Consider the following 72,089-nt stretch of genomic DNA (forward strand, 5'->3'; position numbering starts at 1 on the left):
GCGTGGAACACTGGAAAAGTATAACACGGGTTCTAAGGTACTTAAGAAACACAAGAGACTATGGACTCCATTATAATCGAGATCCAGCTGTGATCGAAGGATACAGTGATGCAAATTGGATTTTGGATATAAAAGATTCTAAATCAACAAGTGGATATGTATTCACACTTGGTGGTGCAGCTATTGATTGGAAGTCTTCTAAGAAAACGGTTATAGCTAGATCCACGATGGAATCGGAGTTTATCGCTTTGGATAAATGTGGTGAAGAGGCGGAATGGCTACGTCAATTTATGGAAGATATTCCAATATGGCCAAAGCCTTTGTCGGCTATTTTCATACATTGTGTCACTGAGGGAAACTTAACCTAGTTGACTGGAGATCCCAAGATCTAGGTTCAATAGGACAACTTAATCATGAAACCAAGGGTGGTCACTGTGGGGGAGTACCCTAAACCAAAATAAAGGGCGTTGCGTGCGCGCGCATCCTAGTCCATTCCAATCAGTGACACATGTTCTAAGGATAAGCATAATAAAGGTTAATGATTTGTAGAAATCAACAAACCTAGAATCACCTATGTGAGAGAGAACTAGGGTCGGTTTGAATGGATTTTGGGGCAAAAATCCTAGAGCTCTCGCAGAACCAGGCTAGTGATCCAGGACCATAATAGGACACGATAGTGAGGGGTTGGCCAGACTAGGGAGAGTGTTGTGTGAAGTGTATTGTCGTCTACATAAATGGGGGTATGGGCAAAGACATCGTGTCTACACACCGCTAGGAGACTATGTATGCTTCACAAAGGAAGGTTCAAAGGGTAACACCTACCTATCCTGCAATGCTCAACCGTTGAATTGAATATAAGAAACTTGCATGTATGGATTGATCTCAATGTGAAAATGAATGAGTTTTGTTTTCACATGTGGGGGATGTTGGAAAATATGTGGAAATGAATAGGTTTTGTTTTCACATGTGGGGGATTGTTGGAAAATTTTTGTGAAAAATATATATATATATATATATATATATATATATGTGTGTGTGTGTGTGTGTGTGTGTGTGTGTTTAAACTTTGAATTATTTTATTCAATGTTGTTAGTCAATTAGTCAAAGCCATTAAAATGTCCTTTAATTTGTTCAAAAAAATTAAAGTTTTGGTTAATGGTTCCTTTAATTTGGTCAAAAAATTAAAGTTTTGGTTAATGATGGTTGAATGGTTTCAACTTTCTACTAGTATAAATACCAAGGGAGCTCCTTGGTTGTAGACACACAAAAAACACAAAATTAACACATTCTCTCTTGTTTTTTCTCCAACTTCTCCTTAAAAAATTCCAACATTCTTGATCATCTTCATCATTTTTTTAAGGTACTATTCGGGTGCTAGAGCCCTCCGCGGCAACACATATTTCTTAGGCCGTTCTACCCTGGGAAACAAAATGGGGAAAGACCCGGAATTTGTTTTTAAGGGCCCCGTGTAAAACACAATCCTTGGCCACAAAGACTACGACACCATTCTTCTTCTACACCTTTCTTGCATTATTTTATTTCAATTGTATTGTAATTTTGATTTTTCCAGTGTAATTCGTATTGTAATTTACTTGCTTTCCTGGATAGGTTTTATTCCTTGTATTGTAATCATTTTATTAAAAGTGTTTTATTTTTATACGCGAACGGTTTCCTATAGTTATTGACATCTGCTATAGTGAGGATAGTTCTATCCATAGTAGGTATGATTATTTTACTTTCAAGGTTCCGGTACTGTAGTGAGGGTTTTTGTTAACTAGATTTAAATCTTTTCAAGCTTTCGAAAAAATCAATTGTTGCTTTATGTATTTTTTTTTGTTTTCAGCAACGTTTGTTTAGTGTTTGTTATATGTGTTTTGTTGACCAAATTTCGTCTCCCTGGTTAAGCGGGCATGCTTTGTTAATGCATTTTTTATTGGCTGCTCGGCAGGTGTTCGATGAAATGCTAGTGGCTGTTGGTTGAGATTCTCAATTATAATAAAAGATTAAGGTTTGCTATTTTTTCTGTGTATCTTTATGAAATTGAAGTATACTGATTGCAGGGTTTATATACACATATAGAAACATATATGTAAAGTAATGTGGATGAATTTATTTGAGTCGGAATTTTTATTTGCTGTTGCTTTTGTTTTCATTAATCTTTTGAATGATGGCGGGACATTACAGGAGCTAATGATTTCGATTCACCTTTTAAGAGGTTATTTCCGTTGCTTCAGAGGCTGTGATGATTGATACGAAGAATCGCATCTTAACGGGGCATAATCAAGAAAATTGCAAAAAACATTAATAAAGTTGGCTACAAATTGATCCACATGTAAGTGTTTTACCTTTATGATATGAACCCTTAACTACTCATGACCTATCTCATACAAACAGTGTAAGTTTAAAACCATAATATATATCATGTAATTTGGTGGTAAATGTTATGTTCTCAATAAAATGAGATTTTTAATGTTTCATTTTATCTGGTAAATGTTCTGTTCAATAAAATCAGTTCTCTATTTATCGTAATTTAAGTTTTTGTATGTGATTCAGATTAACCGGATGGATTCTCAAAGAGAAAGGCCCCGGTTGATTACTGGGTTTCTTTGTAGCTTTCAGTGCTCATTTGATTCTAGTTGATGAGTTTTATACAAACCTTGATATTTTGCATCTTTGTTGCTGTATCACGAGATTGGCTTATGTTATGATGAGGTTGTGATTGATGATACACTTCGTTGTGGCAGCTTAGGTTGCTGCCGTTGTGCGGACCTGAGCATCGGGTTGCGAATTTAGTATTTTTTTTTAATATCTAACTACGCGATGATTGCACCAAAGACCTGGCACAGATAGATGAAATTTTGTAAGCCATCGAACAGGCCAAAGCATCCAACTTTTGTGAATTGAAGACATTATATCTGCTACTTATATTACGACTTATAATGCATTTCTCATATGGCACTATAATATCGTTTTCAAAACCAACGCGCGGGTATTGAAAACTAGTTTGTTATTAAAACCAAACTTAAAGTCCATTGTATAATATGTAATTATGCAAAATTTGGATTAGACTGACCGTCTAACAGATGAGACGGTCTGTATTAAAGATGACCTGAATATTATGTTTTCTCATGAGACGAACTGTCTCATACGCTTGTAATTTTGATACGGTTCGTATAAAGTCAATCTTAACCATCAAGTTAACATTGAGATGGATTGTCTCAACTTTAGACAGTCGTCTAACACTCTGTGTCAGCAAGACGTGTCAATCCACGAGTGTAACGTGTCAAACTCCTATGATGACTCATCTTGTGAATGATGGGCTATAAAAAGGATCTTTAGCACGCCCATTAACATCCTACAATATCATATTACCATTAAACACACCAAAATAAAGTTAGAGTAGTGTTCTTGAAGTTTTAAGCAAGTTCAAGTCAAGCAATAAAGTTCTGGCCATCTAGGGATATTGATCAAGCATTCCGGTAGCATTAGAAGTCATTCTGAATCATTCCTAGGTCGTGTGTAAGCTTGGAAGTAAGGTATAGTATTCCTAGCACTCGTTTAAGATCGTTTCATTCGTTTAAGCGAGTGTCCAACCTAAGATTGATCAAACTTCAGTCAAAATGATTTTAGGAAGTCATACTAAGTGTTTCAAACATGTATGAGGTCTTAGAACACTTAAACAAGTATCAGAAAGATGTCAAAATGAATTTTAACCTTAATGGGCCAAAATGAAAAAGTTAGACGGATCGTCTGACCAATGATATACGGACCGTCACAGGCATATACGGACCGTCTCATAATGATATGATCCGTCTCATTTAAACGGATCGTCTAATCCTTTTGACACCCTGTGGCATTAAAAATTCAGTCAAAGGGGTCAAAGACCAGTTTATACAGTTCGTCTCAATATAAATTTTAATATTTTCTTTAAAATTAAGTTTCAAACCTACAAACCAAACCAGTCTTTATAAACGTGGTTTGATACAATAAACAAGGTCAGTATGGTCTATAGCTTGATCAAAAGATGATCCAGGTTTTTATTTAAACCTATTATTATAGGTTAAGCGTCAAATAACAGAAGCTTTTCAAACGAGCCACCACAATAGAACAGAACATGTGAATACATTAAATCTTTACAAACAGTCAAACAAATTTTACTCTGTAAGATAAACGAGTTGTTTGCCTTAAAGAGTCATTCAAACGTTTACTTAAGATTATGTGATCTCTAAAACGTTATATTACAAAATAGAATATAAAAGCAACTCAGACTAATTACATATGTGTCTGGATCGAAACATAATAGACTAGCATGCATGCTATATATCAGCCTCAACCAGTTCTTCAATGGGCACAGCTCCGAGAGAACACTTGAATTGTGTGTGTAGGGCAGTCGCATAATCCCTGAAGAAACAGATCAGATATCCCAGCTGAGCTGTATAAAAAACTATATTTGTATTTTAACGAAATTTAAGATCTTTTAGAGTCGTTTCACCAGCATATCACTAACATATGTTCAAACATTTCAGATAACTAAGATTAAGCAGCATGCATGACGGTCGGGTGTAAATATTATATATTATTGTATTATTTGTATGGGTTTATTGTACTTACAGTGGTACTTCATATGTTCTTATTGTATTAATATACATTGGACGTTAAAGGGGTTTATTTTGGACTTATACGAGCATGAGTTGGGGTCTCAGGATAATTGGCACACAAAATGGAGCAGGAGAGCAAAATAAAATATTATTTGTAGCTGCTGAAGCCTGCCGTGCTATGCAACGGGGGTGAAGAAAGGTTGTCGCGATACGCGACGGACAAAGATTTTTAAATTGTGTATTTTGGTCTATCGGACTATGCGATGGACGTGGACATGAGGGCGCCACAATACCCAACGAACTTAAAAGTCATGAAAAAACAGGTTTTGACCCATATCTTCTATTTTACAAACCCTAAACCATGATCACGTATTCACAGCAGTTTCGCGATGTTTTTGGACGAACTTGAAGCCTCCTAATAATATTTCTATCAATCTTCATGTCCTTCCATCCAAGAATCGTAGATTAGATGATTACTATGTGCGTCTAATGCCTTTAAGTCATATCCGGGTGTAAGATTATCTAATCCAGGGTTTATTGTTTTACACTTTGATTTGATTTGAACCGTTGTAATTGGCTGAACAATGTGGATTAAGTTGTTAGTATTGTCTTGGATTCATATATATTAAGATTTTCTTGCATCAATAACATTGTGAAATGAGGATTGCTATTAAGATTGATTTATGCTAGAATTGTTAACTGTTTCGGGTGTATGAGTGTACAATTATCCTTGATTTATGTTGTAAAGGTTTTCTTTCATTAGTTACAGGCGATAGATGATTGTTGACAACTATGATTAGGAATATATGTTGATGAATCTGAATAGTGATCAGGATGTCGTGGTCTAATAAAAAATAAGAATAAACCAGTATCCTATTCACCTTAAACTAGTTAGGGTAAGCAGGGTGTCGAACCACGGAAAGTAAGTGGTCAGTACGTTGTTTAACTGATCCTTAAAATTATTAAGTAGCAGTTTGGAGTCCTAATCACACTAGGGTTCAAGCATGCAACTAAACAACAATCTCATGCCACTAATAAAATTAGTTATCGATAAACAAATCTGGTTAACTGAATAATCTGATCTTAGGCATCAACAAATGCAAACACACAACACTGATAACCAAAGGTTCCTTGCCAGTGTGACTCAATCATGGACAAATGTATGCTTCATAGCTTAAACTAAAAGGCAAACCCTATGAAACACGTATCACAACAATTGGCAGACTAATCGTTATAATTGAAATAAACCAAAATCAACTAAATGCTCAACAATACCAAACATCAATGCTCATAGATTCTCAATCAATAACTACAATAGTTCAGTTCTAATACATGAGAAAACACTGAAAAGTTACAACACTCTACACCCCGGGAATGATGAGAAAAGTAGGAATGATGCCTTGATGATTGGAAGCTCTGGAATTCGTCAATCTGTTCGTGGAAATGGCTGGAAGATGTGGTAACTGTTTAGGGTTCGTGAAATAAGAGTAATAGGAAACCCCGTTTTTTCCTAATTTTTAGCTTTAACACATATCGCGACGCGTACGTAACCAATCCATCACGTAGCGCGATGGATATAATAACCAAAATATTTTGGGTCCATCGCATATTGCGATGTACCATCTTAATTACCGTCGCATAGTGTGACTGCTCTAGGGACAACAAACATAATTTTATTCAGCAATTGTAACATCCCGAAAAATCCCATATTAATTTTGGGCTAAATATGTCAACTTTGAAAGTTGATGGACCAAAAATGTTTTCAAGCTATATCGAAGAAGTTAAGCAATGAGAAAAATAGGTTCATCCCACATTGGAAGAAGAAAGAAAGTGAAGTCATTCCACATAGGTATAAATAGGAAAGAGAAATCCCCCCCCCCCCTTTGATAAATTACAAAACTTGTGAGCTCCTAATAAGGAGACGGGTTCATATGATAATATTATTATGTGGCAAGACATACTCAGTGCTCTTAGCAAGGATATAAAGCACCCGATGCGCACGTGTACGGGCTCGAGCATAGGCACAGGCTCGAGCAACGGCGCAATGTGGCGCTTTGATGGCGCGCTTTGCACTTCGCATGCTCGCATCACCGAGAACCGCCTTAGTATTTTTAGTAAAAATAGAAAGATTAAAATGAAATTTTAAGTTTTGAAACCCATCACGCTAGTCCATCGCGATGCGCGATGGAGCCTCACGGAGTATGAGAAACTAGGCGGTGTCGCGTTACGCGACGAACCAACCCAGAAGTTCGACACGATACGCGCTGTAACCTCTACGGCGATGAGATACGTGTCCAACCACGTGTCAACACATGGCATGCGTGGCAAGCCACTGTTAACACGTGGCATCATCTGAGCATGCTGAGTCATCACGCTACACGATGGCCATCTTAAAGGGCCATCGCAATACGCGATGAGCTGATAAATAAGCCTATAAAAGGTGGTGATTGACATAACCCTCTCATAATCCCAAAGACACTTTCTGACACACACACAAACTTGTTTTACGTGCCAAATCTCGTAGTGCGCATAAAGCCCTGAGGTTTTGACAGTTTAAGCCCAGTACACGATATAGAGTGGAAGTGTCGCTTATACAAGCTTAGGCATTTAACTCTGAATACCAGTGTAAAGTAGGGGTTCCACTTAAGTTATTATTATTTTATTATTATTATTATTATTATTATTATTATTATTATTATTATTATTATTATTATCATTATATTAAATGGCTTAGACCCTAGTTAGGGGTATAGCCCAAACCTTGATCAAATTTATGTTACATAAGCTTTGTATATGCAAAGGTTATAGTTAAAATAATGTTTCTTTACAATTAATAAACATAGAAATTTCTATACAATAGGATATAATCCAAATATAGTTTCTTCACGGTTACGAAACATAAAGTTTTATATGCAAGGGTATAGTCAAAATATAGTTTGTGCATAATGAAGAAACATAAGATATCATATACAAAGCTTATAGTCAATTGACGTTTCTTTTTGAAGAAGAAACCTATCATAGATGTTTCTTCATAAAGAAAAAACTTAGTACATGATTGGTAAATAAATGAAAAGACTACATGTCTAAATACTTTATTCAAACAAATTATCTTTAAAGCTATCAAAACTAGATTAAAGTTCTTAGCCGAATCAAGACATGATCCGCGTATTTATGTAAACCAATTTTATTATAAGTTAAACATAATTCATTCACAAAAGTTTTCAAACGAGATCACCAGATCATTGAGAACAGGCAGTCGCAGGTAAATACATTAAACCTTTTATAATCAATCATTAAGATAAACGGGTTTTTTAGCTCAACATGTCGGTCAAATGTTTACAAGATATTGCAAGAGACATTTAAAATCTGAAAATATTTCAGAATACAAGAGACTACATGTTTATTATAGTCCATCATCTACAAAAGATGAATATAAAGAAAAGGATTAATTAGACTAGACATAAAAGCATGAGTTCTTCAAAGAAAATCAGTTATATGAACTTTGAATATTCAAAGGAATAATCAATGGACATAAATAGAATGAGTCTGCTAAGACCATGAGTAAAGGATAACATGACTCAAGTATGAGCATCTTGAAAGTTATCAGGATGAATAAATTAAAAAGATTCGATAGATTGAATTCAAGATGCATCCGAGTTAACATCAGTAAATGTTTAGAATACAAAAAGTAAGGTAAACAGTTAAACACAACTGGCCACCATGCTTAGCAATTTATAATTACTTATGATGTTCTGAACTATTAACTAAGTACATCATTTAAAGATGTAAGTTAACAACGATTTAGAAGTTTCAACCATTTCAACATTCAGAGTTAAGCTCAAGAACCTGATTAAATAGAATCTAATCATAAATTAGAAAGTAAGTAACACCCGTAACTAAGATAAAGAATCTCGAGACGAGATTCATTCCAAGGTGGGAGGATGTAACATCCCAGAAAATCCCATATTAATTTTGGGTTAAAGATGTCAACTTTGAAACTTGAAGGACCAAAACTATTTTCAAGATATAGTGGAGAAGTTAAATAATTAGAAAAATAGGTTCATCCCACATTGGAAGAAGAAAGAAATTGAAGTCATTCCATATGGATATAAATAGGAAAGAGAAATCCCCCCACACTGACAAACCACAAAACTTATGAGCTCCTTATAAGTAGATGAGTTCATATGATAATATTCTTATGTGGCAAGACACACTTTGTGGTCTTAGAGAGGGTGCAAAGCACTCAACGCATACGAGCTCGGGTGATGGGTGCAATGTGAAGTTTTGATAGCGCACTTCGCATGCTCGCATCGTTGCGAGCCGCTTGAAAGCCGCCTTAGTATTTTTGGTGAAAGTACAAGGACTAAAATGAAAATTTAAGTTTTGAAACCCATCGCGCTACGAGACAGACAAGAGACAAGTCCATCGCGATACGCTATGGAGCCTCACAGAGTATGAGAAATTGGGTAGTGTCGCGTTACGCAACGAACCAACCTAGAAGTTCGACACGATACGCAATGTAACATCTACGGCCAGGTGATATGTGTCCAACCACGTATCAACATGTGTCAAGCGTGGAAGGTCACGTGGCATCATCTGAGTATGCTAATTCATCGCGCTACGCGATGGCCATCATAAAGGGCCTTCACGATACGCGATGAGCTGAGAAATCAGCCAATAAAAGGGGGTGATCGGCATAACCCTCTCACAATCCCAAACACACGTTCTCACACTCACACAACCTCATTTTGCGGGCCAAATCCTATAGTACGTGCTAAGCCCCAAGGTTCTAATGGTCTAAGCCTCAATACACGTTGTAGAGTGGAAATGTTTCTCGTACAAGCATAGGTATTTAACTCTGAATACCCGTGTGTGGTAGGGGTTTCGCTTAAGTTGTTATTTTATTATTATTATTATTATATTAAATGCCTTAGACTCGAGTCAGGGCTATAGTCCAAACCATGATCAAATTTATGTTACATAAGCTTTGTATATACAAAGGTTTTAGCTAAAATAATGTTTCTATAGAATTAAGAAACATCTAAATTTATATACAAGAGAATATAATCAAAATATAGTTTATTCACGATTAAGAAACATAAAGTTTTATATGCAAGAGGTATAGTCAAAATGTTGTTTCTTCATAATTAAGAAACGTAAGAAATTATATAGAAAGGTTATAGTCAATTGACGTTTCTTCTTGAAGAAGAAACCTATCATAGATGTTTCTTCAAGAAGAAAAAACTTAGCACACGATTTGTAAATAAACGGAAAGAATACAAGTCTAAGTATTTTATTCTAACAAATTATCTATCTAGGTTTAAATCTATCAAAACCAGACTAAAGGTCTATTTTCGGATCAAGAGATGATTCAGGTAGTTATGTAAACCTATTTTATTATAGGTTAAACATCATTCATTCACAAAGGTTTTCAAACGAGATCACCACATCATTAAGAATAGACAGTCGCAGGTGAATACGTTAAACCTTTTTACAATCAGTCACTAAGATAAACAAAGCATGCCAATCAAATGTTTACAAGAGATTTCGCAATCCCACACATACAAGATAGAAAATAAAAGCAACTCATATTGGTACACGTGTGTCTGGATCCAAAAATAACTAAACATGCAGTCATAACCAGTTCTCCACTGGGCATCAGTTCCCGGAGAATCTTTGAATTGTGTGTGTATGGTATTGATACAAATCCCGGAAATAAAAGCAGTTTCCGCAAAGCTTGTGCATAAAACTATCTTGTCAAATATAGATTTGTTAAATGATTTTAGAGTCAACGATTCACCAGCATATCGCTGACGTATTTTTCCCACACATTTCAAGGATTCAAGTTTAGAACAAATAGCAAGCAATTAGAATCATTCATGGAGATAGATGCTCGTTATATGGAGATGGCTCGGTTTTTAATTATAAAATATTGTAATCACATTAAACAAGATTTATAAATTAAACATTTGAACATGAAATTTCAAAATTAATAAAATATTTTATTATAAACAAAGTCTTCTGCTAAAACAACCCGCAACTCTGATGTATTTACGAAACAGATACCAACTATTGGTCATACTTCTAGGCCCTAAGTCGGGGTGTGACAGCAATCTTCTCTGTTTAGCGTGCCAATCATCCTGGGACTTCATCCTGTGCTGGTACAAACACAAATGAAACATCATTAGCATCCCATGACCTGTACACAATAAACACATATGAATTACCATAGTTCGTACAATAAACCAAATAAAAGCTTTACAATTAACGTAATAATGTACAAACTTTATACCCGACCATCAAATAGTCATTTGTGCTTAATTGAAATCAAATCAGTAGTATAGGCTAATGTTATGTTGCATAAATATGAACCTAGGTGTGATTTTTTTCTCATTAATTGTTTACAACTTGCTTAAGGGATCGTATTGATTTAATCTCTCATTATTGCTAGTTTAATTAGCATTCTTAAACTACACCTTCATAAATTAATAAGCTTCATAATGTTTAAAATTTGCTACATTGCACACTAACCACTTACTCCTCTTGGTTCGACACCTTATTTATACTTGTATAGGCATTTAAGATCCTTAATTACTCTATTTTTTATTAGACTATTTCATCAAGATCAAAATAGAGTCGTTGTCAGGGAGTTCATGCGCCTAGTGTTTTTAGTAATTTGATTTTTATTTTATTTTTCCCGTTTACCCAAGGTGTGTTGATTATGAAGGTGACAAGTGCATGCACACCCATTTCTTAGGAAGACATTCACCACTTGTGTTTGAGCCAGAAATTTAAAGGTTAGTAAGACATAAAGAGCGCAACAGAGGCAATCAGGTTTACTCCCAGAAATGGAAGATCATAACCAAAACCTATAACCTGAAGCTTTTCAGTTTAAACCCCAATAACAGCTTTCGAAACCAACATAACCAACCTGAAATAACCCAAGCGTTCACCAAGCCCACAATGAAAACTCTATACCACCAACTCCACCTGACCCACACACATCAATCAGCACCCAAACCAATCAGTTAATCAGTCCATAAATAGAAACTGTTGGTGCATGATGTCAGTAGTTCAGTGTCGAGTGTCTGTAATCGTGTTAGTTATATTTGAGTTTTGTATGTAAGCGAAGTTGCTAACAAGTTCACTGATATAGGCGAACTTGTTAGACAAGCGAAGTTAGTGACAACTTCGCCTGAACATTCCAGGCGAAGTTGTCGTGTCTATATAAGCTGATTGTTACGGCTTAGGTTATACAATAATCAAGAGTTAGAGAGTTTATTCGGGTATTCGAGTCAGAAAGTTTTGTATTCAGTGGTCATTGTATCACGTGTTTAAGGTTGGAATACAACGTGTGTTTGGTTATCGTATCGTGTGTTAGCTCGTATTGTTTTCTATACTCGTAACGTCTTACGTAGGGATTCCGCACCTACGTAGAACGTGATATCTCGTGTAGATCCGGCTGGGAACCAACAATTGGTATCAGAGCTTTTGCTCGATTGTGTGGTTCGGGATTATCACGCGGGTGTAGAAATCGTTCCGTTCGACTATTCGCGGGACGAGTTTTCTGAGTTTTTGTGCTATACTCTCCTCCTACAATCTTAAACAACCCATAACACCTTCACAAACCTCGAAAAACCCAGAAATCTAATCTGCAGAAAGTTCATGTTCATCAGGCGAAGTTGCCGTCACTGTTAGTAGGGTTTCGGCGAAGATATAAGGTTAAGCGAAGTTATCCACAACTTCGCCTACCTCTGCAAGTTCGCTTACCTCAAGCGAAGTTACCCACAACTTCGCCTACCTCCCAAGTTCGCTCAACTTAAGCGAAGTTATTCTCAAGTTCGCCAATCCGGCGAATTTAAGAAAGTGAGCGAAGTTACAAATTCACGTGAAGTTAAGTTTTAAGCGAAGTTATCCACAACTTCGCCTACAGTGCTGTTTGAAAATAAATTTTTTTTATTTTCGGATTTCTTTGAGTTTAGAAAAAGATGTCTTCGATAAACATTACCGAACTAGTAAAGATGGAAGTAGAAGCAGGTTCGGCTACAAAGGCACCTAAGATGCTTAAGAAAACTGATTATGTAGCGTGGAAAGATCGTTTTGAACAATATGTCAAGTATCAAGATGCAAAGATGTGGGTGTGCATACAAGATGGTTACATTCCACCTACTGCTGAGTATGAAGGTCGTGATCAGATCAAGAAATACAAAGAGATGGAAGAAGAGGAGAACAAAATGTATGAGGAAGAAAGCAAAGCTCATGCAGCAATTACAATGGCTCTTCTACAAGAGATACTTCACACCTTCCGAAAGTATAAAACTGCTAGAGAGCTTTGGGAAGCACTTGAGAACCGGTTTGAGGGCAATGTGGGAATTCGTGCCTCGAAAATTAAACTTCTAAAAACCCAATTCTCGGTCTTCAAGTATCTGAAGAATGAATCACTTGATGATATCATCACTAGATATTATCATCTGATGACTGAACTCAGCAACTATTCAATTGCTTACAAAGAAGATGAGATTGTTGAAAAGCTTCTTGATGCTCTCCCGCCGAAATGGGAGATGTATACTGTGTTGATGAGAGAAGACAAAGACTTTGCTGACTATGACCTGGAGACAGCAGTTAACAAGCTAAGAACGTTTGAACTGAACATGGTACGAAAGGAGACACATACCGATCAGGTTCAACATCCGGGTATGTATGGGGCAAAGGTTAACTCAGGATCAAGTTCTAAAACTGAATCATCTGCTTATTACTCTAAGGGAGAGTCAGGCGCTAACTCAACACACGAAGGGCATGTATCTCTCAACATGAACGGTGATGTGTGCTTTGTAGCAGGAGGATCAAATGCTTCTCAACCTCAAGCGACCAAGAGTAGTTTTTCCCCAAGTGTGTCAAACAACAACTACTCCAAGATGCCCATGAGTGTTAAATCTGCTGAACAGCAGTTTGCTCTCTATGCATCTTTTATTGCTTCGTATGAGAATTACATTCAGGGTAAGATTGTTGATCCTGCAATTTTGGATGAAGACTATGATCAGATCGATGCTGATGATCTGGAGGAGATGGATCTGCAGTGGCAGATGGCTATGATTGTAAGAAGGGTTAAGAGGTTCATGAAGAAGACTGGCAGGAAGTTTGTCGATGAGAGGCCAGGGTTTGATAAGTCGAAGGTTCGCTGTTACAACTGTCAGCAAAATGGCCACTTTGCAAAAGAGTGCAAAAATGAACGTGTAGAACGCAGTCAAAACAGATCTACACAGCAGAGTGGTAGTGGTAATGACTATAGAGCCATGATTTCCAGACAGAACGAGGAGTACAACTGGAATCTGCATGTTGAAGAAGTATTTGAACAGGCCAACTTGGCAAACATCCAAACTGCAGATAGTGAGAAGGGAACTGGCGAAAATGAAGCTTACATGGCAGATGTGGCAGACCAGCTCTCCGAGGTAAGTACCGAACTCCCTTGTACTAAGTGTGAACATCTGTCTGAACAACTGACAACTTTAACTGATCAGTTCGTTAGTTTGGATGCGCAATTTAAAACTTTAAAAGAAGATCATCATTTCACTAAAGCGAGAGAAAATAGTTACAAAGTAAAAATTAAAGCTAGTGAAAAAGATATTAAAAGTCTTAAAGCAAAGCTTGCTGAAAAAATTCAAATGATTGATCTTAGCTATGAAGTACTAGAAAAGAAAACCAAACTAATAGCTGAAAGGGATAAGCAGATAGCTGATCACCAGGTAAAAGTGGTGGAACTTAACAGGAAACTTGAGAAATTCAGAAATTCCACTGCTATACTTGATCACCTCGTTAGTGATCAAGGTTCCCCAGTTAAAAGGGGAGGAATTGGTTATCATGAAGTTCCACCACCTTTCAATCATAATTACACTTATGACCCTAGTAATCAGAAATCTGACAATATTGACTATGGTCAGACAGTTCCGGTTAAAGTAACGATTAAAGAACCAGAGTTTAGTAAAAGTGAAACAAGTAAGCCTGTTACTAGTGTTAAAATTTCTGTGCCTAGTCCGGTCTCATCTAACTCGGACAAGTCTTCCGAGTCGAGTGAGACCAAACAAGAGAAAGTGTTACCAAAAAGTGGAGAGAAAAATAAAACACCTGAAAAGAAGTCTCCACTAAACCCGTATGTTCCACCTTATGTGAGACAAATGGGCAGTAATACAGCCTCAACATCTAAGACAACTTTTGATAATAAAGTTGAACACAGGAGTTGTTTTAGATGTAATCAATTAGGACACCTAGTTGCTGAATGCCCTCTGAAGCAGAGATTCAGAGGTGTGAGGCCTTCGAGAACTGAGAATAGAACTTACGAAAATGTTAAAACTGAAAACCCATCAAAACTAAGAAATTGGTCTAATTCAGGTTTTCAAAGAAAAAGATCTCAGTTTTTCACTGCTAACAACCAAACCATAAGTAATAATTCTTTTAACTCACGAAGGTTTGGATGGCCTCATAGTCAATCCACAACAAGGTATCCTGTTAGGACTCACAGAAATTATAATGATACTAACTTTGGACAGCCAAGGTACGGAATGTATCGACCCAAGACCAATCGGTCTTGGGTCCCCAGATTTTAATCATCTGCTTTAATCGTGCAGGAACAGTTGAACAGGGCTGCCAACAATCAATGGGTTGTGGATAGCGGCTGTTCCCGGCACATGACGGGTAACAAGAATTTGTTACACGACTTGAAACCTGTTCAAGGAGGAAGAGTGAGTTTCGCAGGAGAGAGCGGTGGAAGAATTACAGGAATAGGGACGGTGTCAAATGGAAAGATGACTTTGAAAAAAGTAAATTTTGTTGAAGAACTGAAGCACAATCTGCTGAGTGTTTCGCAGATCTGTGACAAAGAATACACCGTACATTTTACAAAGAATGAAGCGATTGTGTTGTATCCTGGTTTTAAGATACCAGAGGATTGGATTGTTATGAAGGCTCCAAGAGTGAAGAATACGTATATCATGGATATGAGATCGACTGAGATGGCCACAGAAGAATCGTGTCTTCTGTCAAAAGCAACTGAATCGGAGTCTGAGTTGTGGCATAGGAGAATGGGGCATATTCATCTTCGGAAAATGAACTACCTTGTCAAAAATGGGCTTGTGCTGGGTGTTCCCTTGAAGAATTTCAACTTTGAAGACAAATGCTTATCATGCAAAAAGGGAAAGCAACACAAGAAATCCCATCTCACCAAGAAGGTCAATTCAATTGTCAGTACCCTAGAATTACTTCACATGGATCTCTTCGGTCCCGTGAATGTAAGAAGTCTAGGAGGAACATCGTATTGCTTGGTGATCACTGATGATTTCTCTCGATATTCCTGGGTATATTTCCTGAAGTCAAAGGATGAAACAGTGCAGATGGTAAAGAATTTGATTACCAAGGTTGAGAATATCATGGGGAAACGGGTTAAATTCATCAGGAGTGACAATGGAACTGAGTTCAAGAACTATGAGATGGAGATCTTCTGCTTACAGAAGGGGATAGAACACCAATACAGCGCACCGTATACACCGCAACAAAATGGAGTGGCTGAGAGGAAGAACAGAACCTTAATTGAAGGAGCCAGAACCATGCTGGCTGATTCGAAACTTCCCGTGGTGTTCTGGGCTGAAGCTGTTGCTACAGCCTGTTATATCCTTAATAGAGTGTTAACTGTTAAAAGATTAAATAAAACCTGTTACGAACTTATGCATGGGAGAAAGCCCAACTTGAGTGGTCTTGAACCATTCGGGTCCCCATGTTCGATATTAAAGACCAATTCTAAATTTGGTGAAGTAGCTGACGAAGGAATCTTAGTCGGATACGTTGTTGGGACTCCCAACAGACGGGTCTTTAATACATCGACCAGCAAGGTTGAGGTGGTGTGTAACACTGATATCACAAGTTACAAATCACCAAAACCAAGCACGGGACCCCCTGGGGTTTTCGACTATGATAGACTTTTTAAATCCTTTAACATGCCTTATTTGGATTTTGCAGAAGTTGAGGAAAGAATTGCTACGAAGATGATATGTGATGAGGAAGACACTTTGGTGCAACGACCACAGTTTGATGAATGTCAGCCTTCCTCGTCAAATGCTGTCAATACCCCTGCTGCCTCTACTGAAGAAGAATTCATCAATCCGTTTCACTCTCAACATCAATCACCCATTGATGAGCTATCTTCGAACTTGGAAGATAATCTGAATGTCAGTTCGGTTCCGACTACGAGAATTCATAAAGATCATCCTTTGGAAAATGTGATAGGTGATCTGTCCGCCGGTGTACAAACAAGACAAAGCTTGAATGAGCACACCTGTGTTTACACAAGCATTAAAGAATCAGGCATAATCAACGAGTGCTTGTACACCTGCTTTATCAGCCAGATTGAACCAAAGAACTATCAAATGGCTCTTAAGGACAGCTCGTGGGTCGAAGCCATGCAAGAAGAGTTAGTCAGTTTAAGAAAATGGAAGTATGGAACTTGGTTGCAAAACCACGGAACGTGCATGCGATAGGCACGAAATGGGTCTTCAAATGTAAGAGAGATGAGAAAGGGATTGTTATCAGGAACAAGGCGAGGCTGGTTGTAAAAGGTTTTAATCAGCAAGAGGGGATTGATTACAATGAGGTGTTTGCTCCTGTGGCAAGATTGGAAGCTATTCGGCTGTTTTTGGCATTTGCTGCTCATAAGGAGATGAAGGTCTTTCAGTTGGATGTGAAGTGTGCGTTCCTAAATGGTAAAGTCGATGAGGTTGTGTACGTTGAGCAACCTCCGGGTTTTCCTGACCCTGACTTTCCCGATCACGTGTTCAAGCTAAGTAAAGCGCTATATGAACTACATCAGGCACCTCGTGCCTGGTACTCGACCTTATCAGATTACTTGCTTGAGAATGAGTTTGAGAGAGGTAAAATTGATAGCACATTGTTCTTCAAGAGAAAGGGTAGCAACTTTCTACTGGTGCAAGTCTACGTGGACGACATTATCTTTGCTGCATCAAAGGTCGCCATGTGCCAGGAGTTTGAAGCCGTCATGAAGAAGAGATTTGAAATGAGTGCTATGGGTGAACTAACTTTCTTTTTAGGATTGCAGGTTGATCTGAAGAAAGACGGGATGTTCATTCATCAGACGAATATGTCCATGATGTTCTCAAACGCTTCAAGATGGAGGACAGCACTCCATATGATACTCCAGTCTGCGTCAATCACAAATTGGGTGCTGATTCAGACAACGATGCAGACGTGGACCCAACCCAATATCGGGCTATTATAGGTTCTTTAATGTACTTAACTGCTTCTAGGCCTGATATAATGTTTGATGTTTGTCTTTGTGCACGCTTTCAGGCAAACCCAAAAGAATCTCATTTGAAGGGTGCAAAGAGGATACTACGGTATCTCAAAGGCAAGCCGAAGCTGGGGTTGTGGTACTCGACAAGAGGAGACTTGGAGCTAGTCGCTTACACAGATTCTGATTATGGAGGGTGCAATCAGAGTCGGAAGTCTACAACTGGTGGATGTCAGTTTCTTGGTGGCAGACTGGTGTCGTGGCAATGCAAGAAGTAAACCTCAGTCGCAATTTCAACCTGTGAAGCAGAATACATGGCAGCATCCAACTGCTGCTCCCAGGTTCTTTGGATTCAACAACAGTTGCGCGATTATGGTCTGAATTTTACTCTTACTCCTATTTGCATTGATAACACTGCTGCTATCTCAGTAACTAACAATCCCGTTAAGCACAGTAAAACTAAACACATTGACATACGTCATCATTTTATACGGGATTGTGCTGAGAAGAAACTGATTGAGCTCGAAAAGGTTGATACGCTAGATAATTTCGCTGACTTGTTTACGAAAGCGTTTGACAAAACTAGATTTCAAAACCTTGTTGAGCTGAATTGGATGATCAATCCCGAGTAACCATGCTTTATGTTTTTGTTTTTCGAAAAAAAAAAAAAAAAAAAAAAACGTCACTATCACTTAGAAGTATGTCGGTTGCCTCAGTTTGAAGGACATGTCTTCAGGATATGTTTGGTCCTCATTTCTACTTGTAGAATATGAGGATAGCCATTAACCAGATGACTGAAAGTGACCGGGGCGGTTTATGATGAGTTTTCATTCTTTCGCTGAAAATTAGTCGATCATACTTAGTTAGAAGGACACATACTAGTATGTGGTCGGTCCAGCTGATCCATTGGATCTTCGGGATAGCCGTTCACCTGAAGACTTTGATTTGGTCGGGGCGATTGATGTTAAAATTTTTTCTTTACGGGAGATGAAATTATTTTTCAAGTCTACTACTTCGTAAGAAGTACCTTTACTATGTTTAACAGAAAATTGATCTAACCTTGGAAAGTGATAGATATACTGATTCTGTGTGCTTAACTAGTGAAGTTACTATGCTTAAAAGACTTTAGAACATTCAGTGTATGTCATGGTAGCTTTTTATGGTGCGTAAAAGTAGAAGTGATACTAACTAAATCTACTCGATTTTATGTGGAAACTCCTTAAGAGTTGTGCATGTCTTCATACATATCTTTCCGTATGATAGGCAGAAAAGCGATTACCAAGTCATACACGAGCCCGTGAGTGTTCTGATTCCCGTAAAGATAGCGTGTCAAGACGCTGCAGTGATCCAGATTCGGGACTTGCAGTTATTTTCTACTTGAAGTTGTGAATATACATGTTAAATAAAAAAAAAATTAGATTTCATAATGTTAATGATTATCAATCAAGACGCAAGAAGGTGAACGGGAAGATGAGTCTGAAAATCGAAGAGTAATTTCTATTTAATCAGACACTACGGGTCGAGGTCAATTCGGGGTGACTTGGGGAAAGCCAAATACGCCTTGAGAATAGATAGGAGGCATCATAATCTCTGAGTTGTTGCCCACTTAAGTTTTGAGCTTAATTGAACCTAACTCGTATCACAGAAACGATGAAAACCATTTTAAGTAGATTACCTGCTTACAACCTGTTTCTTTATGTCATAATACAGCTGAACACGGATCTGTGTGACAGTCACGAAATTAGTATGATTCCTGTTCGGATCTTTTCTAAAACATGGTAGTCCCTGTCGAGACTGAAATTTGATCCCGTGTACTTTAGTTTTTCAAATTTTTGTTACTTTTGTAATTGTTTGATTTTATACCTGGTTACTTGGTCTTGATCGTATCATTTAACGCTTTAAAGGATGTTTGTAAAACTTTATTGAAAATTGTTAAAAGTATAGGGGTTTGTTTTGTAAATACAGGCGAACTTGTTCATAACTTCGCCTGGAATAGGCGAAGTTATCGATAACTTCGCCTGTACTAACGTTGACCCTATATAAAGAAGTTTTAAGGTCAAACGATTCCTCTGTCAACCTAAGCGAACTTATCGATCAGTTATTCTCGATCTTCTGTGTTTAACCTTACTTTGATTCAAATCAAATTAAAGGTGTGTAGGGTTCGATTATCATATTATCAATGTCTTTTGAGGTTAATCATCGGTCGTTTCGACTAGATTCTCGACCTCGTCTTTCGAAACCTTAAACACCCGATTTCAAACTTGTTTTACGTGATAGTAAACTACTTGAACGTCTAAAACTTCATAAATTCATGTATTTCGGAGTCCTCGATCTCCGAAATCATCATCTACACGTCGTTCAAAATCCCTAACTGTTGCCGATTCAAATTCAGCGAAGTTACAGTTTAGGCGAAGTTATCCGTAACTTCGCCTGAGGTTTAACTTCGCCTGATTATTGATTTTGAAACAGTTAATGAGGCGATGTTGTGATTAGGCGAAGTTATCTGTAACTTCGCCTGGACCATTTTACTTAACTATTATCAGACGAAGTTCAAGTTGAAGCGAAGTTGTTTCCCAACTTCGCCCCACCTTTAACTTCGCCTATACAGAATTGATCACAACTTCGCTCATGGTAACAGGCGAACTTGTGATTCGCTTTGACGTTTATCTAACTTAACCTGTTTGTTGCAGATATGGCTGCTATTGCTGGAGCAGGTGGTGCAGGCGGTGATGACGGAGGTGATCACCAGAGACAGTTCTTCCAGGGTCACAACATGTACATAACATTAGACCCGGAGGCGAGCGGAGTTGATGATTTCCGCGAAATCATCACATTTCTTTTACACTCGAGGATATTCCACGCGATTACAACAACTCTGCCAATATCCTTGCCCAATATTGAGGATTTCTGGCAGACAGTGGAATACGACTGTAGAGTCGAGCCCCACGTGATGCGCGCAACAGTCAACAATCAGATTGTTCAGTTCTCTTCTGAACAAATCCGGGCGGCTTTACGATTTGGGAATGAAACAAGGGATGACCCAACAGAGTTTGTAGCTCCTTTCCGTGATGGAACGTTTTTGAGGATGGGATACTCTGGTCCCTTGGGGGATACACAGAGGAGGAAAGGTTTTTTACTTGACCAGTGGCGCTTTCTCATGCATGTCATGATTGTATGCATGTCAGGGAGAAAGGCGGGCACTGATGGCATGGGCGCGACCATGCAGTCAGCGATGACTGCTCTGACATACAACAAGCGATTCAGCTTTAGTCAGATGGTCTTTTATGAGATTGATCGTCAACGAAGAGCGATGGCGCGTGAGCGATTCATCATGTATCCAAGATTCCTACAAATGATCTTGAATCATGTTGCTCCAACGCTTCCTCAGCGCCGTCCGATCCGATACGTTGAGAGTGTGAACAAACGGATCTTCGCCCAATGTAGATCCTCCAGTGCGAGGAGTAAACCTGAGCTCCGTCCTCGACATACTCCACTCTTTGGGTATTTGATCAACCCGGGGTATGTGCCTGCTCAAGGGGACGAGTTTAGGGACCCGGCACCACAACAGGCAGGAGCACCTCAAGCTATACCTGCTGCTCCTGTTGTGTCACCGGAGGAGAACGCGGACCTTGATGCAGAATTTGGTGGTCAAGGCTTCTTTGATATGGATCGGGTGGATCCATAGGAGAACGTTCAGGTTCCGGTTGAACGTGCTTCGACTGTGAATGTTACTAGGGCAGCTACAATGGTGGCTGGCTCAGGTTCTGATGATGAAGTGGCAGAGGCAAGAAGGATTATGGTTACTCGAGAAAGACTACATGGGAAAAGAAAGAGAACAGATGATGATAGCGAGTCTGATTATGAGGAAGAGGTACAACAGTTGATCCGGAGGTCAAGAAGGGAACGGATAGGTGCAGGATCAGAAGCCGGGGAGAGCTCTAGGGTGGTACGTTTCACTCCACCAGCACTATCCGGTATGACAATGGTTCCCACATCACTACAGGTTACAAGGCCAAGCGCTACGGGTGTTCCCGTGGTGGCTACCTCGTTTACTTTTGGCCTCCCACCCACTACTTTCCAACTTTCGACTCCGGAGATCGTTTCATTGCCGCCTCCGACCGTTTCTCCATCGGAGGTCGTGGCACAATTTATAGAGTCGATTGTTGTGGCCACTGCAGGGCTATCGGTGACGATACCACCTGCGGTTACGTCTATTTCTACTTATGAGGTCCCGGTGACATCGGAAATCCCTCCTCAGTACACTCAAGATATATCACATATGAGGTTCGATTTCGATGCAACCCTATCAGACTCTGAACGAATAGCAGCACTGGAACGGGTCGTGGCAGAGCAGTCAAGGATTAATCTTATCCAGACCCAGGCTATTCAGCGCCTAGTTACAGAGAATCAGATGCAGTCGTCCCTGCTGGTACAACATGGAAAAATCATAGATGCTTTCAAGGAGTTCTTGGCATCTCAGGGGGAGACGAGCTGTAAAGGCGCGAGTTGAGGACCAAGAGACGAAATGATAGAGATGATGATCCCAATGCATCGAAAGATGCAGGTGGTGAGTTGCCAAGAACTGATCAAGCTCTTGGAACTTCCACAACTCAGGGGGAGTCGACAACTGCAGCTGGTGGTGATGACGTGGTGGTGGTGGATGTAGAGGAGATGGATGATGTTTTGGTTGGTGATGATGATGTACTACCGAGTGATGTGATAAAGAAGATTGGTGAAGATATTGTGATGGATACAGAGATAGAAGAGGGAGAGATAGTAGAGGAGAATGTGGAGCATGAGATACCGCAAGTCGAGAACGTAGATATGAGTCAACAGATTGGGAATGATGAGTCTGAATGGGAAGAGCAGCCTAGATGGAAGGAAGGCTATGCTCAGTGGTTCGTCAAAACGAAGAAACCGGCGGTCCCTACAATGTTTAAGAAGAGTTACAACATTAAAGGCTATGCTGAAGCGAAGAAAGGGATTATATGCTGGATATATGATGAGCAGTTGAGGCTCTTCGTGATTAAAAGGTATGATGGTGTTCAGAACTTTAGAAGGATGTTAAGATCGTTGAATACACTGCCAGAATGTGAAGTGAAAGACTTAGCCAGATTGGGATTGATAAACAGAAGTGACGATAATATGGCTAGAGTCATTGGGAAAATTGTGTGGAAAGAGAGTATAAAAGAGAAGAAATTTGAGCTGCTGAAACCACAAAAGGGAAAACTTGTTGAAGACAAGGATAGAGGTTTAAGAGCTGATGGAAAACCTTGGATGATCTTGAAGTATAAACCGATCCGGTGTTTGAAAAAAGTACCGATGAAATTAATGCCCAAGGATGTGCTTAAAGACCTAAAGTGGTGGTATGTAGATTGTGAGACAGCTGAGGCAGTGATGGAAGACGAGGATGAACAAGAGCTGCTTAGAGTGTACGATCCGATGCACTTGGTAAACTTATCGCAAGCTGATTTGCAGGTGTTGAATGATAAGAAGATATTTTATATTCCTGCTTGGAAAGACGAAGCGAGGAAATATCAAAGAGTTGTCTCGGTTTGTGTTCAAGAAGAAGTGCATGCTTGAAGATAGAAGATTGAAGATTACAAGACACGTGTTTGAAGCTAAAGAGATGAAGCTACTGCCAAGGGGGAGTCTGTTGGTGCATGATGTCAGTAGTTCAGTGTCGAGTGTCTGTAATCGTGTTAGTTATATTTGAGTTTTGTATGTAAGCGAAGTTGCTAACAAGTTCGCTGATATAGGCGAACTTGTTAGACAAGCGAAGTTAGTGACAACTTCGCCTGAACATACCAGGCGAAGTTGTCTTGTCTATATAAGCTGATTGTTACGACTTAGGTTATACAATAATCAAGAGTTAGAGAGTTTATTCGGGTATTCGAGTCAGAAAGTTTTGTATTCAGTGGTCATTGTATCACGTGTTTAAGGTTGGAATACAACGTGTGTTTGGTTATCGTATCGTGTGTTAGCTCGTATTGTTTTCTATACTCGTAACGTCTTACGTAGGGATTCCGCACCTACGTAGAAAGCGATATCTCGTGTAGATCCGGCTGGGAACCTACAGAAACAACCACCAAACCACACCAACAACCCCACACATGAGGATAGAAAGCACCTAAAAGCTTTAAGAAACACTAAACTATTAAACCAAGCAAAGGAAGATGACTGGGATTTCTTGGAGCTAATGTGTCAAGACTTGAAAGTTGAGGCATCAGCTAAAGAAGAATAAAACACTCAACAACTAAACCAGTAAAATCAAAAACGAGTGAAGATGAGCGTATAGCAGTGTTAGAACATGAACTGTTGCTACTGAAGAAGAGGTTAAGAAATAGGTTGGTAAAGTGAGGGTAAAGTTCCCAGTTTGTGAAGATTGTGGGGAATTGGGACATACAATAGAAAATGTCCCGATTATAAAGATGAAGAAGAACCCAAATAGATTAATTATGCTTACGGGAATTCCAAGAGTCAAGGTTATAACTTCAATACATACCACCCAGGATTGAGGAACCATTGGAATTTCAGACACGGGAATGCATATCAGCCAAACCCCAACTTTCAAGGCTCCAGTCAAAACCACCAACAAAACAATTATCGTCAAGACGTGTATCAAAAGAATTCTTACAACCAGAGAAGTAGTCGGGGGCATAACAAAGATACTTATCGGGGGTAATAGTTCTTCCATTTGGCATAATCAGGATCACCAAAAGGGATCCACTAGTAGTGTTGATTATCTGAGTGCTTTGATGGATGCATTAATGAAGATGGTGACCGACTCTTATAAGGAAAAACGGAGGAAGCTTGAATTGAGGGACAAGGCGGTAGCTTCTATGGAGAAACAACTGGGTCAAATAGCTTCAGACCTAGCTGAGCTAAAGAACAGTGCTGGTCATCTGCCAATTGACACCACAACAAAGCCGTAACATTTTAGTTCGACCTTAACCAGGTAAGTATTCTTCGTAGTGGTAAGATTTATCATAATAAATTTGGGCCTCCACCACAGTTTGTGGATGGGGGTGTAGGATGCTGATGAAAATGTCATCAGTTATGACGAACCATGACCGATTGAATTAATTGAATCAAATAAAATTAAAAACAAAAATGAAATTAACGAACTAGTTCTGAAAGATGACACCACCAACCCCAAGGATAAGGGGGAAGGGTATTAAAACCTTCCCTCATCCTGAAGCTTTGGCAGCGTGATCTAACGCGAAGATGACAAATAAAATATGCCCACAACAAGAAGAAATATGGGAAACATTAAACAAGTAAAAAAATTAATATTCTCCTTTTAGATGCCATAAAAGAAATCCCCCCCCCCCCCTGCCAAGTAACAATTAGAACTTACAATGTGAGTGCAACTGTTTCAGGTGCTCTTCCACCTAAGTTGCAAGATCTAGGGGCTCCCATTATACCCATTAAAGTGGGGGGTTTTTAAATGGCATGGGCACTTCTAGACCTTGGGGAAAGTATTGGCATCCTCCGGAGGAGTTTGTATGACTTCGGCCCGCTTGGGGAAGCCGCCACCATGGTTGTTCTGACAAACTAAACACCTAAAATTCCCCGAGGGATACTGACTGATGCTTGGTTTAAAAAAACGCACCTAAGGCGAGCCGGGGCGAGAGGCGACCTAAGGCGAGGGCCTCTTTACTTTTGGCTAGTCATGGCAAGCAACGTTTAAAAGGCGAGCCTAAGGCTAGATTTTTAGGTGAAAAGAGACATAAAGCGAAGTTGAGACGCTCGCCTTTCATACGCAAATGGTTTTTAAGCATCTAAATGTTGTACAATTTATTTTTTAGGTTGTTTGTGTAGGTAGTTTATATATTAAATCATATATAATAGTTAATTATAGCTTTGTTATGGGTTGAGATGCTAAAAAACCATGATATATCTATAAGTAAAAATTATATAAGTATGTTCGCCTCGTGTAGAAAAAGCTCTCATTTTTGTGCCTAACGCTTCACACTTCTGTTTTAAACCCCTTTGCTTTTTTTCTCCTCTCGGCTTTTAAAACCAAGGACCGGTGTGATTGTTTAGGTGGAAGAATTCTATTTTCCAATTGATTTCTTGGTTCCTGACTATGTTTATGGTGAGAGAACCAAGTAACCTACGGGTATACTCGGTACGCCCTTTTTGGCTACCGCAAATGTCAGCATTAACTGTAGAAGTGGAACAGTTGGCATGATATTTGATAACCATAAGTTGAGAATTAATGTCTTTACACACGTAAATAATTCGTCGGTTGTTGATGAGTGTTTCATGGCAGACGTTATTGAAGAATGTGTCCCGTTATACGATTCAATCGTGCACGTGGATGGCACCACGGAGAAGTAATTATGTAAATGCATATATGATATACAAGTAGAGTAATTATGTAAATACATCATAGAGTAATTACATAATTACTTTACTTGATTCTCACAATTAGCACGTTATATAACCGTTGTCAAGTGTCAGTCAGCGGTATGGTTTTCTGAAGAACGCTTAAGCCAAACTCTGAAATTAGCATAGACTTGGTTAAAACAATATAGTTTGGCTAGAATTGGACAATATAACTTTATAAATTGGAAAATACAATGGATTAAAAAAAAAGGTTGTCGTTTTAAAGAAAATATTATCAATGAAATCATTATATTATTGAAGCTGTCAAAAGTTGTACTACTAAATATTGAGCATTCTGACGAAAGGACAATATGTCTTATTGTTCAATCTTTCTATTTGTTAATAATAATAAAAAAGAATACGTGTATTCTTAATTAACGGTGGATTTATTGATTACTTTATGGTTAAAACTTTTTCTTTTGAGTGTGTAAATATAAATCAACTTGATTTACATATTACTTTATTGAAAAGATAAGATCTAAGTGTTTAATTAACACTTTTTAAAGAACATTTCCATGTGGTAGCATCTATAGTTATGGTGGCTTACTGGTGACATGAAGGGCATGGAACAATTTTTGTTTTCGATAAACCAATCAAGGTTGAAAACATTTTAAAGATATCAAAATGTTAAATTTCTTGTGACTTAAAAATAGGATTAACAATTTGAATGTAGATAGACTAATTATATATTATATTGTTCCCGGTGAGTCTAACTGCTTCCCCATTGAATGTCAGCCATCAGATCAACCTGAGAGTAAATCTCAGCCGTTTAAAGTCATGAATTTTCTTCTAGAAGCATCAGTTATTAGGGTATGTTTGGCAAAACTAGCTGGTAGCTGGAAGCTGGTGACTGGTGGCTGGAAGCTGATAGCTCCTTGCGAAACATACCCTAAAGCTCCAACTAGTAACGTTTAGAAAGAGTTACAAGCTTTTAGTATTTTAATTACTTAAATAACCTTTCAAAATAAGTATATTTAATATTATTGTTTTTTAATTATGCCCATTTTGGTCATTTTAAAACATTTATTAAAAGCTCCAGCTACTCAGCCAAACACCTAAATATATCTAAAAACCACAGCTTCCAGCTACCAGCTTCCAGCCACCAGTCAGCCACCAGCTAGTTTTGCCAAACATACCCTTATGCTTTAAGCTTTTCCTCATGACTTAAAAGCTTCAAGCTCCTTCCAACCAAACAAAGCTTTTAATTGAGTATGAGCTCTTTTTTAAAAACTTGAACCTTGAAGCCCCTAAAAGCTCATTGCCAAACATACCCTAAACCTGAGTCATTTTGACGAAGAAAATGTGCGTCACCAAAATGTGATGAATCATACTAGTATATAATGTATGTTGAATTTCTATCTAAAGTAATTGGAGTGATATCAGCTAAACATGACATAAGAGTCGATGTAGTGGGTTGTAAACAGGGGCAAATTGGTACCGGCAGGAACACCACTTCATTTTCGTTGGTACCTAGACGATTTGGTACGAAGAAGAAAATGGAGAGAAGCGGGAGTAAATATGGAAGATTGGCAGCCGGAGAGGCTGGAACAACACCCCATGGTGGTCATTACCGAGCGAGAGGAGTGGGAATCAGGGACCGCTCCATCCACCCTAAAGTTTAGCTTAAGCAATGCCCGCATGTCTCTTGTCTTTTTATGGTGACCATATGTGTCGTTTATGTACTTGGGATTATACCTTGACATAATGGTAAAAACAACCTCTGCCTTGTTTCAACTGTGTAAAGGGTGGTGGACTCATGCTATACAATTGGGATGTATATATCTTGCAAGATTCATCAGAGTGAGCTAGAACAATGTGTTTGTTATCATATATTAAATTTCACACTCGTGAATTTTTAGATTTTCATGATTACTTCTTGTAAGAACATATTGTCACAATATCGGCCTAATTATATAACATATTGCCCTAGTAATCACATTTCATCATGATGTGGTTAAACGATTGATTTTCACTATTTGTGATTTTATAACATGTGACCCCTAATACCGGCCAATATTGTTGATTTTTTCTTGCTTGACTTTCCTACAATATGTGGGATGAAGCCCTCTTAGGAGGTGCTCTTCTTATGATTTCTCTTATATAAACATGTGTTATTGAGAAATTGACCTCTTACATGTAAACAAGATATATACCCGAGTTTACATGACCTTTGATTTTGTAGCTTTCATGTATATTTATAGCACTTCGACTATTATTCTTACGTATTGGTTTCTATACTAATAATTAATTATTGCTTTTGTGGGTTATTGATGTTTTATGGTCACTGAAGAACATAAAAGGTAAATTGATATAAAAATTATAAACTTATAAAGAACTAAAAAAATAAAAATATTGGTTGAGTAACCCAAAAATGCAAAAAAGAAATAGTTGTATTTTTTGGATAAAAGATTTCTTATCGATAATTATAAAAATAATCTTGAATTATTAAAAATTTAAAATATAAAAGTTTAGTCAAATGGTGTACTTTTTCTTAATTTAATTTTTTCCTTTGGTGAGGCATGAATCAGGCACACTTACTATATAACACTTCTTTTTGTTAATATGCTATTATAACTAATAACATGGCATAACTAATTACAAACAAGGTTCATTTTATGCCTCTGCGATTATTAAAACTTAATTACTTATTTTTTTATCATAATTATTATACTAAAAGGAATATGTAATTGACATGTCTATGAAAATATTATTTGGTAATAATATGCACGTTCTAAAATATGGACAATACTGTTGTAAGCGTATTTAAACCTGGGTAGGGTGGGTTATATGCAGGATTGCAGGTAGTAAGTCTTTCAAAGTCTCTCGCCAACCAGTTGCATTTGGCTATTCAAAGGAAAAGAATTTTTGGTTTCAGTTAGCTATTTTGCATAGCTACTTGAAAGTAACAAGATATTTTTAAGTTTATTTAAAGATTTAAATCAAGCTAGACCTTGATCTACTAAATGATTTTCTTTAGAACGGATCTACTACATAGATAGTGTTAGTTTGTGATCAAGTATCTATAATATATATAAACCAAAACCCTAAAATCCTATGTGTCATGATGCGTTCACTCCCCCTTTTTATGGAAGCCACCAAATTACTTAATTTTTAAATGGAGGCCTCTCATTGATTTAACCCAAATTCATAAATATGAGTCTTACCAAAACCAGATAGCTCTTAAACAGGTTATAACATCTCATTAAATTAAAAATTAATCTTACCAATTATTTGATATGAAAATCTTATAAAATATCCAATTTAAAAAGAAAGAGATATTATTTTTAATTAATAAACGATTTTATAGTAAAAAATATAAGCGGGTCATGGGTCACCAAATCCAGATGGCTTTTAAACAGATTATAACATATCATTTATTTATGAAACTCTTTCATCATCAAACCCTAAGTATATTATTAACTTTCTTACAATAAAGGAAATTAAAATTCCAAAAATAAATATTAAAAAATAAAAAATGTAAAACAATCATTCTCTCAGGCTATCAGATTGCTTTATTTGTAAATAAATGCTTCTCACGCACTTGACCCGAATTCACGGGTAAATGTCTCACCAAACCCAGATAGCTCTTAAACGGGTTATAACATCCCATTATATTAAAAATTAATCTCATAAAATATTTGATATGAAAATTTTATAAAACAGGGATATACTAAAAATTAATATCCTATTTTATTTAAAAAAAGATATTATTTATAATTAAGAAATAATTTTATAATAAAGAAAATAAACGGGTAATGAGTATCACCAAACCCAGATAGTTTTTAAACCGAATTATAACATATCATCTATTTGTGAAACCATTTTATCATCAACCTCAAGTATATTAATCATTAACTTTCTTACAATAAATAAAATTAAAATCCAAATAGACATATATAAATATTGAAAACGAAAATGTAAAACAACCCCCATAATACGGGGGATAAAATCTAGTTATAAATAGATCAAGAGTCTTATGATCTAATTAAGCCGATTAAGCATCCTTATTTCATTTGGTGCAATCGAAAGCATATCCAACAAATTTAAACATCATATCTCGATGCCGAAAACAATTATCAAAACCAATATGTCGACAATCATAAACGCAAAGCTGTACATGTAAGCACATCTTGACATTCACGCAACTTAAGTAAATTCATAGTTTTGAATCTCCTTTAAGTAGTAACATCATAGCAGTGGCGGATCCAGGAATTTTTTTTAGGTGGTTCCCTCTTAATTTATAAGGTGGTTCCTACGCGTCTTCTATATATCCGTACACTATTATTTCGAAACTCGGGTGGTTCCGGGGAACCACCCGTTTGTATGCTGGATCCGCCCCTGCATCATAGGTCATGTTTCGTGAACCCTTTTGTTGAAACTTTTAATTATAAATCTATAATTGATAATTGAATTAGTATCAATTATATATGTTTAAACAATTTCATATACGTAACTTGGGAGATCAATAGGAAGTGGATCTTATCATTATATAATCGTTCTTCTCGTTTCACAGGCTGTCCACTTCTTGTTTTTTTCTTTAATTTGTCCTTTTAAAACATCAAATTCCACTTGTGTTCTTTTTTTGCGGTCGACTCCCAGAAAAAAACAAAATTGGTGAAAAGATATTTTACCCACATGAACCCCACTCATATGACTTTTTTCTTAAAGGTTAAAAGACATGTGGGTCCCACTCGAGCAGACTAATTTAAAATATGCGCTTTTAGCATGTTAAATCATTTCTAGCTGTAAAAACCAACAACATATAATCCCTTTATTCTAATAACTATTAAAAGAATATCAAGTTACATTACATTAAAATAAGGATTCGGCAAAAGATACCCTTTTGAATCAAGGCTAAGAATAGTCTGGTGTGTTTGAATCAAGGGTTAAAACGACTTTGGCTTAGAATAGGTTAGGATTGAAACATGTTGATTAAGTAAAGGGTTAAATAAGTTACTACTTGCTATGATGATCCATGACTACATGAAGCAAAAGGAGAAAACACACGATATTTATACAAATAAGTTTGTTCAGTTTTTGGATTGTAATCTTGTATTATTAGACTAGGCTTTGTTAGTAACTTAGTATGAGCCTACCACCTATGGGCCTAGTTTCCTAACTGGGCCGTAGACTCATACTCTAATAAACCCAAGTTCGGTTATATAATTTGAGGTGTTAAAAAAAAAGGGGTTCGGAACCGGTTAATCGGAAAACCAAACCAAATCGTCGGCTCGTATAGCGGTTTGGGTATTTCACAGTCAAACCGGTTTAAAACCGAACCGTACCGGTCTAGACTCGACTAGTTCTATGCTTAAACCGGTTTCTGGACCAATTTTCAACATGTAAAACCTAAACCGGTTCGGTGCGTAAAAAAACTGGTTTTGTACGTCTCTGAATACAATCCTATGTATTGTTTGCTATGTTATATTTATTTGTTTAAACATATTGTTTTGGTTGCTCTCTAATGTTATTGAATGTTTGTTGGTTTACTAGCTTGATGAATGGGTTAGTTGGTGATGGTAGGAGGTTAGATATTTATTATTTTGGATGTTTTTTATGGGACATATAATGATGGTGATCGATATAGGATAATGATTAATGAATGTATGGACCATGATACTCTACGTATGAGTATATGCTTCTTGTTAGTAGGTCCAGTGTTCTAAATAGAATTCATCTTAAATATATTTACATGTTTAATCACGCATATGCATAAATAGAGAAAATTACTGTTTGCGTTCATGTGGTTTTAGGACGGAGTCATAATAAGTTTCCAAAATTTATTTTGAACTGGTTGAGTCATTGTGGTTTCAAAAATGAACCAATCTTCACTTAATTGTGTTATTTGACATTTTACTTCTATATATATACATTGTCACTCTAAGTCCTTGAACTTTCATAATTGGTTATGCTGAGTCCCCTTCCCCTTTTAACAAAAATAAATGAACTGAACTAATCTTTTTAACAAAAATAAATAAACCGAACCACTTTTTCACCAAATATTAACTGACCGAACTACTTTCTAACAAAAAAAAACGAAAACTAATTTTTTATCAAACTAAACGAACCGAATCACTTTTTTATAAGTAGTTTATTTCGTTTAACAAAAATAAACGAATCGAACTACTTTTTTAACAAAAGTAAAGGAACCGAACATATTTTTTAACAAAAATAAACGAAACAAACTACATTTCTAACAAAAATAAATGAATCGAACTTACTTTTTAACAAAAATAAACAAACCAAACTTATCTTTTAACAAATATAAACAAATCAAATTACTGTTTTTTTACTAAATGAACTGAACCACTTTTTTTACAATCAGTTTAGTTCATTTCGTTTAACAAAATTAAACGAATCCAACTACATTTTAACCAAAAAAGAAACGAAACAAACTTATTTTTTAACAAAAATAAACTAACCGAACTACTTTATTGACAAAAATAAACTAACCGAACTACTTTATTGACAAAAATAAACTAACCAAACTACTTTTTTTTAACAAAAATAAAATACCGAAATACTTTTTTTTAATAATAAATAAACCCGAACAACTTTTTTTTAACTAAACTAAACGAACTGAACAATTCGCTTTAACAAAAATATGCGTATCGAACTACTTTAAAAAAAACAAATAAGCGAACCAAACTTATCTTTAACAACAAAAAAAACGAACCAAACTAATTTTTTTAACAAAAATAAATGAACCCAATTTATTTTAAACAAAAATAAGCTAACCGCACTTGTTTTTAACAAAAATATCGTTGTAGCTTGCACTAAGGTGGAGTTCGATTCTATTACTTATTTTAGAAGTAGTTACGTTCGTTTAGTTTAGTAAAAAAGTAGTTTGGTCCGTTTATTTTTGTTAAAAAGGTAGTTCGGCTCGTTTATTTTTTTTTAAAGTAGCCTGGTTTGTTTATTTTTGTTAAATAGCAGTTCGTTTCGTTTATTTTTGTTAAAAAATAGTTTGGTTTGTATTTTTTTTGTTAAAAAAGTTTGGTTCGTTTATTTATGTTAAAAAAATTAGTTCGGTTTATTTATTTTTGTTAAAAAAAGTTCGGATCTTTTATTTATGTTAAAAATAAAAAATTCAGATCATTTATTTTTGGTTGATTATGGCTTGATTGGTTATAGTTTGGTGGTTAATTCTTTAATTTGGAGAAAATTTTTAAAGAGGGACTAAAACTGAACAATTACTTAACCACAAGGACTTATACGGATCATAAAAAGGGTAAACTAGTAATTTCACAGCGACATGGACTCAAATTGTTCGTTTTTGAAACTACAGGGACTCAAACAGTTTAAAAAAAAATTTGGGAACTCATTGTGACTCCGCCCTAAAACCATATGGACGTAAACAGTAATTTTGTCGCATAAATATTCCGTTTAACCGTTAGATAATAAAATCAGGCATTAGCAACTAATAAAGTTCACGCATCACAATAACTAATAAACATCACGCATCACGATAATAAAAATTGCACATCATGACTTATAGTAAAATAAACATCAATAATATTAATAAAATCACGCTTAGTGTCAATATTATAGCATAGCCGGATTATATATAGAAGACACAATTCACAATTCACACTACTAGAAAGAGCCAGCGATCCTAGAAAATTTCCTTCATATTTCCGATTATATTCCTACGTAAATGACTCTAAATTTGCAACATAATTTGTGGAAAGATAGCAATAAAACGAAACATTAACGGAATTGCATTGCAATACCGGACACAATTCTGACAAATAATAAATTCAGAAAATATATTTAACATTTTCATTGCGAATGTGTAGGATTTTTTTATTATAATCAGTAGAAAAGAAATTGCTTTATTATTTTTATTTAACATTCCATCAAAATGTGTCGGAAATCTTTTCCAACAAATCTTTTTTCAGACAAATCAATTTCTATTGAAAATGTGTCTGAAAGTGTAATTCACTTCACATTTTCGATGGAAAGTGCTTAGGAAACACTCTAGTGTAATAGTGTTTTCTAATAGTGTATTACAATACCGTATATACATTCTTTCAATTCTAATTGTGTTATTTAAATATTTGTGATTATAATAACGAAACACAATGAATAGAAAGGTTCATTTTAATGTTAAAATGAACACACCATCAAATACTTACGTAGTTTAATATACATATATGTATGTTGGACAATCACGCTACTTAAAAAGGGGTGACGGCATAACTTGTTGTCCGCTTACTCATCTCTTTATTATAATTGTATTTTTTTTGTTCAATAATGATCAATTTAAAAAAAGTAAAAAATTAACGTGTTAAAGAAAAACCATTATTCACATCATATTCACCCAACGTTATAATTCACACAAAATAGTTATTTGTTTCTTTTGTATTTGTATTCGAAAACCTTCAAACTAGTTTTAGGGTGGTTGAGTTGATTTAACTACAAAACTTTAGACATAAAATAATTTTGAGTTTTTCAGTAATACCCGTGTCATCTAATCATTTTTAATATTATTTGAGGAGAGGTGTTAATTGTGTCAGGTTGACGAGTTGGTGGGTTAACGGGATGACATATTAAAATGTGCAACCCGAACTCGACCCGTATTGTTATTCGTGCCAAAGATTTCGATAGGGGCGTTCAGAACTTGATTCGAATTCAAAACATTTGAGATTCGATTCGATTATTAAGATTCGAATTCGTTTTAAAAAAAAAAATTCAATTTCGATTCGATTCGTATTCGATTATAGTAATCGAATACGGATTTATAATTTATTATTCGATTCGATTCAAAATTCGAATTCAAATTTATATATATATATATATATATATATATATATACGATCAGGTTCATTTCAGAAGTGTTTTTTATTGCGAGAAGTGCGAGAAGAGATTCTAACCAATCACATGATTTTTTTTTATTTTTTGATTATTTATATACAAAGGTATATTAGTGAAATATAAAGTGTTTTGTTTTGTAACCCATGCTCATTAATGGTTTAATAATTAATGATAAATTACTAGCAAATGGTAAGTTACAAAAAATTATTATTATTTATTTCATCTAAAATTTGAATCATTAAAATCTATTTGATTTAAGATCATTTTATTCTAAAAAATTATTATTATTATTATTATTATTTATTATTATTATTATTATTATTACCATCATCGTCATTATTTGATCTCAAATCATGATTTTTCCCCTTTGATTTTAATCAACTAGTGTAGTGTAAGCTTATCTATGTAATGCGGATATAGCTACGCAATGTGGTGTAAGCACACTTTAAAATGTTGTTTAATTATAATTAATGTAGGTAGACATATCTAATATGGTGTAGGCAAAATTGTTGTAATGTAATGTAGGCACACTTTTCAAATGTTGTGTAGTCATAATTAATGTAGTGTAGTGTCGACACACTTTTGACATGTTGTGTAGTCATAACTAATGTAGTGTAGTGTCTGCATACTTTCAAATGTTGTGTACCAATAACTAATGTAGTGTAGGTACGTATCGTTTGAGTATTTGTATCTAGACAACGACATATGTTCGTACATGGGTATGTATGCACGTACGTATTTGGGTGTACGTTTGTGTGATAGTAAATATGTACGTAGTTGTAAAGTTTCATATGTACAGGATTTTATATAGGTATGACTATATGTAAGTACATATGTGTCCCGGTATGTACCTTGGTTATTCTGTAGGTATGTACATACGAACGTAGGTATGCATGTATGTACATTTTTAATATCCAAATAAGCAGCTTTAATTATTATATTGTCTTAATTTTAAATTCATGTGTAACATCCAAATAAACAACGAACATGTGAAATAAAAAAAAGGATTAAATTTCGGTGTAAATATCTAAATAAACAACTTTGTTAAATATTATGTTGTCATCATTTTAGTATAAAATTTATTGAAAACAGGTTGTATCTAAAAATAAAAATTTTATATTATGTACCTACAAAAAATAAAACGCATTCAATGTTTAATTTCCGTTTCTTTTTGTTAGCTACAAACTAATGAATTCTTTGCCCTTGTAAGCAATTAACATCTGGTAACAAGTTCTTGATATTTACTAAATTGTCATGGTGTAACATAAACCATTTATTTGTGTAATTAAATGTTGAGATTTACTTCTCGCACTTCTCGCTATAATAGTACTTATCGCAGGATCCATCCCCTATATATATATATATAGAGGATGGATCATATATATATAGGGGATGGATCCTGCGAGAAGTGATATTTTAGCGAGAAGTGCGAGAAATAGATCTGGACCATTCAATATGTTAATCAATGGTTTATAATAAAAGTGGCAAACATGTAATAAATATGAAAGAAAAAGTCCAAGATTATTAATAAGAAACAGTAATTTGGCCATCAAGTGTAGACATTTAATATGAAATGTATATCATTAATGACCATCTCTTATTTTACACCAAATTTTCTCTTGGTATTTCTTTAGCTAGAAACTTTCAACACAATTTTTTTTACTTCCACAATCTTAATCATTTGAAAACAATTTTTTTTCCGGTTTATCTAATTGGGTAGTATTTTCTTTTGAGTTCAAAATAATGTTGATAGTACATTGATTAATAATACTTGAGGCTAAATTCTTTTATTATATTTCATAATAAAATAATTGATTTACTAATATTCAGGTTTAATACATATGCATGATATATAAAAACGTACACCAACTTGTCTCAAGTAACTACACGACATTAGTTTTACCTACACTACATTAAATATTTCTACACTACATTAGTTAGGACAACACAACATTTGAAAGTGTTCATACACTACATTATTTAGCCTACACTACATTAGATATGTCTAAAATATATATTAATTATGACTACATAACATTTGAAAGTGTGCCTACACTACACTACATTAGTTTTGCCTAAACAACATTAGATATATCTACACTACAATAGTTGTGTCTACGCAACATTAGATATATCTACACTACATTAGTTATGACTATACAACATTTGAAAGTGTGCCTACACTACATTAGTTTTGCCTAGACATCATTTGAAAATGAGCATACATTACATAAGTTTTGCCTACACTACATATGATATGTCTATTCCACATTAGTTATGACTATACAACACTTGAAAGTGTGCCTACACTATATTAGTTTTGCCTACAGTACATTTTATATATATACACTACATTAATTATGACTACACAACATTTGAAAGTGAGCCTACATTACATTAGTCTTTCCAAGACTATATATGATATGTTTACACTACATTAGTTATGATTACACAAAATTTGAAAGTGTGCATACACTACATTACGTAACTTTATCTACATTACATAAGATAAGCCTACACTACATTAGTTGATTAAAATCAAACAAAAATAAAAAAAAATACTTCACATTAGAAAGATCAAATAAAAAAAAATAATAGCCATGTGTTAGAATAAAATTATTTTAGATCAAACGGATTTTAATGGTTTAAATTTTAGATGAAATAAATAATAATAATAATAATAACAACAACAACCTGTCATTTGTTAGTAGCTTATCATTAATTAAACCATTAATAAGTATGAGTTACAAAACAAAATATTTTATATATTACTAACATACTCTAGTATAAATAATCAGAAATTAAAAAATAAATCATGTGATTGGTTATAATCTCTTCTCGCACTAAGAAACATTTCTGAAATGAACCAAATCATATATATATATATATATATATAGGGGTGAGTTCTAGTGAAAACTCCTCTTAAAGAGAAAACTTAAAAACTCCTAAAAACTTCTAAAAAACTATTTTTAACTTTAAAAAAAAAAATTGAAGTTTCTTTTTTTTTTCCATTATTCTTATATGTTGTTATTGGTTCAAAAAAAAAACATTTGTCGGTAATCTCGTCGGTATAGTACGCATGTGTAATAGTGTGCATTGTATATATGCAAAAGTGTTTGTATTGCATAGAATACACCACTATTGCACATATTTGATACATACTATGGTATACATGCAATATAAGACTAATACACACATCGAATACACATTAGTACGTATGTGTAATACAACATTAACGCACATATGCACCACATCGACTTTTATTTTATTAGTATTTTCTTTCCATATAATGCAACACTACTACACATATACAATACACAAATATTAAATATATGCAATAAAACACTATTAAACTCAAAAATACATAGTAATACACATGTGTAATACAATAGTATCGCACGGTAATACGTATGTGCATTACAGCGGGTTTTTTTTTGTTTTTTTATTATTTTTATATTTTTTGAGTGAAATACAAGAAAATATAAGAATAATGGCTAAAACAGAATTTTGAATATATTTTTTATTTTTAATTAAAAATAATTCTTTAGGAGTTTTTTAGTTTTCTCTTTACAGGTGAGTTTTCTCTTGATCCTCTCCCTATATATATGTATGTATGTATATATATATGTGTGTGTGTGTAAGGTAAAGTTAACATATAAATGAAAAAAATGTGCGAAGTGTGAGAACTAAAATAGAATTGGAGGCGGTGGCATTTTTGTAAATAAATGAAAATCATGTTTGTAATGTAATTACAAGACTTCTCAATAAAACACGTAGTGAAAATTATTTTTGTAATTTAATTACACTATATTTTTTATAAGTAGTGTAATTTAATTACACTACATAGTTTATAAATAGAGTAATCAAATTACTCTATTTGTAAACTAAGTGTAATTAAATTGCACTACTTGTTTCAACTAAAGTAATTATTTTGTTAGTAGAGTAATTATTGTATCTACTTCTTTCTTAAATAACCTGCTTCAAAATCATGATTGTTCAAATATTACCCAGTAACTACAAAATTGATTGGCAAATCACACGTTTTATTAATTCAATATGTTGTAAAAAGCTTCAAATTTGCGAAATTGTAAACATATATCTTCTCTAATATCATCACAATAATCCGGTCTTGCCGGAGACGTAAGGATTTAACTTCCTAACGGAATGATACATCGGCTCTGTTGGTCGTCCGTCGCTGCCGACTAGAGCGAGTATGTTTCAACGGAAAACGACGGCGATGCCGCCACCAGAGTCAAACTCTCGTCGGATTTGTTGCAGTTGTAGATACAGAAGCTGTGGTTGGTGCCGGCGGTGAGGCAACTGAGCCTTGGTTGAAGGAAAGGTGGTGGAGGCTGGCGGTAGAGAAATCGGGTCTGGTGGTTTTGTGGTGGATGAGGAAGAAGATAGAGATGGGGTCTGGTGGTTGGTGATTAGTGTTATTGAAGAAGGAGGAGAGGAGATTGTTCAGTTCGTATGTCTAGCACAAATTTTTTATTTGTATTTGATCTTTATCCTCTCTCTCTCTCTCTCTCTCTCTCTCTATATATATATATATATATATATATATATATATATAATTTTTTTGTTTGGGACAAATCCATGAATAATAAATGTCCATTACAAAATATTTAAACTCAATAGCACATATTATTATTTCTTATCTCATACTCTATGTATTTTAATTTTGAACTTATTATCACATTACCAGCAACTTTAAACTAATATTTGTGTTTTACAATTATGATTTTGGTTTTTGAAATTTTCAACATAGGTGAACTTGAATCAAATCGAATTAGGTTCGTATTTGATTTGAATTCGAGTTTCAGATACGAATCGAATCGAATTTCGAATACGGCATATAGTACGAATACGAATTCGATAGAATAATTCAACTTTTATTCGAATACGAATACTAGCAAAATAATAAATCATTTGGATTATTCGGTTATATTAACTTTAAAATTCGTTATTCGATTCGATGAACACCCCTAGATTTCGACCCAAACCATCACAGACATAAATTTGGGTCGATCCAAATACGACCTTTTTAACCCATTTATATAAAAAAAATTCATGTGATTTGGAGTCGGTATAGTAAATAAATAATATGAATATTTAAAATAAATTATTTGGAAATTGCAATTGTATTTTCTAGAAAAATGAAAACCAAAAAACCATAAATAAAAATAAAATTATACAAGTTTTATTTTTTTAAAAAATCTTAAATGGTACTACATAAAATAAGTCTTTTACAACGGGTTTAAGCACAATTAAAGCGATTCAATGACCGCTTTAAATATATGTGTTTTAAAAGGCTGAGACCGTTTTAAATAGTAAAGTTGAACCGTTTTAAAAGATCTTTCAAAAAAGGAAAGAAAAAGCCATATACAGCGGTTCAATTATTAACAAAAACAACATTCCTATGTGATCAAATACAACAGCTTAATTATTCAAAAACGACATTCCTATGAGATCAAATACAACAGATTAATTATTCAAATACAAGGTTTAATTATTATAATGTTATCAAATACGCGTTTCTATGTAATCAAATACAACGCTTAATTGATCAAATACAACACTTAATTATTATCAAGTACACGGGTCTATTGTTATTAAATACAGCAGCTTGTATATAAAAAACAGGATATTCAAAACCAATATATTAAAAGCAACAACCAGAATTCATACATAAGGATATTCAAAAACCAATATATTAAAAGTAGCAACCAGAATTCATACATCTATGTTTCTACATTAGGAAAACAATCCATAACCAAAACATTAAACATCATTAACCATTTATAATATTTCTACATAGTTCATACTTCAACATTGTGATAAAAAACAAGAGCTGCTTTGGTGAGACCATGGGAACCGGTAAGAACTGCTGAAAGCTAAATCAATGAAGATACTTCTATCCTTGAATGAATGTAAAATCCCGACCATAACTACAAAAAAATAAAAGTTCAAAAAAGTCAACATTTTTAGCATTAATACTTAAAAAAAAAACTTAAAGTTACACTTCAAATAACTGACCTGATGTGGAGCCAAATTCTATCGATGTTAATAGTTTTCATACATTTCTCTAATGCATCTTCACCAAATTGGTCAATTTCATATTGACTAAGGGCCCTTTTAGTATGCATTTTCTATAACATATAAAAGTTAGCTTACAATATATATGCACACACACAAACTATATATATATATATATATAATGCACAAGTATGTGTGATAGAAGTGTATACAATATACTCACCATTTTCTCTTTGCAACGGATCACAATATCACGCATGGCCTTCATTACATATATAGTATCCACATTCCCATCCACTAGATTGTTTGATAACACTAAAATATTGAATTAACAAATAATCATTTAAACAAAATATAGAAGAAAAAAATACCACAAGAAAGATAAAATGTAAATATACATCAATCATTTTCCATATAATGCTCTCTGTTTCAATCAATTTAATAACATAGTACAACTCGGCTTTTTTCAGTTTTTAATTGAGTCGATGATGCATCCATAGACCTGAACCGCACCTGCACGTGCGAGCACCTGCACGCACGAGCATGCTGGTTAGCCCGTGCTGCACAGCATGCTGGCCCGTGCTGGTCAGCGCTGATGAGCTGAACCGTGCAGGTGCTGGTCAGCTGTGCACGCACTGATGTGCAGGTGCGTGCATGCTGGTTAGCACGTGCACACCCTCGCGCACCGTGCAAATGGGTTTTACACATAGGTTCAGTTTGGGTCAACGCTCGCAAATGCAAGTCAACGTGCTGGTCAACTCGCGCGTGCAGGTGCAGTTCAACTCGCACGCGAAGGCTGGCTTGAGCTCGCAGGTGCAGTTCAGCTTGCACATGCATGCTGGTTAGCGCGCGCCAGTCAGTTTTATGCTTGTATTTTGGTTAAATTAATTTATGTGAAATATCTTGTTTTATGAGGTCACTTTACTTTAGTTAGAAGGTTAACTAAATATAATATATTCTTCAGAAAAGGGGCTAATTATAATATATATGATGGTTAGTATTTGTGCAATAATATATGTTTAAACGATCATTTTTGACAGAAACAATTTTTACAAAAACAAAAAAAGCACAATATTATGTGTAAACTGTAAACAAGAAAAATAGAGTTGACCTGCACACGCAAGTTGACTTGTATGCGTGATTGAGCTGAATCGCGAAAGCTGACTTGCACACGTGAATGAGCTAAACAACGCGCGCTGATCAGCGTGCTAACATATTTTTTGTGCGAGTTACAGGGTGGATCCAGGATCATCTGTTACAGGTCATTTTAAAAAACTCAAACAGGGTCAAGCAAATGAGTTTGGCCAAAACGGGTCAGATTAAAAAAAGTCAAGCTGATTCATGTGCAAATGAGTGTGGGCTAAAACATGCGCGAGCGATTTTCAGCAAACAATTGTGAGTGTTTTTTCTAGTAGTCTAAACATATTTTTTAAGTAAAATAAGTAACATGAATTTAAAATACAGTACCTTGATTTCCGGTAAACAAATTGCCAAGGTCGTATGAGCCGCTGCAACATTTTGACACTGGTCCACCTGCATGGCATCTAACTCTTCTACTCTCTCAGTCCCCTCAAACCTCTTGCTGTTCTTTTCTGTTTGAGAGGTCTTTTTTACACCAAGCACACTGGAAACTAACCGAGTACGCCCCCCATGCTGGCGTCCCTTACCAACAACTTCCGTAACAACATCTTTCTCAATCATATCTCTCTCTTTACAATGTTGCTACTAAACATATTACAGTAAAAAATTTATATATACGTGTGTGTGTATCAATTATATAAAATGAATATAAAAATTTACCAAGTTGTGAAGTACTCCTTTCAATTTATCACCCGATAACAGGCGTGGTGAAAGTTCATATAGCTTTGTGGCACGGTTGTATGTCGCTTTACTAACAGTGAATTCTTTTACCTGTTCATCTTGTAAAACCTCTAGGTGTGAGTAGGTTTTTACAAGTTGCTTCCATCTATCTTGCCACACATTCTTCAATCCAGCACATCCCATTCGTCCTACATGAGAAGGCTCATTGTTTTTTTCTGCACTCATCGTTGCTTTTTTCCTTATTTCCTTAACTAAGATATTTCAAATAATAAAAACAATTAATACTAATTACCACATATATTATTAATAATAACAATGTTTATTATTATTTAAAAAAAATACCTTGAAAGCTTCAGAGTTTGCTCGGTCAATAAAAGATTGCCAATGACTTTTGTCTAGAAACGTGTATACTTTAAATGGGTCTTCTTTTTTTTTAGAGCAAATTTTTTTACAATGTGTATGTCGAAAGTTTCTTAAAGAGTTCTTTCCACTCTTTACAATTGCATCTTTTAGGCCATCGTTAGGTATCTTCCACGATGCCTATATATTTAAACAATATTTAAACATAGATAGTAACAAATATAATATTTAAAAATTAAAAGAAGAAAATACAATACCTTAATGTACTCCTATACATCATCGTACTATTTTTTTGTCCACGTCATCAGCTAGTTTATAGTAAGGAATCCGTTTCCTAAACTCTAAACAAGCCCATGACTTAAAAGGCCTCGCATTTTTGCCAATAGCTAAACCATTACTATTGAATTCAATTGTATATTTGCTTGGATCTTTAATGATCTTCTTACATTTTCTAGGTCCTCGCTTGCGCCTACTAGACATTTTTACTAAACATAAAAAAGAGAAAATAAGACTTATAGGTTAATCACCATATAGAAATATGTAACTATAATTTAGGTTAAAATTAAGCAATGAGAAACATCTAAAAACACAAGTAATTAATAGTCTGTGAATCCAAATAAATAATTACATGCGCCAAATTGAGACGCAAATTAAAAGATCAACGAATAAACCTTAATTATATGATAACTACATGAAAAAACACAATATTTGAGTAGCACACACAAATGAACGAAAATGAAATATTGATACAAATGAAATAACAAAGTTTCCGTTCACTAGAATGCGACATCTACCAGTTGTGAATTACAACAGTAAATGTTGTTTTGAAATGTATATGCATTTAATTACATCTTATCAAGATCCAAACAAGAATAAATTTGGGAAATTTGACACTCCAAACAAAGGGTTATTCATGATATGTTTCAACCAAAAGCACAAATCTAGAAAGAAAAAGAAACACTAAATTTAATAAGTTTGAAAATTATTTTATAAAATTCAGACTTAATCACAACTTACCTAGATAAAAATATTAAAAAAGAACTAATTTGGGGAATTTGACACACTCAAAAGAGAAGGACCGCGCTATGTCAATAACCAAAATCACAAATCAAAATCTTAGAAAAAAAAAACACAGGAAATTTTTAGCCACAATTAATAGCCTGCAAAACCTAGTATATCAATTTAATTAACTACTAATAATAATCAACCAGAAACTCAATTAAAGCTATGGCAAAAATCGAATAATTAATATAAAAATATGCATGCTTGAATACCTGATGGCGAGAAACAAATAGAGGGAGCGATGGCAGTTCTGAGATTATTAATGGCGAGTAAGAGAGGAAGTTGTGAGAAGTTACTGATAGTGTTTGAGGGGGGTTTATAAAACCCTAAACTATAAACTAAAATCGATCGACACTACGAAACCAAATAAAACAACCAAACTTAAACCATTTTAAATATCATACCAAATAAAACGTCAATTTTAAATTGTATTAGATAAGCAGGTTAATATAAAATTAAAAATAGAAAATAACACCAAATAAATCGATCCAATTTAAATCGTTTTAAATGACTTTACCCAAAATAAAACGGTCTAATTAAATAAATTAAACCAAACTTAAACCGTTTTAAATAGCATATCAAATAAAACGTCTATTTTAAATCGTTTTAGATAAGCAGGTTAATATAAAATTAAAAATACAAAATAACACGGTTGATTTAAATAACTTCACCCAAATAAAACGGTCTAACTAAATAAAGTAAAAACCATTTTAAATAACCATTTAAAAATTGTATACGTTGTGTTTGTTCTTTTAAAAATTTTCTAAATATTGAGTGTTTTAAATAATATACCTCCTTTACAGCGCTTCTTTAGCTTTTAAAACGATTTTTATAAAACTATTTTAAATGAACAAATTACACTGTTGTTAAAGATGCTTTATGTAGTAGTAACGGGTCAACCATTTTTTAAACAGATCAACCCAATTTTTCAAACGAGTCAACTCAAACCTAACCTATTTTTTAGACGGGTCATTTTATTCGTGGACCCAAAGCCATCTTTTTTCATATTGGGTAATTGCCTCACTACATTTGAGTAAAGAAAACAAATAGTCATTTCTTATACGTAACTTGTGAGATCAATAGGAAGTGGATCTTATCATTATAAAACCGTTCTTCTCAAATCTCAATTCACACTCAGGCCGTCCATTTTTCTTGTTCTTTTTCCCCGATTTTGTCCTTTACAAAACATGAAATTCCATACTGTGTTTCTTTTTTCTTGGGTCGACTCCCCAAAACAAATAAAAATAATGAGAAGGCACATTTACTTCCATGAACCCACACATAATTTTTAAAATTTAGACACAATTAAGCAGTTAGTTTCTTAAGTTTGTTGAAAATAATAAGTTTGAATACTGATTTTTAAAGTCTCATGCATGAGCATTCAACTTTTAGTTTTATAACAATTTTAGATACTAATTATAACTTGTGTTAAATATTAACAGAAAATGGATGACACTTTCATCATCATGCAATATATATAATGTCTGCCAGGTAGACCTTGATGCTTAAGCTTAGGTGGATAAACAATATCCTTGATCGTCTTTAGCTGTTTTTATATTGGTGCAACATGTTTTGATCAACTAGATATAAGGTTTAAGTCAAGTTGGGGTGGCTTACTCCAGTAAATTAACCGTATGAAATTGTTCTTAATTGTGGGTCCCACTAGATCTATAAATTAATAAACTTGTCGCATCTTAGTTGTCTCGATAAGTATTAAAGGGCATGAGTTTAGGTGGATAACAAACAATACTGATAATCAACCGGATTTATCTTATTAGGCGAATTTCGATAAGTGGACAACTATGTAGTTGTCAAGTTTTCAAGTGGATAGGCATATCGGCAATCACGATAATGTGTTTGATAGAAAATTCAAGAATTGTGGGTTTATATTATATATCTCGGTTATTATCCTGTGCATATGACTTTTTCAGGGACGAAAAATGTTTAAGTATGAGAATATTTTATATGAGCTAAATTATATACATATTATTTGGATATTTCCTACACTTTTGAGTAATTTTTAGGGTGTTTTTACTAATTTGTACCCTCATTTGGCTCGTATTTATTTTCTAAAGGTCTCAAGTGACAACGAGTTAAAATGAAGTACTTTTTCTAAGCTTGAGATTAACGAGTAAATAACTAAATAGAGTTGACACATTAATAATAATATAATATAATATAATATGAACCTTCACGGTTACATAAAAACAAACAATTTGCTAATTTTAAGTTAATCATTATATGAGTTTGTGAATTCACGAGTATAAGAAAATTAATAAATAATAATGTTAATATAATTTAAAGTTAAGTTAATTTGTGTATTGTTTTATATTATATTTGATATATTATTATTGTTTACTACCAATGCCCAATGGGCTGGGGGGTTGTGGAGGTAACCCCTAACCGGGCTTGGCCCATTAAGGTTAGGGTTTCATGATGGTAGCCATAAAGTTCCTATATAAGGGATCTTTCTCTTTTATTTGGGGGATCCCTTCTTGGACACTTGGTCTCCACATATATTTTTGTGTCTGTAAACAAGAGAAAACTCTTAGCAGTCACCTCCACTCCCCCCATAATTTCATGGCAGATCTCGAGCTACCGGAGAAGAAGACGAAGTCGTGGTTCGTTCATCTCAAACACCGAGGAACATCGTCATGGATCAGGTCAAATTCATTTTGTGTTTCTTCATATATTAACTAGACGTATTTCATGTTTTGTAATTGAAGGAAACGAAGTGCAGCTCCTTAAACTTCTTGGGGGCTAGCCATCATAATTGACAAGCCCACCGAATGAATTAACCGGAGAGGAAGTCAAGGCAGAAGTATAACGAGGCTATTATTATTATTATTATTATTATTATTACTACTACTAGGTTATTGACCCGTGTACGACACGGGTGGAGATATAGAAATCATTAGCTAAACACATATAGTTTAAGATGACAAAAGTTTTCGTTATATGTTTTTTGGAAGGATTACTTGATATATATAACTACAATTCATATTCATATATAAATAAAGTACTTAAAAACATGAAGTTATAAAAAAAAGATTAGATACAATAAAAAAAGTTTAGGTACCAAAGTTATTCATAAAGGAAATATTTCAAAAGCTAGTTACATTATATATAACAATGAAAAAAAATTACATACAAAAACTATTCATAAAGGAAATATTTCAACAGAAAACTTTTCCATCAAGTTTGAAAATACCAATTGTTTCCATAAAGGGATGATTTGCCCCTCGAGTATGCACCAATCTTTTTAGACTTCAACATCGATAAGTAAACGATGTGTTTCTAATACATTAGGTGTGTAGAAAAAATTAATCTGTTGGTGTGTAGAAAAAATAATTAACATATAAACACAAACAAAACTTGATTGACGTCAATAACAATATGCACTAAATAGTGGTTAACCCAAAATTAAATGTAGCACGATTTAGAACAAAATATGAACTAAACCCGCCCATTAAATTAACATAGAAACTAAGAATACATGAATAATGAAATTGACTATAAAGTTTGAAAATAGTGTAATTTAAAACTCGTTTCAAACCAAACTCATTCTAATCACAACCTTTTACTCAAAATTATCAGTCATAACAACATTATGTGATGTTGTACGTCCATGTTAGGTATATTTGGAGTAGCATGAACTCCAACAGTAAGCGGTATCTACACCAGTTCCCTGCCACCTGCAACAAATCAAATAAATTACATCTTTAGGTAATTAGTAATAAATAGATGCAGAACCCTCGCAATATGCAACGTTATTGTAGATTAGACAAATAGTAAATTAACTAAGGATAGTAGATGTTGGGTTAAAATTAAAGACCAAACTTGTTACTCCATAGGGGTGTTCCAGAAACCGGTCTGAAACCGAAAAACCGACGGTTTGGTTTTATGTTTTTGTAAAAAACCAAACTAACGATTTTGGTTTTGCATGTATAAAAACCGAACCGAATTTCTAGATTTTTTATTTTTTATTTTAAGTAATTTATAAGAATTCAAGTAAAATATGGTGGAGTTGACTTTAAAACATTTTTGAAGAAAATCAAATTAATAGCCTATATAGTAAAGTCAACACCAAGAGGATAATATCTGTGCCTAGTGAATTTAGATTTGGCCTTTTTGAGGTGATGGTTTTTGATCCGTGAAGGCAGTTGCATAGACTTTGGTTGTATGTATATGATATCAGTTTCGATCCGCTTTTGAAGGATTATCATTGACATTTGTTTACTTTGGATGTCGGTTTATAAAAGCAACGATATAAGCAGTAACCGAATGCCTCATCATACTAAAAGCCAACACTAGAGAACTCACCTCTGCGAAGAAAGTACACGTAGAAATAGGACATCAGGAGTTGCAACAAAAGCAAAGTAGTTGTAAACGTAGATATAGAACAAAGTGAAGTTACACAGACATCACAACGTTTAATAAAAAGGACAGAGGTTGAGCAAGATTTTAATTTCTAATTTTCTAAAATACTAACAGAGCAAAAGCAAAGTAATCCAAACACTATCACAAGCTCAATTCACATATCTAGAAAGTATAAATTTACATAATATGCATATTTGAATAAGATGGTCTGTAGTGAAATAAAAAAAAATACTAACGTAAGAGGTATGTGACGTCAATGTTAAAAATGGCTCCAGTTAACGCCCTTAGAATTGTCTGTCAACAAAACATAAAATGAATCTAAACTTTTAATACATGATTTAAACTTTAAACTCAATTTGTTAGGAGCAGCAGCAAACTTACCAAGAACATCGGCACCTCATCGATACCTATAATAGTTGTATACATCAATGTTGTTTGATTAGAGCTTGATTACTTAGACTGCTAAGGAAAATAGGGACTGCGGAAACTTATGTGTTATTGTGCTTAGTGTTAAATGTTCAATTGATTGTATACATAACCACTTGAAAACTGATCCTTAAAACATTTGTAGTACATCATTGGATTAAAATTAATCTTCAAAAGCACGATTAATAACTAAAAATCCGATTAGATTAAGAAAGTAAGCAAAGAGTCTTACCTTGAAGCCGGGGATGAGAATAAAAGAATTAATCAAAAACATAGATCCTGCTACGATCAAATGCATATAATTGTAAGAAAACAAAGTAGGTAATCACATCTATGGCTTACCTTGAGAAGTATAATACTGGTTACAATTGTAGATCTCGCTAACTTGAAAACTTAATTTCACTTCTTTATACAACACCAAAAATTGGGAAAGTTAATGGCTTCCATCTAATAAAAAAAATTACATGCATCTAATTAAGTAACCGGTTGATTCTAATAGATAATCGATTTGCAAATATGTACCTAAAATCAAAAGTACACAAATTAAAAATGAAGTAAAAATAATAATTACAATTCTAACAATCGATGATTGGAATTGAATATCGGAGAAGACAAGAAGGTATGCGAAATCGATCGATTAGATGACTGTGAAGGTTGATCAGCGATTGAAACTGGAAGAAAGAATATGATGGAAATTCGATGTGAGAAAGTGAGAGAAAGGGATGAAAATTAGGGCTACAATTAAAACATACGTTACAAAACTCATTTAATGTATTGAATTATTTATTGTTAAGAAATTTTAGGATGTGTTGTTGTTTATGGAAGATACTAAAGTTATCCAATAGAAATATGCCATGTGGACATAGAATGAATTTTTTTTAATAGTATAGATAGATTATTATTATTGGGAGCTAGGTTTTGATGGAAGACAGAAGGAAGTGGTAGATGTTCCATGAAGAATTCAAAAAAATATATATATTTAGGAAGGAAATTAATAGGGTCTAAAAAGTCCACGATGAAAAAAAGAAAAAAAAAAAGAAGAAGACGCAAGCAGCAAGGTTGGTTACTCAAAAGTCACGGTCGAAGAAAAAAAAAAGAAAAGAAGCAGGCAGGCTAGCTGGTTAATTAATTTAAGTTACTAGGTAGGCTTTTCAATTATTTTAAGCTCGTGGGCTAGCAGCTCAACTATTCTTATTTTCTTAGTCGATGAACTATAATATTTATTTTATTTTTGTTTCATACTCTTTTATGAGTAGCTAAATATTTTATTCTACCTAGGTTTTGGTTGAGTACTATGTTAGATTGTTTAACGAATTATTACTTGATGCTGGTTGATTTAATGTTATTGTAAAGTTTTTAATTATTTTGTTCATAATATTGTTGAGTAGTTAAATCTGATTTATTGCTTTAATAATTATTCCACTTGTGTTTGATAGTCATTGGTGATTGTTAGATGCATGATTAGGTTGTCTACTTTGTGTTTTCATCTTGTTTGCGATTTATGGTCGAAATAATCGTAGGAATAATTATTGAGAGCAGATTAGATTTTATTATTCTATCTCTAGAGAGGCCGGGAGGCAATTTAGTGTTGTATCATCTTTGTCTTTTATGGGTTTGGGTACTAATTGCACGAGAGTGAGTTAGCCTATGTCTCTTAGATTATTGTGATACAAGTCATGTACAAATTAATTATTAATACCCTCTTACATTAATACATAGAGACCGGGAGCTGATTTAGATTTGGGGTACCATAATATTATTAGGTAAGGTCAGACCGGAAGGTGATCCAAACCTTTAACAATTGAGTTTCACATGTCATTATAGTTCTAGGGTTTCATTGGTGAGACCGGGAGGCGATTTAGTAAACTTAAGTGGTATTTAGTGTCATATTCAAAGATTGTAAAGCGAGTCAGGTTCGTTAACTATTAATTTAACTAGTATGAATCCATTACCTAGGTAGTTGTTTCTCGCATTTAAGTAAAACCTGATTTTTATAAAGTTTTGTTTTTAGTTTAGTTATTAATTAGTTAAGTATTATTAGTTTAATTAATATAAAAAAAATTAAAAACAAAAAGAAAGCCTAGGTTAGTAACCATTTAGGTTTAATAATCAGAGTTTACCCATAGTATCCTAGGTTCGATATCCGTTTTTACTTGCTAATTGCATTGCGACCGGTACACTTGTTGATTGTGTGTGGTTGTTAGGTGAATTCGGTAAAATTTGGTAATTAATATAATACACACAATTCACACATCACTATCTCTCAAGATTAATTTTATAAGACCACCCGTAGTAGAAGAGAATGACAGGGAGAAGAGGCCGAGATTGGGGAGGAACACCCCCCCCCCCAGCGAGAAGAGGGGGAGAATGGTAAATGGCGAGAAATATTTCTCGGTCAAAATTGTGGGTCCACTTAATTTTTAAAATTTTATATTCATATTGTCGTTAACAACGGGATTTAAAAAAAATAAACAAACAACAATATAAATACCGCTCTTCAGAACAAAAAAATCATACTCTTTCAACCTAAATCACTCTCCAAATTCTCTCAAAAAATATCCAACATACCTTAGAAAATGAATCCAAACAGCCCACCTAGCGGTTTTTCTCAATTTTCTCGTCAACCAAACCAACAAACGAACTCTTCCAACGCACCAAACTGACCTTTACTAAACTACCTCCTTGGATTTCCCGACCCGAACAACCTCCCACAACAACATTTTAACTTCCAATCCCCTTCTAATAACCCACGAACACAAAATTTCGGTCTACTTTTCCCGACAACAAACACGGGCATACGCCAATTTTCTCGCCCCAAACAGCCCGATGCTGATTTAGGGGTCAAGCCAACCGGAGACAGTTTCGGAACGACACGTCGGCTCAACCCAAAAGTCCCATAAAACCTAGAAAAGGGAAAGGAGGTGGAGCAGCTGATGAACAAAAAACTATACATACATTGGCAACTAAACGAAAGCATACGTCTTGTGTGTGCTTGGCTCTTGGAGGATCCAAAGCTCTTTAAGTTTTTTATCTATTATTTTTTTTTCATTTTATTAACTATTTGATTAAAATTAATATTGTTTATATAAATATTTTTAAATTTAGCCAACTATAGAGAGGCCAGCGATTTTTGGAAGAAGGTTTATGAGATGTTTGTCCGGTTGTACAACAAGGATGACAAAAACCGGATTTCCTAACTGTTAGCGCTCACTGGAGAGATCTCAACAAACAGATGCAACGTTATCAAGGGATATATATGATGTGTTGTAAAACACACTTGTTTTCCGCACCTTTTATCCACGTTATTATATTATATTTTATGTATTTTAACTTGTTTTATATAGGTTTTACATAGTTTTGATTATCTTGTAGGCGAAGGGTGGAAAGGAAGAAAAACCTGACTTTTCGAGGAGCTTACGAGTCTTTTACGCATACAATCTCAAGACAAGACTCAAAGCCCGGCCCATTTACATCATGGAAAAGCCCAAGCCTCTTGTTAATATTATAATAAAAAAGAAAAAAAAAACCCTAAGCCTACAAGGGGTTCCGATCGGAACTGTTGCAGCAAGGAAGAAAAGAAAAGGCTAGGGTTCTTGAGTTGGTGACGACTAAGGAAGAAGAAGAAGGTTAGAAGCAAGTGTCGGCCACGTTTCACATTAGTTTTGACAGCCAAGTGCAGCCCCGGAACCTCTTATATCCTTTCATTCATAACATTGTTCATCAACTATAATTTTCTTGTTCAATTGCTTAGTAGTTTTGCAATTACTTTGAAGATTGAATTGTTTATGAATTGTATTGATCATTGAATGCTTGAATTGATGTTTGAGATGAGTTATATGATGATTTTATTAAGTGTTCATGGCTGTCCAAATATGATTAGAGGCTAAACTTGTTAGTTCTACCAGGAATGATGATAGTTGTTAGTGTTTATGAGCTTGTTGGATTGTTTGATTGATAGACTTTAATTGTTATTGTAAAGTTTGATTTAGACATGAAATAGGTTGTGTTTAAGGGTTGGAAATTTTGGTAATTCATTGCATAAACCTCTTGTGTCGGTTGATTAGTTTTGTATTGATTGATCGGTGCATTGTTTGATTATAGACTTTGTGTTTAGGGTTTGTTTGCGGTAGGTACCACGTTAGGGTTTTGTTGCATGATTATTTGGTTAAAGTACAGCGGTTAGACACCTTCTTTGAGACCGAGAGGTGATAAGAAGTTAGGGTTGTCTCATTGCCTTTGCATGCTAGAATAAGGATTGCGCGAGAGCGAGTTCGTTTCTTGTCAGGTTTAGGTGTTTTAGGCGACTAGTTGATCTATTTTGGTTTAAGTTGAATTGTTCCTCTATCCTTGGTTGTGTAGTATTCATTGCCATTAGGGTCGAGTGTTGGTGAGACCGAGAGGTGAGTCAACATTAGAACACGTTAGCAATTGTCTCCCGGTTTGGTTGTTTTAGACGATTAAGAGTAGTTAGGGTTTGTTGAGTGAGACCGAGAGGTGATCCAGTGAGCCCGAGCGATCCTTAGTTGTCTCATCTTTAGGGAACGGTGTCTTGAAGTCATCCAATCCATTAGCTTGTTAGGCCTACAGTTTGATTCAGACCTAGGTAGACGTTTTTCTCCATCGTAAGTTAACACAGTTAGTTTTCTGTTAAGTTTTCTATTTTAGGTAACTTTTATCAGTCAGTCTAGTTAGTCCAGTTAAGTAATTAAAAAGCAAAAATCAATTAAATATTATTCTTAGGTAGGTCTTGTCTAGGGTTAGTGATCATTAGCGTTCTTACGTGTCCACGTGTTCGATACTCGGACTTCCTAGGTCTATACCACTTGCGATCGGTACACTTGCCGGTTGTGTGTGGTTTTAGGATTTTCGTTTTATATTTAAAGCTTAGTTGTGAGGGTTATTGTTATAGGGTTATCCGACACACATCAATATAACCGTTTGAGAAACTCCCATTGGGGTAGTGGCCAAAACGACACTGACATCCAACAACGAGCGTTAGAAGATAAATGTCATGATAATGGAATATCATTTACCCAATTGAATTGTTGGTCACTTGTTCGGACTCACTCGAAATGGCTAAACCAACCCCCAACGGCGGTAGCTAGGCGAGCGGTCACCGCATCCCGATCGACAAAATGATTGAAGACCGACTCTTCCTCAAATCTAAGCATACCCTCTGATCCACACAACTCTACCCTCAGCGACGAAGACAATTAAGACGAGGTTAATTTAGCCAACGACAACGACATAGATGAGTTGGCCCGACCCCCGGGAGACAAAGCAAATACAAGAGGAAAAAAGTGGCCAATTAGTCTTTGGCGACACGTGTCGAGGAGAATGTCAGCCATGACATGTCCTAACTAAACGAGATGTTCAACCGACAAGTATCTATGAATAGGGTGCGACGCAAAACAATCCAAGCTAACACCGACGTAAATGCGCAGTTTGTCGCTGAATATAAGATGCGACAAATGGAAAAAACACCGCACACCTTTGCTCAAAAGGGTTAAATGAAGAGGCCAACGCATTGGACGAGCAGCTAACTCAAATGATATTGGAAATGTATAACCTACCAAAATAATGAAAATTTAGTGTTTTTTATTTATTTTAATGTTATGCATTTTTTTGTTATGTATTTTTTTAATGTATGGTTTTTAATTTTAAGGTATTTTTATCTGTTTATTTAATTTAAACAAGTTTTATTTGTTTAATTTAATTATTAAAAATAAAATAAAATAACTTTTGATGTGACACTTCTCCATTCAATCTCTCTCCCACCACTACGCCCCTAAAATACAATCCATCTTCTTGATGATTGGGCACCACGTGACACACTTCTTCCCTCATTCTCCCCCCACCATTACGCATTGCACCAACCTTGCACTAAACAAAGCATGAATATATGCACAACTTCAATACATTAGGGTGTTTTGTTTTCATAGGGGCTGTTTGGTAGCCTGTTAATGGTCATTAAGAGACTACCTCTTATGGTTCATAGCCTTTTAATGGTTAAGTGGTAGCTTGGGGTTGTTTGGTAGCATCTTAATGGTTCATAACCTCTTAATGGTTAAGAGGTAGCCTTAAGTCTGAATGGTTCAGATGCTACCTCTTAATGGTTAGCTCTTAATAATTCAGACTTAAGGCTGCCTCTTAACCATTAAGAGGTTATGAGCCATTAAGAGGCTATCAAACAACTCTGAATGGTTAAGTGGTAACCATTAAGAGGTAACTTCTTAACCATTCAGCTCTAAAATTATTTTTTAACCATTAAGAGATTATGAATCATTAAGAGGTAGCCATTAAAAGGCTACCAAACAGCCTCATAGTTTTTAAAGATAAATCCGGTAAAAATTGCTATAACTTTAATTAAAAGTATTAATATGAAAATCTAGAATCAGCAAGAATATATAGTATCGAGATTTGATGCCTTAGAAAACTAATTGAAACGAAGTCGTCAATTTTGCTTTAAATTTGAAAATTGTTAAATGTTAAATAAAACTAATATAGTAATAAAAAATATAGTAGTAAACCAAACCAAAAACATGTGCTCACTGCTCAGTAGGGTCTTGTAGTGTTGTTCGATCTAACTTTTGAACTCATGTGAACTTCAAACGATAAAACAAACATTGCTGGCACGTCAAATAATTAAATGTTATTTAAGCCGGTTTTTTTTTAACACTTGAAAGGCGGATTTTGGGGGCCTATCATAACAATTGACTACATAAAAAAAAAAGTGTGAGTAATCATATTTAGGGCAAAGTGCGTGATACATGTCATACCCACCCTATCTCCAGCTCAATTGCTGTACGTTTCATGCTTATAGCCAAGTTTCCACTGTATAGAAGTTATCAGAAGTAGTGGCGGACCTACTTGTATGTCAGGGGGTCGGGCGATCCCTGAGAAAAATATTAACTAGTACTATTTTAATATTAAAATCCTAATCGATCCATGTGAAATTTTAATACCGGTCCATAAGAAATTTTGAAATTAAATGGATGATGAAAAAAAAAATAGAAGAAAGAAGGTAGATGACCAGAAAACTCTTCTCCGTTAGGTGCGGCGGCTGTTTCACAAGTGTTAAAGAAGAAAGAAGACCCTGATGCCCTATTTCTTGTTAGTTACCTACCTAGGTTCTTTTAAGCTACTGTTGTTGGCTTATGGCCCAGTTGAAAAACTAACAAAAAGGACTGCAATTTATTGAAAATATTTTTTGTCTGGTTAAAAAGAATTTTTGATAGTTTATTTATTTATTATGGTGTTCCTTAGTATTAAAACATATAAATTGTTTTGGTATTTTATTTAGTTTCACTTACCATCTTTCTTATTTATCAGATTATATTGTTTTTTATAACATATATTCATAAAACAAAAATCTTAAAATAAGTATTGATCGGTATAAATGCTTAACCTTGAATTAGCAATTTAAAATCAGTCAAGTGGTTCAACCAGAAAAATATATATTTTATATACATTTAGGCAAGCAAGAATTATATTTTTTATATATTTTTATATGACTTGACCCAATTAGAACGGCTGAATCGAACCCAAAATAAAATTATATACCGATTTGATCCGACCCAAACGGCCGAACCGGAACGAGAATTTGTAATATATATTGAGTAATGACCCAAAAAATTTCTAACCCTTATAAGAAACTTTGTTGGATCCGTCACTGATCAGAAGCAGGAAAAATGTGACAATGCGTGACACATCTCATATCCATTATTTAGAAGTTGTCACTACCTACCAATCATGTTCTACTACGTTCATTTGTGTTTTTTATTTAGCTGAAGTTCGACTCGCTCAAAAGGTTGTCCTTGTTAGATGAATCTCCCAAAAGTTGGAAGAAAAGCCTTTTGAACCAATTTTCTGGTATTCATTGATTTGCTCGGATTTCAATTAAAATAACAAACAAAAAACACGAAACTATTTTAATTTATTAACTAAAACGTAGTTATTACATCGAAACAAAAGACAAACGAGCAACAAGTAACGTCGCTACTCTCTTTTATATTGCAAAACCAAAAGAAAATTAAAAAGAAAATGTGGTTGGTAACCACTAAGAATATTTTCAATTAGCTTTTCTCTCTTCTATACTCACATTCATTCTCAAAAAATATTAAATAATTATAGAGAGTAAACATTGTTTCTCCAAATTACCAATAAACAGTAATTTTTCCTCTCTCGTTCACTCACAACTACTCCATAAAATATAGAGAACACACTCGTATGATGTGAATGTTCTAACTAATATAACTTCTAAATGGGGGAGCATGGCTATGAGCATTAAATGCATAGCCATGTACCAAACGTGTGTCTGAATGCACAAAATGATTATTATCATTGATCTCGGTACAACATGGGGATGAAAAAAAAAACGCAATGATAATGAAAAACTTGTAAATTGTGTAAAAGTATTACTAATTATAATGGGCGGGTGGGTATTTGTGTCGATTCGTTTTAAGAAGAATTGACTAAACCAACAGTTAAACAAGTTCTCAGAAAAATTTTATGAAGTCATATAAAAAAGAGCAATCCAAGTAAATTATTTAACTGATCTTCCTATAGTAGTTTTTGGTTTCCATCCAAAGTAACTTGCAGTGGTAAATGGCTTTCTTACACCAAAAGTTAAATGTTGACTGATAGGCAGGATAGCAAGCGGTTAAAAGGGCTGCTACGATGATCCATGACAACATGAAGCAAAAAGAGGAATCACTAAGTGGTATCGTAACTCGTTTTGGTTAGTTGTGTGCTTTGCATGTTTTGGTTCTCATTTTTTTGTCATTGAACTTTGGTCGGTTGATTTTATTTTGAAGAATGCATGGTTAGTTGGTGATTTGGTAGTGGTAGGTTGGATATTTTGGATCTTTATATAGGACATATGGTGACGGTGATAGAGGCATTGATCGATGTAGGATAATCAATGTATGGATCATGATAACAACATATAATGATATAAGTATAGGTTTGTTCATAGATGGTTTAATTGAATTGTAAAAATTATCAGTGCATTTTGTATAGGGCCCAAGATTCGCTTATTGGGTTGGGTCTATTTGGCCCATACATTAGGCTCAGTAATATTCTCTTTCTAGGATTTATAGACCCTTTGGGGAAATGCCTACGGGTGGGCTAAGTGCGTTTAACTTTTGTATTCTTTTAATTAATTAAATAGGTTATTAACCCGTGTGTTACACGGGTGAAAAAAAAAATAATCCACAAAACACATACACATATAATTTTAAACAATAATATATTAATTAATATGTTTGTTGAGACGGGAACATGATATATAATTGCAAGTGTTATTCGAATTAAAACATATTGAAAGACGTATACTTGAAAAAATAAAAAAAAATAGTAGAATGCTTACAAACATAAAAAAATAGTGAAAAACCACACAATAAATAAAAGTAGTAGCAATTACACAGCCAAAAACGGCTCATCTATTTGATATTTCATTTTCGGTATCGTAGATGTATTGTTGAGAGAACCTTGGTTTTTGTCTAGTTGCAGGAATAAGACTTCTCAAACAACGGTAGTTTTCTTCGCCAAGTCCGCATATGACACAATGAATTATAACGTCTGATGTTTTTGAAGTAGAACTTTAGTTGTTGCTATCATCACAAAGAAATGGTTTTTTTTTTATATATTATGACTTTAGCTCTTGTGGGACAAAACAGTAATTAACTCAAAACCTAAAGTGCAATGTAATGGTTCAACCTTAGAGAAACATGAAACTAAGAAGAGACATGTTGAAAACTCTGCTGCGAATAATAGTTGATTAATGAAGATCAACATTAATGTGGTACTCAAACAAAACGTACCGATGAAAATTTAAAAATTAAAATGCTTATATTACATGTTCCTCCTCGTATTTGGAAGGGACACCATCCATGAATTCAGATCACATAGTTTGTCCATTGGAATATTGGTTTTAAATAATCCCAACTATGGCCTATTGGTAAATATCAGTCCCAACTTTACACTTGCCTGCTGACCGTCCCAACTATTGATGTATTTCTTTTTAACGGGCCGCGACTAACGAATGCTAACTCCGTTATTGATTTGCTGACGTGGACCTTCTTCTCCGGCCGGAAACTTGCCGGAAACCTGCAACCTGCCTCCATTCTCCCTAATATCGTCACACCATCTCCCTCCCTCTTCAAAAGACATCAGAAATTAGAAAATGAAGTAGATTTCATCTTCTTTCATTGCCAATCCCTATGTACCAAACCCGATTTTATTTTCAAAAAATTGAAATCAATGTTACACGATTTACAAAATAAGCATAGGGTTTTTATTAAGAGGACTAAAACGAGTCGAATGATGTGTCAATTACCTCGAATGGTGCACGATTGACGAGGGTGGACTTCGCCGGAGACAACAACGGCGGCACGTCGGTTAGGTTTCGAATGAGGGGAAAGATAGAGAGAGATGGTGTAACGATATTAGGGAGAATGGAGGCGAGTTGCAGGTTTCTGGCAAGTTTCGGCATGATGCGGCCGGAGAAGAAGGTCCATGTCTGCAAATCACTAACGGAGTTAACATCCGTTAGTCGCGGCCCGTTAAAAACAAATACATCAATAGTTGGGACGGTCAGCAGGCAAGTGTAAAGTTGGGACTGATATTTATCAATAGGCCATAATTAGGATTATTTAAAACCAATATTCGTTGTCCATTTACAGATGTCAATAGCCATATTCTAAGTGATGTAAAAGAATTAGATTACTTGTTCAAAATAGTTATTATGCCATATATAACCTTTTAAGCAATAACTCTTTTTTTTTCAAAATGCAGGGGTTAGAGTCACTTTTTCAACGCCTGCAAGCATTTTTTTAGCAAACTGAAGTATAAATAAAGTAATTAATAAAGTTTCTTAAAAATGACAATTTTCCTTCCGCCATTAACTTCGTAAGAAAGGTTTAACAAAATGAAAGGGTCTTCCTTTATGATGATTGATGCATCTTTAGGTTTCATAATTTTCAACAGTTGAAAACATCATCTAGTGAGTTCAAATTTGCCAAGTCCTGCCATGAAGTGATATATTATAGGCTTATTTTATATTTTACCAACTAAATAAATAATTGAAAACTCACCTCTGTGATAAAGCTATAGTTAATCAAAAGTAACTTCTCCATATATGATGCATAGATTCAACGAATACTGACAACTACAACAGAAAACTGATAGGGTGAAAAAAAAAAGGTTTAAAAATAAAGAACCATAAAACTCGATAAGCTATAATATTTTTCCTTCTCAAAAGCTACCTCTCTGTATCTCCTCAAGTATAATTTAAGTGGCTCAATGTAATCTTCAACGCCTAGGGTAACCATTGCCAATAAAAGATCATCACTGCTGATAGTTTTCCTCTTTTCTCTTTGGCATTTATCACTTTCCCTTCAACAAAAAAAACATAATTAAATATATTTTCACACAAACTTTGATGCTTTTACTCTCAACATTGGATGTGATTTAAATTTGAGTAAGATTTATAATTGGATAGGTTTAAAAGAAATATGATTGAATCTGTAATTGGTATGAATAAAAAATTAATTATGGAATATTTATATGCAATACCTAAATATGGGTGTCTTAAATTTGGAATTTATAACACATTAATTGTCTGTTATCAATTAGAATTTGACTATACTAAACTAAAAGAATTATGGTTGGTTAAAAAGCACTAATATAAAGTTTATTACTATGAAAACGTCAAAACAATTTTACAGATTGTTGTTAGATCTAAATTAGATCAAAACAGTTTTACAAATTTTTAACGCCCATGCCAATATAATATATGTCCAACACTTCCAAGTGTCTTCCCTATTGACCCATTTGCCAACATATAGTATCCACATGCCACAACGTACATAGCTGCAATTGAAACCATTTTCTTCCAGTGATCAAAGTTAAAGATCCACACCAATATATTAGGATTCAGCCTTGTTGTCACATACCCATTAATAACTTATAAATTAATCGCTTTATTAACTTTTAAAAACAAAGCTTGGAAAAATAAAAAAATGCATGGAAGTATAAGTTTAAAATGGTGAAGGGAAACACAAAACAAAGATGCTGTCAGGTGAGTAGTCAAGATTATTTACCTTGTTATTAGTTAGTGAATATAAAGCTTAAATGAGTAAGTCTAAAAAAAGAAGAAAAAGAAAAATCACAAAACAAAGTAACACACTAAAAGCATATATAAAACAATTCTGATTTTAATAAACCTAAGTAGTAACTCCTTATTCCTAAGAAATCAGTGTTACACTTTTAAGTTCAACCATAACAGTTTTCAAATTAAATATAAACTTCATGGTATATGAGAAGCATTTACAAATAAGAAAAAGGTTACCTTTATCATTGTCATATCTATTCCGTTTACAAGATGCATATCACTGATAAGCTAAATGTTGTATATGAGGATTTGAATCATTTAGTATAGAGTTGAAAACAGTAACGAGTTGAAAATTGATAGAACTCAAATGATTTGTAGAAAATAGTGTCTACATACCCCTTTCTACCACCACTCATTTTGACACCAAGTCAATCAATTGGTCAAAAATAATATTAAAATTGTCAATGCTGGAAAGATCAAAAGACAATTAATTATAAAAAAAGGTTATATAAAACTAAGTTTTCCCGAAAACTTAATTAAAGATTTATTATTAGAAAGTTTACAAAATCAGTTGACTAAATAAATAATTTGAAAATGGATTGCATTTAATTAAATTGATGTCGTTTGCAAATAATTAGTTGACTATATAATTCAAACTTGAAATATGGATATCAACAGTTATACAAATTTCATTTAGTCACCCGTGTGGAAATTATAGAAACTTTGGCTATTGAAACTTGGAATAAATTAACATGTGTATATTTATAATTTCCACCTGTGTAACTTAAATTTTCAAAAGCTGTTGCAAATTATAATATCCACCAGTGTAGTTGGACAACTTTTTCTAATGTTGCAGCACATGTGTTGAATTAAAAAAAATTGTTTTTATAAATTTTAAGGTTGGTCAAATAGAAAAGTTTCATAAGTCAAATCTGGTAAACTGGCATTTGACTTTTTAACAGTCAAACAACTCTAAATGATTAAAAGACCCCAAAAAGTTCAATCGGAAACTAAAATCTTATAAACGGTAAAGTGAAGAAGCTACTTACGTACCACAAACGATTGAGGCTGTTCCGCTATCCTCTGCGAACAATGAGACTGCATAAATTAGAAATCATTAATTAGAACACCATAACGCGAACAAACGTTCAAACCCTATAAATTCTGAACTGAAAAAACACCTTACACACCGATGATACAAAACACAAAGGCAAAAAAAGGTTGAATCCCCAAAAAGATAATCTAATTAGTTATAAAAAATAGGAAGTAGAACCAATAAAACCAATAAAGATGTCGTTTTCCATTCATACCTGGAGTTGAATACCCCATTCAAGAATTGTTTTGGATCCAATCCATAGGAATCAATAGAAAAGGCAAATCTCTTATGATACACCAGATCCGGCTCGGTTATTGATAGAGTGAATAAATCTGCCATTTCTTGAAATCTCTCTTCTGATTCAAAATCGTGGTGTAACGTGTAGCCTCCCCTGTTCCGGTCATGGAATAGATGAAAACCCATATGAAGTTTTACCGTGAGCAGATTGTATCCATTGAGCAAATATAGGTTCGATTAAGATTTGCTTTTCCGGAGTACCAAAGGCAAGCATGACATCATTATGAACATAAAGTCCTAAGGTATGGAAACTCAAAAAGAGGCTGGCCCAACTTAAATGAGATATGATAGCTTCTTTATGTTCTAACATTCTTGCCAATACATTATCCTCATTCTGTTCTGGATTGTAATCCCTAATAAAAAATATAGCTCCATGAGCAAAAGCTCCTGTCATGATGAATCCTGCGATGTATTGGTGATGAGTATATAACGCAGCTTGGGTAGTAAAGTCTTGTGTTATAAATGCATAAGCGGGTAAAGAGTACATGTGTTGAGCTACCAAAGAAGTAATAACCCCTAAAGAAGCTAGAGCAATATACTAATTAATAAATAAAGGTTTCCTTATGCCACGTGTCCTATTTTTAGCCCATCATTAATTTCAATTTCTCCTCCCACCACATTCCTTTTACAAACCCGGTTCATATCCTTATCCGACCCGATTAATTACTTATAACCCGAACAAACACATTGGCGATTTTTCAGAAACCCTTTTTGTTGTCTCTTTCTTAATGTTTAACATTCCAATCTCTCCTCTCATTGATCTGTCAAATTGATCCCAAATTCCAAAATCACTGGCGACAATACTTCGAATTTCATCTCCAGAAAACCTAAATCAGAAAGTTCTAACTTCATCTTCAAAATCACTGGCGATTAGAACTAATGGCTTTCTTTGATTTCTCTCATATCATATCGAAAACCCTAAATCATTTTTCTGGAGTTTGGTAATGTTTCTTCGAGAAACTGTAAATCAATTTTTAATTACAGGAAATGAATCGGAATCATCACCTACCCATTCATTATTTTTCTTGTGTCTAAGGTATCATATATAATAAATTCGTAATCTTTTTGAATTTTTAATTGCATTTATATTATAATTTAATCTATCTTATACAGGTTTAGTCAATTTTGATTACCATGCTTACAAATATGTATCTGTACTAGGGATTTTTTTTATATGAAATTATTGTAGGTCCCAAGACGTGGGTGGATCTAACAACGTGTCTTGGATCAACCAAACTTAGTGCTAGCAGAAATCGCACTAAGTCACCTAAATGGTCTCGGATCTTGAGAGTTATTTGCGGGTAAGGAAGAGAGAGAGAGAAAACTAGTAAGAAAGTAAGTATGTGTGTTAGAGTTTTTGACAAAAGGTTGTTTATCTCATGACATGCTTCCTATTTATAGGGAAGCAAGTATGAGAAACTTGTCATTGTCAAATGCCCAATGGGCTTGTTTACATATTTCCCTTGGGCCATAAATACAAACAAAACAACATAAAAGGCCCAATATATACACATCCAATACAAAAGACTAAACATACAAAAACGGGACCTAACAATCTCCCTCTAGTCTTTAGTATTGGAACCGTCGGTGTCGTAGACCAGACAATTGTCCACAGTTAGTGAAAGTTCAACAAGTCTTCGGACGAATTTGTTGAAGGCTTCAACTATCCGGTCTGTGTTCTGACGACTAGGATCCTCGACGGTCCCCAACGGTGAGTGGTAGAGCTTCTTCACATCCTCCATGTGTAGTCCCATTAGCTCATGCTCGTCAAACACTTATATCTCTTGCATGTCACGGAAGTGGATGACGGCCTCACCTGTTGTATTATCAAACTCCCAACTAATGAAGTCTCGGATAGTGTTAGGAATGAAGGGCTTGCCATGATAAATTTTGTGACAGTCCTTTGGCGCCCTGTATCTTCACATGGTTCGTGGCTCTCTGGTAGTTGGGTCTATTTCTCTTGGGTTCTTGTACTTCCGACCCTTATTCACTTCAAAGTCTTTTTAGTCCACCTTTGATTGATGATGTAGATGTGTAGTGACCCAACCTTCTAATGAATCATCATATTCTCCTCGGCCCAGAGCTTTGCGAAGATAATTGATGTCAAGCTCTGGCAACGATTTCAGCTCGTGATGAGAGAGATATATGAGATCTCCGCTGTATCTTCGAATGGCCCAACAACTGTTCTCCTTATTGTACTTCGCATAGACGATCATCGAATCATCATGATAAGGGTAGTTGAGCATGCGGGCACAGGCATGACTTGACACAATATGAGTCTTTCTTTTCATCGGTGTTGCTTGTGTCAAGTCAGCAGCTGGATTCGAGACGGGATCTGTTGCAGGAGCCTCTGAAGCTTGAGCTTGTGGCGTATTTGGATTTGGCGAGTAGTTGATGTAGTCTTCTTCTAATCCCTCCTCCGTATTCTGTGCAATCACGTGCTCCAAGCTTTTCCCTGCTTCAATGAAATCATCCATAATACCTGCAAAATCATCTTCAGGAAACAACTCTTTATACATACTGGCAATCTGCGATTCGTGTTCTCTGACTTTACCTGCAGAGTCGTGTACAGCAGGGTCTTGTACGTGTTCCTGAGTGTGTGGAGGTGATTGAGTGTTAAATCCACCTCCACCTCCACCTCCTGCTGCACCGGCTCCTCCGTCTCCATCGTTTCCTCCATCATTATCATCATCACCATCATTATCATCTTCATCATAACTATCATGGACGTGGTCGTCCTAGTCCTCTTCATCATCTTCATCGTCACTCTCTTCATCATCGCCTTCATTCTCACCTTCATCACTACCAGCTTGTGCCTGAGGTTGCACTTGTTGTTCAGGACCCAGGCTAGTACCAATTCCACTACCAGCTTGGCCGCCCTGTTGTACCACACGGCCAACAGTCACCTCGCCTTCAGAAGCCACAACCCGATCACCTTGCATAGCCACACTTGGCCCTGCAGTGGGTTGTGGACTGCCCATTTGAGAAGTCTCTCCAGATCTTCTCCAACTCCTGAATACAATATCAAGTCTGTTTTCTAGATTGTGAAATTCGTCATCGCGCATACCCATAAGGTCAGAGGCAGCTTGATACTTACTCACCAAATCTTCATTTTTCTTCAATTGAAGCTCATTCAGGCGTTCTTGTGATGCAACCTTCACTTTGATGCCCTCAATCTCGGTACTGAACTGATTATTCTCTGAAATGAGTTTACCGAGCGAGGCGGAGGAAGCTAGTTGACCTTCAAGCATGGAAACTCTAGAGTTCGTTGCTACCTTCTCAACATCTCACTTAGAAGTAGCATCTTCAATTTTTTTAAACAAACTAGCTTCAAGGGAAGTAGCAGCAGGTAAGTTCTTTTCCAATGTCTGCACCCAATCACCAAGCTTCGAGTGTTCAGCTCTCAGATTTGCATTCTTCAAAGATTCTTTGTTGAGAAGCTCTTGTTGATTTTGAATGCGTGTCTGGAGCTGATTTATCAGGAGGCGCTGACTTTCAATTGTAGCCTCATTCAACTCCTTTTGTTCCTCCAATACCTGTACCCTCACCTTCAATTTCCCCTTCTCCTTTTCATCTTTTAGCTCCTTTTTCTTCATATCTTTGATTAAAGTTAGGAGTAGCATCTCGCATTCTACCCTCTTGGCGTTTGATTCCTCCAGTGCGACGATCCTATCGAGGATAGGATCGGCATACATCGGAGGTGTCGAAGACTTTCCTTTTGTGATGGGTTTGGGTGAAAGGATAGTGGATGGAGGAGTAACGGACATGATGGGTGGTGAGGTTGCTTGTAAGGGTAGGTTAATGGATTGGGTTGGTATAGGTGAGGTTGTGGAGGTGGGTGGTGTTGAGATGAGTGGAATTGAGAGAAAAGGTGTGTATGGTATGGGTTCTAAGTTTTGGGGTGTTGGTTGTTTTGGTTGTGGTGAGGTAATGACGGTTTGGCTCCATAGGCTTGTGGTTTGGATTGGTGAGCTAAAAATAGAAGATGTGAATATTGAGGTTGTTATGGTTTCAGTGGTAGGTTGTGCGGGTGGTGTTATGGTTTGGGATGGTTGTTCAGGTGGAGTCGTTGGTTGTGGTTGTGATTGAGGTGGGGATTCAGGTAAATGTGGTAGGAAGGTTGATATTGGTTGGTCCATTTGTGAGGATTCGGGTGAGTCATGGAGCATGGTTTTGGTTTGCTTGGCTTTGGTTTTCTTTCTAGCTTTGGGTTTCTTATAGACGGGAATTTGAATCTTGGCCACGTCTAGGTCCCTAAGGGCTTTGGCTATGGTTTCCTGTGAGACTACAGGTGGATCAGAGGGTTTACCTTTAGAGGAAAGCTTGACAACGAGCTTGGGAGGCTCCTTGGAGTCTTCAAGCTTTCTCAAACGCTTCAGAGGGCGATCTTCTTCCTCTTCTTCAACGGTCTTTTCCTTTCCAGAAACACTACCAACAGAAGGCTTGTCAGTAGCCTTTCGCTTTAAATCATGTTTGGCCTTTGTACGGTCCTCTGGAGCCTCTTCAGACGAATCGTCTTGTTTAGCTTCAATTTCTGGTTCAGATGGAACCAGTTCACCACTTTCAACCTCAGCCTCGTCCCCAGCAGGCTTAGTCGCCTCAAATAAACCAAATTTAGGACCCGGCCTTGGTCGGTCGCTCATATTGATGGCCTTTCCTCTTCGTGCTTAACAACACACCAAATATCGATAGCTTGATCTCGTTCATGTGATAAGGCTGTGGCAGTGACTTCTTGTCTTTGGCTTTCTTGGAAGGCGGCCTGGGAACATCAGGAATCATATCATCTAGCAGCATCTGCACAAACCTCAGGTACATAAGCAACCTTGACTGATTCTTTGCATTTGCCATCATGCACAAGAATATGCTCCTCGAATAATTGAACTTCTCCCGTGTAGTCAATGCAAACATAATGCGTACCCAGTCGACTCTCATACTATCAAATCCACCACGTATATCTGCCAAACAATGTGTCACAACATGAAATAGAAACCTCCAAAATGGTGGGAGGTGTTTCTTCTCCAGGATCTTCCATTCAGTATCATATCCCATGTTCGTCACAAACTCAACCAACTTCGCCCTGTCACCTTACTCATACGTATAATCTGGCTCGTCTTTGATCTTTAATACCCGTCTTATATCTCCTTCTGTAATCGTCAACTCCTTTCCAGCAACTTTAGTAGTAAATGACAGAGCATCATCAGCAACTTTTGCAAAAGCCCAGAAATCCAAAACCTATTTGGAGTAGATGTCCGGATTGGCAGTGATGTCATACTCAAGGGGTGACAGTCTTAGCCCCTTGACCATAGATGTGAACACCTTGTCAGCTTTGGCTTTGGGAAGCCTGAGAGCACAAAATTGATTATGACCCTGAAATCATTCATTTAGATCGTGAGAATCATCATTAAACAAGATTATTCAAGATAATTTATATACAAGTGCTAAAGTATATACAAATTCTTTAAGTTAATTAATTACCTATAGATGGCTAATTATATATTTTAGTTTAATAAGTTTAAAAGGTTAATTTTTTAAAAAAATTAATAAGTCTAATATATACAAGGTTAATATGTCCAAAACAGTCCAGGGTCTAACAGTAAAGTCCAAACAGTCCAGTAGGTTAGTTCAAAATTCCAAAAATTTTCCAAGTATGAAATTTTCGCATGAAGATTATTTCGCTTCGCATGGAAGCGAAACAAAAAGATGTTTCGCATCGCATGGTCATGCGAAGCGAAACACAAAGATGTTTTGCATCGCATGGTCATGTGAAGTGAAATCCTTTCCAAGCGAAAAACTCAAACTTGTCAATTTTTCATCCATTTTCCAATCACCATGGTCGCCTAGACCCAAATCAGGTTTCTGGAGATTTTGGAACAAAAACCCTTTGGTTCACTTGGTCAATCGGCCCCAAAAAGTCTGAACAAAACCTAGATCTACAAACTTTTCAAAATAAACCTAAAACTAACAATCAACGATGATAAACAAGATCTTAAGGACATAAAAACAGATTCTAAGCAAGATGGCAACCCAGATCTTGAAGACCTAGCTTCAGATCTAGCCGACGGTTCATTAGAACCGCCGTCTTGATTCGCGTGAACCCAGAAACAGAGATGAACAGATGATTGAAAGTGGGTATGATGTTATGCCGAGGGTGTGGGTTCTGGATTCATGATCAAAGTGTGATATAGAGGCCGGATCTTGAAGGATTTGAGTGGAATAGGTTAGGGTTTGAAAGGATAGAGTAGAGAGAGAAAGGAGAGTGGAAAGTGAAAAGGTTTTTGGTGAATAGTGAAAGAGATTTTGGTGACCCATATATATAGGGTCAGTCTATCTCGCGATAAGGTCAAAACATCGCGAGTACTCACCGAAAAATACACTCTCGATCCTCGGTCTTTAAAAATTTGCATATTCAAACCCGAAAAACATTTACCCACCGAATCCAAGCACTAATTTATTTTTCTTAATTTTTCTTTTGTCGGTCCGTAACTGTTAGCTTTTGCAAAAACGATCTCTTTAGCAAAACAAAAATAAAATAAAGTGAAATTTGTTAAAAATAAAAATAAAAATAAAAATAAAAATAAAAATAAAAATAAAATAAAAATTTAAAAACTAAAATAAAATTAAAAAGAAAATAAAATTAAAATATTAATATATATAATCTTTAACAAAACAAAAGTTTAAAAAAAAAGTAAAAATAAACTTAAAAATAAAATAAAAATAATAAGCCTTTTAAAATTTTAAAATTTAGAAGTAACTATTTAGAGGAATTAATATAAAATAAATATTGAATTAATTTACATAATATCGTTAAGAATGATCACAACGTGGAATCATACTGATTTGCAAAGCTCTAGATCGCGTTTCCATTTTGATATTATTTTGACACAAGTTCATCATCGATTATGGATATTTTCCACCTATTTAACTTGACAAGTGTTTTGATGTTAACGTGATACATTTAAGATTCAATTAGGCATGATACTTATGTGGTCCCCACTTAATCAAACATGTTACTGATTCCATCATATCTCGGGCCTAGTTTGTGTTGACATATCACCTCAACTTGACTTAAACCTTTCTTAGTTGATCACAGTACCCTTATTAACATACTTGACACTTTGACTTTGTACACTTGACACTTTGTGCTTTGCACACTTGACTCGATCTAGAAAGATTTAAATAAAGCAGAAATTCAGGCAATAACAATCAGGTCGGATAATACCATATAATCGCGCAGAGAAAGTCCAATGCTTGAACAAAAGAAAGAAAATAAAACAAAGTAGAAGACTCAGGGTCTTAACAATCAGGTCGGATAATACCGTTTTATCGGACCTGAGAAAGTCCACGGCTTGAGTCATAAAATAAATGAAGAAATAAAGCAGAAGTTAAAATTCCTATTACTGACACTTTTTCTTTTCTTTTTCTTGAAGATTTACTTGACTCAATGAAAATTAAAAATTGACACTGATTTTCATAAGACAACTGTGATCGGGTAAAGAGAGGCTTGGGTATGACATGTGTAATTAACGAAATCATGCAACCGCTTCATAAACGTATAGCCACTGGCATCGGCTATAGTTTAAGTTTATATCACCCAACATTTACTTGTTTGTCAAGCCTATCTACACATCGATGAATGACCTTGTAGCCTTTTGATCTAATCTTTTAATGCGCTAGAATCATTACATACCAATGCACTATCACTTTCCACATGGTCGGATCAATTCTTAATTGAAAATTTTAAATATCCGACTCCCTCTACGAAGGGGCTCCCTCTGAACGGGACAATACTCTTTGACTTTTCTGGAATTTTCTTAAATAGGAGTAAAGATAAAATTAATATTATATATAAAAATAAAATCTTTTTGTCAAGTCAAGTGACTTGATTTTGGTTTTTCTTGAAGTAAATTGAAAATCTTTTTGGTGAATTAAAGTTAACTCATTTTCTCCCTCTAAAATTGTGACATATTTTAAAAATATTTACAATATTAAAATTAAAAGATAAAATTTACTCAAAAGAAATCATGCCTAATGACTCAACAGGAAAAACAAAACGGGCATGACTAAAAGCTTTTGTAAAGAGATCTACAAAGTTAAAGTCAGAATGGACCCGTTTAATGTTGACAAGCTTACGATCGAAACAGTCACAAATGAAATGCATTCTGATGTCAATGTGCTTAGTCTTTGAGTGCTGGACCGGGTTTTTAACAATAGCAACGGCAGCCTCATTATCATATTTGATCGTGGTTTCATAGAAATTCAAACCGTAATCCAGCAGCTGATGTTGGATCCATATCACTTGAGAGCAGCAGCTGGATGCAGCAATGTACTCGGCTTCTGCTGTGGAGGTGGACACAGTAACTTGCTTCTTGCACTGCAAAGAAATCAACGATCTCCCAAGAATTGGCATCCACCCGATGTTGATTTTCTGTCTAAATTGCATCCCCCATAATCACTGTCGGGTAAGCATGAAGTTTGAAGGGGTACTCTTTTGGATACCAGAGTCCCAAACGTGGTCTTCCCTTCAAGTATCTGAAAATACGCTTGACAGCGGTCATGTGGGATTCTCTTGGATCTGACTGATATCTGGCACACTGACAAACAGAAAACATGATGTTCGGCTGCTTGCAATGAGATACATCAGGGAGCCAATCATAGACCTATATAGGTGTTGATCGACTGGCTTTCCTGATGGATCAGGAGCTAGAACAGGTAGTGTGGTGATTGGTGTCATGAAGGCAGATGAGTCCTTAAATCCAAATTTCTGAACAATGTCATGAACATACTTTTCCTGATGAATTAAAGTTCTGTCCTTCTTTTATTCAACTTGCGAACCCATGAAGAAAGTCATTTCTCCCAAGGAACTCATCTCAAATACTGTTGCATAACCTTCAAAAACTCCTTGCACAGATCCTCATTCGTGGACCCGAAGATAATATCATCAACATACACTCAAAAATTCCTCTTTTGTATTCGTTCTTCACCAGATGGTCAGCCAGTGTGGCATACCAGGCACGAAGTGCGTGGTGGAGACCATAAAGTGCTTTGTCGAGTCGATAAACATGATCAGGATTACTTGGATCTTCAAAACCTGGAGGTTGACTGACGTAGATTTCTTCTTTCACCTTCATGTACAAGAAATCAGTTTTCACATCCATTTGATACACTTTGAAGTTCATGTATGATGCGTATGCCAGAAAGATACGAATTGCTTCTAATCTGGCTACCGGTGCATAGACTTCATCGTAATCAAGTCCTTCACGTTGCCAAAAGCCTTGTACAACAAGCCGGACTTTGTTTCTGATGATTACCCCCTTGTCGTCTTTCTTATTACGGAACACCCATTTTGTTCCGATCGGCTTCTTATGTTCTGGCTTCTTCACTAGCCTCCAAACA

Source organism: Bidens hawaiensis, unplaced genomic scaffold, assembly GCF_021521415.1.
Source record: "Bidens hawaiensis isolate Kalapana, Puna unplaced genomic scaffold, B.hawaiensis_p1.1 tig00020642_1, whole genome shotgun sequence".
Taxonomy (NCBI): Eukaryota; Viridiplantae; Streptophyta; class Magnoliopsida; order Asterales; family Asteraceae; genus Bidens; species Bidens hawaiensis.